Below are 59,212 nucleotides of genomic sequence, written 5' to 3'. Positions count from 1 at the left end.
TATAAGGGATAGAAGAGTAATATCAAAAGTAAGTATTTGATTATAAGATCATACTGTAAATAGTTTATTAAAAAAATTGAAAAAAAAATAATTACAATTTTGTAATTAATTATATTGTTATTTATTATATTTAGAAACACAATGAAAAATTAAATTTATTATTATATCACATAATTAATTAAATATACATTATCAAAATTGAGATAATTGATTATTATTTTTCTTGAAAGATTATTTTTTGAATAGTTTTAGAAATCAGCTAAAACAAATAACGTAAAATAGATAAAATAATGATATGCAATTTTAAGATATAATCTCCTAAAATGTAGTTACTTATGATATACGTAGTTAATCATCTCCTCAGAAAATAAATATTTACATTTTAAACATATTCGACTAAAAAAGAAATAAGATAATTAGATCTAATGGTGGATTGAGATAGAAAAAGTTAATGTTATGTGATTCTAAAATTATCAACTATTAAAATATGTATTAAAAAGATAAAATTTTGTAAATAAATGTCAAGTGAAAGTATTCATTCATAAGTAAGATAAGATTTCACATTAAGATAAGATTTTAAGAGTGTAATCTTATATTTTTTTAAAATCTAAAAAATTTTCATAAAAGAAAATGCAATTACAATCTTAACATATTTATTAATATCTTGAATTATACTATAAATAAATAATAAGTGTGAGTATAAAATTAGATTGAAGAAATCTATTATATCTTATTATCTTTTATCTTCTGTAACTTATGTTTGATTGGACTATAAAAGTAGTGTAGTGAGAATGATTGTTGTAGTTTTGTTGTTCTTGAAGGAAAGAGAAAGAGAGATTGGAAGAGAAAGAGAGATGGAAAGAGAAAGCAACAACAACATGACTCTTACTTACACTTCTGTGATGACAAGATCAGTGTGGTCTTACAACCTTGAATCGGAGTTCGAGTTGATTCGTTCTGTCATTGCCTTACACCCTTTCATCTCAATGGATACAGAGTTTCCTGGCGTCGTCTTTCAGTCGCATCCAGCATTTCGACAACCAAAAAATAACTACGATGTAATGAAAGCTAACGTGGACAGTATGCACCTCATTCAAGTGGGTCTCACCCTTTCAGACTGCCACGGCAACCTTCCAACCTTTGGAACCTCCAATCGCTTCATTTGGGAATTCAATTTCTGTGAGTTTGATGTGACACAACATCCTCATGCTCCTCACTCCATCGCCCTCCTCCGACATCAAGGCATGAATTTTGACAAGAATCGAAAGTTTGGAGTGAGCATTGTGCGATTTGCTGAGTTGATGATGTTCTCAGGACTCCTCTGCAACAATAATATTCAGTGGATTGCTTTTCATAGTACCTATGATTTTGGGTACATGGTGAAGATATTGAGCCAACGCTTTTTTTATATGCAACCATTTCTACCTACAAACTTGTGTGACTTTCTTCAATTGGTTAAATACTTCTTTGGATATAGAGTATACGACGTTAAACACCTCATCAGATTTTGTCCAAACCTTCACGGCGGTTTAGACAAAGTTTCTGACTCTCTAGGTTTGGATAATAGTGGCAGAAGAAGTCATCATGCAGGCTCTGATAGCTTAGTCACTCTCCATGTTTTTAATAAAATTAAAACTCTCTATTTTCATACAAAGTTTGACTTGTCAAAACATGCAGGCGTTCTCTATGGTTTAGAGATGCCTTAATTTTCCCTTTTTACCATCTTTCTACTTCTCTTATCTTCTCTTTTCAGTACAATGTAATTTCCAAATTCTACAATAAAGTATATCACTTCAGTTTATTCTACCTTTCTCTCTTCTTTTTTTTACCCTTTTGTTTCTTCTTTCATAATACTAATAGTTGCAAATTAGGTGGCTTCGTCATTATACTATTCTTTTGTTTATTATTTTTTATTTTATTTTCATTTTGTATAACAATTAACAAAATCAAACTATTTAAGATTGAATAAATAGATGTATGATTCCATAAATTTATTAGGATTTATATTAAAAAAATAATTTCAATAAAACAAATAATATAACAAAAACAATATTGTAATGCTTAACATTTTCTTATGAATACGATAATATTTATGTTGTGATGGAATAAATCAATATAATGAAAACTTATTTATTTTGCATTTTTAAATAAATGTTATCTAATAATAAGTAGATGGGACAATAAGATTCGTGTTAGTCTAATTTATAGTTATAATTAAAAATAAAACAAACAACTCACTTGGTATAATTTAATAGTTTGATTTTGGTCTGTCAATTTTTTTTAATTATATATATATATATATATATATTAAATCATATTTAATTATGAATAATTTTAAATTTCTAATTGATAATTAATATATTTAATCAAATAAATTAAATTATTTATATGTTAAATTATTTTATTATAATTAATAATAGAAATAATTTGTAAGGGTCAATGATTTAATTTATAATTATATTTTTCTTTTATAAATAATACTAAATAAAAAATATTTATTTAATTATTTCTATTTTTCTTAAAAAAATATTGATATTTTATGGAAAAGAAAGTTTTGAAAGAAGAGAAAGGAAGAGAAGTCAGAGAAAAGAAAAAGTAACTAAAATTGCAAAATTGTAAAGGAGAAGCAATATATAAAAAAAAAGAGTTGAAAAATTAGTTACGCTCGCGGTAGGAATGTTCGCCCAACGACTTCGAATGACACTCTTGGTTCCATCATCTGGTTAGAGTTGGTTTCTGCAATTTCCCATCCCTTTTCTATTCCCTAGATCGTGAGCTCTTTCTCTTTCATCACTTTTTTTCTCTCTTTCTCTGGATTTCCTCCCAATGTCATCTCCTACATTAAGGTTTTCTTCTTCTTTTTTACTTCATTGCATGGGAGCTGTTTGTTGGAATTAAATTATAGAATTATGGTGAAATTTGTTGACTAACTCTTTGAACATTTTATTGAATCAGTTATTTTTTTCACCATGCAGGTCTACTTTAGTCACGCCGTTTTGGTTGTTGTGAAAGCGTAACAAAGATGAATAGAACTGGGAAATTCAAATCTTCGAGTTCTGAATTGGACCTTGATCGGCCCAACATTGAGGATTACCTACCCTCTGGATCCAGTGTTCAACATGAACGGCAAGGGAAGCTCCGCCTCGCCTGTATGTGTCTCCGCTGTTTTTTTTTTCATTTTCATGTCTTGCTTTTACTGTTGTTTAGATACTCCAAGATAAGGGGCAATGAAAATGGAGTAGTTTTCGGTTTGCATGATGATTATGTTCTGAATTAAATTGTCTTTTCAGGTGTGATTTGATCGATATTTCACCTAGTTTGTCTGAGGCAGCAGGTGCCATTGTAGATGTGAGGTTTTGACCTTGTCTTCATATGCTGTTCTTCTGCCTTTTGGTTTTGGTATGTCAATTATTATCTTTTGGAAAATTGCTGATGATGGAATAGTTATGGAGAGAATTTAACGGCAAACATGATGTGTTCAACATTTTCTAAAACTAAATCTTGACCTGCTGCAGTGCAATAGACCGTCTCCCAATGTTGTCAAAATTGAGATCCTACCAAGAATCAGGAAGGGGATGGATGATCGTAAGTTGCAGGATCATAATATGTATAATAAGTTTCTAGCTACAACATAAAATATACTGTGAATAGATACATATGCATAGAAAATAACTTAGATAACAAAAATGACATCTAAATCATAATATTTAACTATAGTTCAGAACTCTTAACATATAGCCAGCCCATAATATATCATAACATTATTCCTGGGCCTTACTTTTCGATCGTATTTTCTACATATCCTGGTAATCTAGCTCTTACAAACTATCTAAACATCAATTTAGTTACATCCTAACTCTTTCTCTCAGTTCTCTTTTCATAGACCTTATATATCGGGGTCCCATACCCTATCAATTGTACCCCAGCGCTAAGTGACACATTGTCCCCAAGATGGAATTGAGAAGAAAGGTGAGGTTAATCTCCAAGGTGTCTTGTTAGCATACCTTTCATTTGGCGAGGTGAGGTTAATCTCCAAGGTGTCTTGCTGCTGATTGACTTCCTTAACTTTAGAAGGAATTGTAGTTTGCTTTCAACAATAAAGGACGATGGTCTTGCCCATACAAGGATCGGAAATGAGACATCTTAGTAACTAGTATTGAACCAAAATTCTGCCCGAGATAGGTAATCCCCATAGTTAGTTAGTAGAAATAAATAGAGTTTGTTGTGGGGGGCTGAAATAATTGGAGAAAAAAAGACATGTTGCTTGTAAATAGGAAAAGGGATTGGGAAGGAGATTTTTATCTTGTGATTTGAGAGGGAAGTCAAATTGTTGTGGGAGAGTCTAGGCCTCCTCTCTAGTGGTTAAGGAGGAAGAAAAAATCAGCCCTTTCGAAAAGATCAACAACCAATTGGTAAGTACCCCTAACACTTGAGGAATCCACCCTCAAAACGCTAGCTACTAAGAAAGAAGACTCAAGCGCTTAAATGCATCCACCCGAGGATTCCTTATTACATAATGTAGGACTTAGACACCCATAAACTTAAGTTCCTATTTGTTAGAGCTCCGTCCTTAGAGTTGTAGTTGGAAATTGTTGAGAAAATTACTAGTTGACAGGGAAGATCGTTTCATTTTAAACATCTTTATCTTTTAAAAGGCTAAACAAACGGGCCTCACGCGGGTTCAGCTACATGCACATGGACTTACTTATAATCAGATTATCTTCCATTTTATCTACTTAACTCGAGGTTGTCCTGTGATCTTCTCACGCTCCACCAAATTAATCATGCTAGGTGCTACTGCATCTTTCTATGGTAGTACACTGTATATTTGTAACTAAATTATCTATTCATCCACATCAACTTTCCTTCGAGTTCGATGAGCACTTCACAAGTTATGCCTGATGCATTTCTTGATTTCATTCACAGGATTATTGCAGAGCACTATTTTAGAGAGTGTAGGGTGTATCTGGTTCAATAGTACAGAGGCGAAGGATGAGAAATTGTGGCAAGGAAGTAAGTATAATTGAAAATGTTGGGAGAGTATGTCTAAAATCTTATTCTTAAGCGATTTTTCATGCAGGGAGCTATTAATAACCCTCTTCTTATATTTCCTGAAGGAACTTGTGTAAATAATCATTATACTGTCATGTTTAAGAAGGTATAGGATTTGCAATTGCAAAATGCCGAGCTTTACACTTTTACTTATACAACAGGCTTTCCTTTTCCTCTTTAATTTTGTCTCCATCCACTTTTATTCTAATTCTTGTATTCTTGCCCAGTTGCAATCAAGTACAATAAAATTTTCGTAGATGCTTTTTGGAATAGTCGACAGTAAGAAGTTGCTTTTTACATGATAATTATTTCTGTTTCTATTCATTCATGTTTTCTTGTATTGCTGGATAAGAGTTTCTGTATCTTTTTCACTTTCAGACAATCCTTCACCACTCATCTCTTGCAATTAATGACATCATGGGCTGTAGTTTGTGATGTTTGGTACTTGGAGCCACACAACTTGAAGCCAGGAGAGACATCCATTGAATTTGCAGAGAGGTAAAAGACCTTTGTTCCATATTGTATGAACCACTATATATGTTTAGCTGCAAGGAATTAAAACAGTATATATCATTCCAATGGTATAGGGTGAGAGACATAATCTCACATCGTGCTGGGCTTAAAAAGGCTCCTTGGGATGGATATCTGAAGTATTTTCGCCCTTGTCCAAAACACAGAGAAAGCAAGTAAGTTAAATTTCTCATTTCTCAAGTCTTTGTCGCTAAGTTTTTATGATTAGAACTATGTATGTCTGTTAATTTTGTTTGAAGTCCAGCAGTCAATAGTAGAGCTTTATAATTAGCTAGCAATGATGCATGTGAGAATCAAAGAGGGAGAGAGAAGATTTTCTCAAGAAGTTTGATTACGTTAAAATAGACTAAAGAAGTTGTGAATAAAAAAATATGAATACTAAAAATAAATCAAATTAGCGTTTTTTAGATTGACACCAATCTTATTTATTTTTAATAATTAATAACTGCAAGGATTAAATTAAATGACTTTTTGAAGAATGATGGTAATTAGTGTGTGATCCAAAATGTCACTACTAATAGGAATGGGGTGTAAGACGTGTAGGTACTCATTAATGGAGTCTAAATGGGGAGGGGTTGTCATTTTCACTATCCTAATGTTGCATAATGTTATAACCTCTAGTGAGGTTAAGCTTTTGGGATGAATCAATGTATCATACTAACAAGTAAAAAGTGTCTCTTGCTAGAAGGGTTAAGACACTCCAAATATCTTAGTTATATTTGTAACATTCTTTTTTTTTACTAAAAAAATAATCATTTGAAAAAAAAGTCAAAGTCAAGACAACTTAAAATACAAGAAAGCGGAAAGACAATCTGTGTGTTTAATCTTTTAGGATTGACCGCGTAATTCATGTATGAGTTTGTCATAGTTTAGTTAATTATTACAATTTTTTTATATATAACTAATGTTTGGTTTTTAGACAATTAAAATGTATAATAAATAAGTATTCTATAGTATTTTCATAAGTAAATTAAATTTTACTGTAATTGTTTTAAAATCAATAAAATATTAAAACTTAATTCAGAAAAATAAATAAAAGATTATAAATTGAAAGGATTAAACATAAGAAAAATTAACTAAAATAATTATAGTGTGGAATGATAAAGAGAATATCTGTTTAACCATTTGTTTTTGTTATATTATTTGTTTTATTGAAATTAATTTTTTAATAAAAATCCTAATAAATTTATGGAATCATAGGTCTATTTCACTAATGTTAAATTGTTTGATTTTGTTAATTATTATATAAAATGTAAACAAAATAAAAAAAATGAAACAAAAAAGAAGAAACATAAGGGTGGAAAAAAAAAACAAAAGAGATAGGTAGGATGAAATGCAGTGATATATATTAATGTAGAATCTGGAAATTGTATTGTATTGAAAGGAGAAGAGAAGAGAACAAAAATAGAAAGATGGTAAAAAGGGAAAATCAAGGGATCTTTGTGCCATATAGGACACCTGCATGCTTTGGTAAGTGAAACTGTGTATGAAAATAGAGAGTTTTAATTTTATTAAAAACATGGAGAATGACTAAGATATCAAAACCTATATAATTGCTTTTTCTAACACTATTATCCAAACCTAGGGATTCATATACTCTGTTTAAACAAACATGAAGGTTGGGACAGGAGTTGATAAGATGTTTAACAGTTGTATACTTTGTATCTAAAGAAGAATTTAACGAGTTGAAGAAAGTCACACAAGTTGGGAGGTAGAAATGGTTACATAATGAAAAAAAGTGTTGGCTCAATATCTTCACCATGTACTATCATAGATACTATGAAAAGCATTCCATTGAAAATTATTGATGCGGAGTCCTGAGAGTATCATTAGCTCCGCGAGTAACACAATGCTCAATCCAAACTTTTGATTCTTATCAAAATTCATGCCTTGACGTCGATCGGAGGAGGGCGATGGAGTGAGGAGCATGAGGATGATGTGTCACATCGAACTCACAAAAGTTGAATTCCTAAATAAAATGGTTGGAGGTTCCAAAGGTTGGAAGGTTGTCGTGGTCGTCTGAAAGAGTGAGGCTCACTTGGATGAGGTGCGTATAGTTCACATTAGCTTTCATCACTACGTAGTTATTTTGTGGTGTTCGGAATGCTAGATGCGACTGAAACACCACGTTAGGGAACTCCGTGTCCATAGAGATGAAAGGGTAAAAGGAAATTACGAAATAAATCAACTCGAACTTCGATTCAAGGTTGTAAGAAGACACTGTTCTCGTCATCACAAAACCACAAGGGAGGGTCATGCTAACATGGCCCTCCCTTGTGGTTTTGTGATGACGAGATCAGTGTGGTCTTACAAGCTTGAATCAGAGTTTGAGTTGATTCGTTTTGTCATTGCCTTATATGCTTTCATCTTTATGGACATGGAGTTCCTTAGTGTGGTGTTTCAGTCGCATCCAACATTTTGACAACGACAAAATAACTACGCATTGATGAAAGCTAACTTGGACTGTATGCACCTCTTCCAAGTGCGCCTCACCATTTCAGACGAACTCGATAACCTTCCAATGCTTGGAACTTCCAACCGCTTCATTTGCGAATTCAACTTCTGTGAGTTCGATGTGACACGTCATCCTCATGCTCCCCACTCCATTGCCCTCCTGGCGTCAAGGCATGGATTTTGATAAGAATTGAAAGTTTGGAGTGTGCGATTTGTTGAGTTGATGATGCTCTTCTGACTCCTCTGCAACAATAATATTCAGTGGATTATTTTTCATAAAGCCTATCATTTTGGGTACATTGTGATTATATTGAGTCAACTTTTTTTATACGCAACCATTTTTATCTCTCAACTTGTGTGACTTTCTTCAATTTGTTAAATTCTTCGTTAGATACAAAGTATACAGCATTAAACATCTTATCATATTTTTTTCCAACCTTCATGGCAGTTTAGACAAAGTTTCTGAGGTCTGAATAATAGTGTCAGAAAAAGTCATCATGTTATAATAGCTTAGTCACTCTCCATGTTTTAAATAAAATTAAAACTCTATTTTCATACACAATTTGACTTGCAAAAACATGCAGGTGTTCTCTATTGTTTAGAGATGCCTTGATTTTCCTTTTTTTACTATCTTTCTACTTCTCTTCTTTTTTTTTTTTAGTACAATACAATTTCCACAATCTCTTTTTCCCACCCTTATATATGTTTCTTCTTTATTAATAGATTTATGTTGTCATGGAATAAATCAAAAAATGTATTCGCTTTTGGAAACTCATTGCAGGAGTGGCTAAGTAATTCAAATCAGTGTTGGTTTTGTCCCTCTCTTCTAAATACACTCAACCAATGAAATTTTAATTGATTGCTTTTGGGTACATGACCATTTAATGTATCATCTTTTACTTCTTTTTCTCAATTAAATTTTAATTTTTTTATTAATTTGAAAACAGTTATAGTATAATTTCATTTAGTTATGAAATACTATAGTATACTTATTTACTATTCATTTTAATCACTTAGTTATATATAAAAAATTTGTAATACTTTAACTAAATTAAGTGAGACTCGATGTATGATATGATGTATAATATGAATTATACGATCAGTCATGAATTATACGATCAGTCGTAAAAGATTAAACACACATCTTCTCACTTTCACTTAAATTTGTAATTTTTTTAATACTTAATCATTGATTTAGTATTGAAAAATATAAAATATGAATTAAGATTATACTTTAAAATCAATAATCAAGTTACAAATGTGTGTATAAATAAGATAATTACTTATAATGTATTTTTTATTTTGTTATGAACAATTACATTTTTATAAATGATTATTTTTTTAGTGAACAAAAAAGTGTGATAAATATAAGGGGCGCATTAACCATGTACAAACAGACATTGCTTATAAGCATAATTATTAGTATGATCCATTGATTAATCCCTAAAACCTTAACTCTGTAACTTCACTATAGGTTATATATTATGCAACGTCTGCATAGTGAAGATGACAAGACTCCATTAATAAGTATCCTACACCACTCCTATTAGTAGCGATATTTTTGGATCATACCAGCATTCTTCATTTATAATTTATTAATTTATTTCAAAATTGTTTTTAATGAATTATTTACAGTATTATCTTGATAAAGAATACAGACTTTTGATATTACTCTTGCATCGCTTATAACAACTAGGCGATTTTATTTTTATATATTTATAATATAGAAATTCATTAACAATGTTATTAACTTTTTTTTTTTATAAAATCATTCATCAATTATAATTGTATTACATAGTTTAACTTGTAATTTAAATATAATGTTTAACGATAAAATTAAAATTTAAAGGCATAAAATTTACCTTTCAATCAATAACTATATATTAGCTGGATTAAACAAATATTAATTCTGAATATTGGAGACATTATCACTTTTTTCAATTAATAACTTACTTAAATTATATACTTCATTTTCATATATTTTTTTTTCATTTTATAATTTTGAATGGTTGTAATATAATTCATTTTCTACTATATCACAATTTTATACAAATTATCAAAATGAAAATATATTATTCCACTGCAATGTTTTTTTTTCGTTTTTTACAACTGAGTTACTTGGGTCCCTCAAGATTAGTGGGAGATTAAAAAGGTCTACATGTTCAAAGTCAGAAAACGGTGACATGTTGATCAAAGTTAGGATAAAGGTTGTCTGACCTATTTGGATTACAAGGAGACACAGGTTGAACTTTTGAACTTTTGGGATACCCAAATGTTCAAAGAAAAATAAACTCAAAATAAAATGAATAAGGTTTCAGCTTGTGGTGGAGCATTGGGCTCCATAGGTCGAAAATCACATTCAAATATTACAGTGACCTAGTATGTACTTGTCACTTTCTTACATGTAATTCATTTTACTTCTACAACATATACTATTTCTAATTGTACAACATTATTAGGAGCGTAAAAATGGTCGCCCCCTAAAACCCGATGAACTCTTTATGGCCACTCACACAAACAAGAAGGATGATTGGGTTGATACTCGTGCTCGTGAAACTTATGTAAGTTATTGTTTTAAGTTTTTTTAATTTTTTTATATTTTTAATTTAATTTCCTAACATTTCCATTTCCTAATAATGTGTAGGAAAATTACTACGAGCGCTTGGGAACCCTTCAAGCAAATAGTTCTCAGGACTTAACCTTTGATGTCCACCAAGTATATTCAACAACCAAACTTCATGCTTGGAAGGAAGCTGCTAGAAGGAAGAGTAAAGGTCGAATTTATGGCACGATAGACATGGCTAGTACATGGCTAGTAACTTCCACCAAGTATATTCAACAACCAAACTTCATGCTTGGAAGGAAGCTGTTAGAAGGAAGAGTAAAGGTCGAATTTATGGCACGATAGACATGGCTAGTAACTTCCGCCAATGATTTTTTTTCCTCACTCAACCCTCCTCCTCTGGTTTTAGCGCTTCTCACTCTGATCAGTTGGTTGAAAATCAACAACTTCGTGCAGAAATTAACATGTATAGTCAAAAGTATACATACTTGGAGGACGAATGTTTTTTAGCGTGAGGTTGACGGACACTAATATTTTTTATTTAAAATTTTATTTAATTTTTCATCGACCTTATTTTATAATTTATTTAATTTAGCGTTGAATAGATCAATGTTAAATAAGATCTATTTTTAATATTAATTTAAATTGCATCGATTTGATTGATGCTAATGAAAGCAATTTAAAAATAAAGTTTTTTTTTAAAATGCCTCATCTTTAAATAAATAAAATATAAACGAAAAAAATTGTGGATGAGGAAATTTATCATTTTTAAATTTAGGCCTTTAAATTAAAAATAATACATGGTTTATATTCGTTGTCATGAAGGCGCATAAATTCATAATATAGTCGACACTGATTTAAATAAATATAAATCGGACATATTGTGAGACTTTATATTTTGGAAAAAAGATAAATACATTAAGTAGACTTTATTAACACCAATGCTAATTGAAATATTTATTTAATTAAAAATATAAATAATCTTACGGGATATCATTTAATTGTTGAATATGTATCAAAATTTATCAATATTTATGTCTAGAAATATAGGATATCATCTAGGATATTGGTTTATGTTGTTAGTTTCCAATTATATTTACATCTTTTTCATTTAATTTATTGAGTGTTATTCAAGAACAAATTGATATCAAAGCCTTTATCTTTGAGTTCACCACTCGTTTTTGATAATGATGAATATAAGTTACGGACTGCATAGATGATCAACCATCTTGAAGCATTGAATTATTGGGAGATAGTAAGAAAATTATGATGTTTCTGAGATGTTTCAACATTCAATTGTGACTCAAAGGAAGTATCATAAAGAGAGGAAGAAAAAAAAGCAAAGACAAAAAATTGTCTTTCTATGTCAAAAGTTATTTTTACATGAACTATGAATTTAGAGTCTATCAAAGAGATATGAAATTATCTTTAAATATCTTTGTTGTGTTATCTTTATTATAAATATTACATTATAAATTTATAATAATTATAATTTTATTCAATTAATATACTACGTGAATTTACAATATCATTATGAATTTTACTATATATTTCTATTCACACATACTCTAAAAATAAACACGGTATAGTTTAGATTATGATAATTTTATAACAATAAATTCTTCCTTAAATAGAAGATCAAACAAAAATTAAAGTTCATAGATCTATTTGAGCTTACTATAATTTATAAGAAATAAATTTTTTTATTAAAAGAATTATTTATTAAACTATAACAACAACCGAATATTCTTTCTTTAAAAAATAAATTATATATATTAAAGGGTAAATTATTATATGATAACAATTATTTCTAAAAGAAGAAGGTATTTAATTATTTTTTTATTAAATAAAGAAATAAATTATTTTTATTAAAAGATGAATAATCTAAATATTATACATTTTTTTATTTTGAAAAAAATTACAATTAGTATAATAATTATTGAAATAAAAATATATTATTAAAAAATTCAAACTATTTATACGAATAGTGCATTGGGGGACAAGAACCATTTCAAGCATTACAGTGAAAATGCAATGAAGAATATGAAGAAAGCTGGTAATTAATGAGTGTATGATCCAAAAATATCGCTAGTAATAGGAGTAAGGTGTAAGTGGTGTAGGGTAGTAACTAATGGAGTCTAAATGAGAAAAGGTTTTGTCATCTTCACTATGCCGATGTTGCATAATATATACCTATAGTGAAGTTACAGATAACCTATGGAGGCAAAAAGATGTTTTTTTTTTATGTTAAAAATGATTTTTATAAGAATTATCAACTTCAAATTTATCAATTTCAAGAAGGAATACTCTGACAATAAAGAATAAAGACATGCAAGTGCATAAAGGAGACATAAATAATTAAAAGTTTTGTCGTTTAACTTCTGAGTATAACAAATAAACTTCAACTTGTTAAGAAACTCTTTTCCAATGAAATAATGTTGTTCAAAAAAATTATGGTTACTATACTTGAAAAATATGAGTAAAAAATCATAACTTTTAGATGAAGTGAGAATTGGTAAATGTCTTACATGCTAAAGAGCAAAGAAGAATGATGAGTTGAAACTATATGAGGTGTTTTTCATGTAAAAACACAAGATTCTAAAGGTGGAAAATACAAGATGAACAATAAATAGAAGACCAAAAAGAAAGAAGGTTCCAAAAATAAATAATGGTGAGAACTTTTTTTCTTGTGCATATTACAAAAAAGATAAATCAATGTTGTGAGATTTCAAGTGTAAAAGTAAAGTGATTTGGGATGTGTAAAGCGAATTTACAAATCTAAATCTAAATAAAAAAAGATAAAAGTGATTATGGAAGAACAAGAAAGGGCAACTCTTTGTTATAAGTGATAAGTGATAGAAGACTAATATAAAAAATAACTATTGATTATGAAGATAATAAATACTGTAAATAATTTATTAAAAAATTGAAAAATAAATAAATTATCATTTTGTAATTAATTATTTTGTTATTTATTATATTTAGAAACACAATCGAAAAAATTAAATTTATTATTATATCCTATAATTAATTAAATATACATTATCAAAATTGAGATAATTGATTATTATTTTTCTTAATGGATTACTTTTTGAATAGTTTTAGAAATCAACTAAAAAAATGGTTACTTATGATTTACGTATATAATTATATCCTAAAAAAAAAATATTTAGATATTAAATATATCCCGCGAAAAAATAAATAAGATAATTAGATTTCATTGCGGGTTGAGATAGAAAAGATAAATTATCTGTGATTCTAAAATTATTAACTCTTAAAATATGTATTAAAAAGATAAAATTTTGTAAATAAATGTCAAGTGGGAGTACACTGGATAAAGTAAGATAAGATTTTAGAGTTTAGTCTTATATTTTTTTAAAATTTAAGAAACTCTAATAAAGGAAAATGCAATATCAATCTTGATGAATTTAATTGATATCTTGAATCATACAATAAATAAATAATAAGTGTGATTATAAGATTAGATTAAGAAATCAATTATATCTTATTATCTTTTGTGAGTTATGTCTGATTGGGCTATAAAAGTAGTGTAGTGAGAATGATTGATGTAGTTGTTTTGTTGTTCTTGAAGGAAAGAGAAAGAGAGACTGGAAGAGAAAGATATATCAGAAGAGAAAGCAACAACAACATGACTCTCCCTTACAGTTCTGTGATGACAAGATCAGTGTGGTCTTACAACCTTGAATCGGAGTTCGAGATGATTCGTTTTGTCATTGCCTTATACCCTTTCATCTCAATGGATACAGAGTTCCCTGACGTCGTCTTTCAGTCGCATCCAGCATTCCGACAACCACAAAATAACTACGCAGTGATGAAAGCTAACGTGGACAGTATGCACCTCATTCAAGTGGGTCTCACCCTTTCAGACGACAACGACAACCTTCCAACCTTTGGAACCTCCAACCGCTTCATTTGGGAATTCAACTTCTGTGAGTTCGATGTGACACAACATCCTCATGCCACTAGTGCAAAAAGAAGAAAAGGATACGCTTTATTTAGTGCGGCTTTTGCGCTACCCGCTTTCGAAAAAAACGTGGTGGCATTTTTGAAATTATTTTGATTTACGAATGCGGTTATTTGAATAACCGCATTCGTAAATCAAAGCGCTTGATTTACGAATGCGGTTATTTGAATAACCGCATTCGTAAATCAAAGAATTTTGATTTACGAATGCGGTTTTACCTTTAACCGCATTCGTAAATCATTTTTTACCTTAAATTTTGAAGCGCGCCACACACAATTTCAAACTTTATTTCTCGTCTTTGCCTTCGTTTCGCGTTTGCACTCTGAGTTCGTCTCCTTCTACTGCATCTGCATTCCATTTGTGCAATGTAAGTTTCTTGAACTCTCTTTTTTCCTCTTCATCTTCACAAATATATGCATAAATGTTTTTCGTTTTTCTTATATATGTTTTTTTCCTTGCATTAGTGGTCTCGAAGCACTCTTTCATTGTCTTCGTGGTTTCTTGTGGATTTTTTGGTTTGCTCCGTTGTTGCTTCCCTGTCCGTCGTCGCTTCTGCTGCCGCCACCGTTGTTCGCTCCCGTGACTCTTCATCAATCTTGGCTTCACACAAGATTGACGATGTTTTAAAATTTTTAATTTTTTTTAATGATTCCGCATATACAAGTGCGGTTAAAGCAAATAACCGCACTTGTAAATGGTATTTATAAATGCGGCTATATAGCCGCATTTATATTTCTTGATTTACAAGTGCGTGTTGATCAAATGCGGTTATAAAACCGCATTTATAAATTCAAAACAACCGCATTTGTTTTATATTTCTGCACTAGTGTGCTCCTCACTCCATCGCCCTCCTTCGACGTCAAGGCATAGATTTTGACAAGAATCGAAGGTTTGGAGTGAACATTGTGCGATTTGTTGAGTTAATGATGTTCTCAGGACTCCTCTGCAACAATAATATTCAGTGGATTGCTTTTCATAGTGCCTATGATTTTGGGTACATGGTCAAGATACTAAGTCAACGCTTTTTTTATATGCAACCATTTCTACCTCCCAACTTGTGTGACTTTCTTCAACTCGTTAAATTCTTCTTTGGATACAAAGTATACGACGTTAAGCATCTCATCAGATTTTGTCCCAACCTTCATGGCGGTTTAGACAAAGTTTCTGAGTCCCTAGGTTTGGATAATAGTTGCAGAAGAAGTCATCATGCAGGCTGCTTAGTCACTCTCCATGTTTTCAATAAAATCAAAACTCTATTTTCATACAGAGTTTGACTTACCCAAACATGCAGGTGTTTTGTATGGCTTAGAGATAATAGTCGCAAATAAGATGACTTCGTTATTGTACCATCCTTTTATTTTATATTTTTTATTTTATTTTCATTTTATATACTAATTAACAAAATTTTCAATTTAACATTGGTGAAATAGATGTATGACTCCGTAAATTTATTAGGAATTTTATTAAAAAATTAATTTCAATCAAACAAATAATATAAAAATATATATATTGTAATGCTTAACATTTTCTTATGAATACATTAACATTTATGTTGTGATGGAGTAAATCAATATAAAGAAAACTTATTTATTTTGCATTCTTAAATAAGTAGATGGGAAAATACACTCGTGTTAGGCGAATTTACAGTTATAATTAAAATAAAACAAACAATTGACGTGGTATAATTTAATATTATTCAGTTATATTTTAATATAAAAAATTTATTTTATTTGTTAAAGATCGATAATGTATAATATTTTAAATAAAATATATAAAGTAATTAATTTAAATATATCAATATTCTAAAATAAATAAATCAGTTATGATTTACTTATAATCATATCCTGAAAAAAATATTTAGATTCAGGAAAAAAAACAAAATGAGTTCCCGAAAAATAATATATAGAATTGAGAAAAGTGTTGTGAAAATTCAAATCCAGAAATTAGAAACGTGGTCCGGAAAAACGTTTCCAAAAATAGTTTTGATCCTCACCCCTATTTTAATTTAGAATTTAGGTTATTTTTGTCATTTCACATGTAAATTGAGTGTAGGTTCAAATTTGGTAATTTAAAATTCGCTTGATCCAGGTTAATTTTTTTATTTAAAAATTTATATTATGGTGCATTTAATCACACTATTATTTTATGTTTTTTAACTCTTTTTTTATCATTAGAGTCAGCTAAGTCAATTTTGTTAATATTCAACATTAAACAGACTGATACTATCAATTAAACCAATATTAAAAAATATTTATTTAATTAAAAAATAAAAAATAATTTTATGTTTTTTTAATTATTTTTTAAAATTAAATTTCTGTGTTGCATTAGAGTTGTATTAACCTAAGTTAATAGTGTCAATTCAATTAATTCAATTAACGTTAATATTTGGAAGCTAAATTAATTTTTTCTTCTCATATGATATGATGAATAGGAAAAAGTATATTGTATATTATGTAGTGCAAAAATTGTAAAAGCCGTAAAAAAAATACAGCCGGCCCCACCATCTTTTCTCTCTTTCAATTTCTTTTCTTGTTTTCTCCATCTCTCCCAACTTCTCTTCTCTCTCTTCTTTCTTCATTTTTTCTCCCATACCTCATCTATTTCAAAATTTGATCACACCATGTTGTAGATGAGAAATTAGGTACATTTTTATCCGATTAGATTTTGAAACAGAGTAAATTTTTTTTACTTTAATTATCTCTTATTCTCTGTTTTTCTCTATGATTTATTCTTCAATTTTAGTGGTGCCAGTTGAGAAAAATGTTTCTCTCAACTTGATTAAGCTCATACTTAAATTTGGTAATATTTGGATAACTTACTATAGGTTCATAAATTTTGGAGTGGTTCCCCGGTTTGAGGTAGAATTTCCATCAGAATAAGGAATTTAAGGTAAGAGAAACTAAATTTAATTTAATTTTTAATAGTACCCTAGGTCAGAAGATCTGGATGCGGAGGGGACGTGGTCCCAATATTCAATTTCTTTTGCAGGGATGTTGTTTGTTTATATATTGGGTTGTTTGTTTATATATATGGTTTAAACTTGTAAAAACTATTAGATTTTGATGATTTAGTATTTAAGTGTTGTTTTTTTTAATGTTAAATATGAATTTGAATGTTGTAGATTGCATTTTGAATGATATTGTATGATAAAAATGGTATGAAATTGAATTTATAAATTTGGGATAATGTATGGACTAATGTTTGTTTGTGTTTTAAGTATTGGTGCCTATGTGGTAACAGATATCTTCGAGCTTCATTGATGGTCTAAGTCACATAGACTAAGATATCAAGTGATGAGAAGCTGATGGGGGAGTTCATGCACACCATGACCTATGAGATGCACAACCTGAGTTGTATTGAACTTACCCTGATCCTTTCTCTTGGATTAGTTGGTAATCTTTGGATCAGGTGTTAGTCTTTAGTAGGACTTACTTAATACGGGTCTTCCGGAAGACGTTAGTTGTTATTCTGTTTGTTGAATATCTTGGATGTGTAGATCCATGTGAGATCTATGTGATTGTTTTATGTTGGGATTTGAAGAAGATTGAATAATATTGATATATGTAATTTGGTTTTCTCTTTTGATTCAATTGTGTATATTATAAAAATTTACTTTCACTAACTTACTCTTGTTTTACTTGCTGTGATGTGAACTGTAATAATTGAACTATGTACACGATCGTACAGGTGTCAGAGATTCTGGAGGGCTTTAGGATGTTGGTTTGAACTTCATCTTGTTAATATTTGTATTTCTACAAATCCTAATCACATATTAGGAATGTTTTGAGAAACAACAAATTTGTATAAAAATCGATAGAACTTGTGTGGTTCCAGTTAGATATATTTTTTGGGCTGTTAAAAAATAGTAGACAAATTATTACGGTATATAATTTTAATATATTATAATCAATAATTCTTGAAATAAAATAAATTGTGACATAGTAGAAATAAATTATATTTCCATCATTCGAAATTATAAAAAAAAGTAATATATGAAAATAATTAAAGTAAGTTATTAACTGAAAAGAGAGAATGATATAAAGATATTTGTGATAAAAGAATAAATATATAGATATAAAGATAAAACAAAATAATATTTTCAAATAGAAATATTTAATTGCTCATTTTACCACTTAATTATCATATAAAAGTAAAACGTATAAATTATACATAATAATCAATGTATTTTTTTTATAATAAATATCGTATAACCAATTTATGTTGATTAAATTAATTTGTACAGTACTTTCATTTTATAAATATAGTTTGTATTAGACAAGATAAATATTTTTAAATAAACTGAAATTTAGGCTGTAATTGTCTGTAATTTTTAGTTTTAACTTAAAAAATGTGTTTTTTACATGTAAACTTTATGTTGTTTGTGGAAGAAGGAGAAAAAGGATGTAAAGTTAAAGAAAGAAGGTTGATGAACTACTTATCTATTTAATTACTAATTATTTAAATTTTAAATTTGGTAACAAAATATTTGATAGCTAATTAGATATTAATTTAGAAATAATTTAACAATAATATAAATTAAAAAAGGCATGTAAACTAATTATTTTTTGTTTTTTTAAGATTGGTTTCTATTTCATAATTTTCTTGTAATGTTTATTAAAAAAATTAAAAAAATAATAATTATAATTTTATAATTAATTATATTTTTATTTATGAACTACTTACGTATAATGTCTCCAATATTCAGAATTAATATTTGTTTAATCCAGCTAATATAGTTCATGATTGAAAGCTAAATTTTATGCCTTTAAATTTTAATTTTATCGTTAAACCTTAAATTTAAATTACAAGTTAAACAAAGTAATAAAATTATAATTGATGAATAGTTATATTAAAAAAGTAAATCACATTGTTAGTGAACTTCTATATTATAAATAAATAAAAATAAAATCGCCTAGTTGTTAAAGGTGATAGAAGAGTAATATCAAAAGTAAGTATTGATTATAAGATAACATTGTAAATAGTTTATTAAAAAAATTTGAAAAAAATAATAATTACAATTTTTTAATTAATTATATTGTTATTTATTATATTTAGAAACACAATCGGAAAAATTAAATTTATTATTATATCATATAATTAATTAACTATACATTATCAAAATTGAGATAATTGATTATTATTTTTCTTAATAGATTATTTTTTTGAATAGTTTTAGAAATCAGCTAAAAAAATGAACGTAAAATAGATAAAATAATTATATGCAATTTTAATATATCAATTAAAAAGATAAAATTTTGTAAATAAATGTCAAGTGAGAGTACACTGGATGAAGTAAGATAAGATTTCAGAGTGTAATCTTATATATTTTTTTTTAAATCTAAGAAACTCTAATAAAGGAAAAGGCAATCTCAATCTTGATATATTTAATTAATATCTTGAATCATACCATAAATAAATAATAAGTGTGATTATAAGATTAGATTGAAGAAATCAATTATATCTTATTATCTTTTGTAAGATATGCTCGATTGGGCTATAAAAGTAGTGTAGTGAGAAGGATTGATGTAGTTGTTTTGTTGTTCTTGAAGGAAAGAGAAAGAGAGATTGGAAGAGAAAAAGATATCGGAAGAGAAAGAGAGATGAAAAGAGAAAGCAACAACAACATGACTCTCCCTTGCGATTCTGTGATAACAAGATCAGTGTGGTCTTACAACCTTGAATCGGAGTTCGAGTTGATTCGTTCTGTCATTGCCTTATACTCTTTCATCTCAATGGATACGGAGTTCTCTGGCGTCGTCTTTCAATCGCATCCAGCATTCCGACAACCACAAAATAACTACGCAGTGATGAAAGCTAACGTGGACAATATGCACCTCATTCAAGTAGGTCTCACCCTTTCGGACAGCAATGGCAACCTTCCAACCTTTGGAACCTCCAACCGCTTCATTTGGGAATTCAACTTCTGTGAGTTCGATGTGACACAACATCTTCATGCTCCTCACTCCATCGCCCTCCTTCAACGTCAAGGCATGAATTTTGAAAAGAATCGAAAGTTTGGAGTGAGTAGTGTGCGATTCGCTGAACTAATGATGTTTTCAGGACTGCTCTGCAACAATAATATTCAGTGGATTACTTTCCATGGTGCCTATGATTTTGGGTACATGGTGAAGATATTGAGCCAACGCTTTTTTTATATGCAACCATTTCTACCAACAAACTTGTGTGACTTTCTTCAACTAGTTAAGTTCTTTTTTGGATACAGAGTGTACGACGTTAAACATCTCATCAAATTTTGTCCAAACCTTCACGGCGGTTTAGACAAAGTTTCTGACTCTCTAGGTTTGGATAATAGTGACAGAAGAAGTCATCATGCAGGCTCCGATAGCTTAGTCACTCTACATGTTTTCAATAAAATTAAAACTCTCTATTTTCATACAGAGTTTAGCTTACCAAAACATGCAGGTGTTCTATATGGCTTGGAAATAATAGTCGCAAATTAGATGGCTTTGTTATTGTACTATTCTTTTGTTTTGTATTTTTTATTTTATTTTCATTTTATATACTAATTAACAAAATTTTCAATTGCGAAATAGATGTATGATTCCGTAAATTTATTAGGAATAAAATTAATTTCAATCAAACAAATAATATAAAAATAATAATATTGTAATGCTTATCATTTTCTTATGAATACAGTAATAAGTAGATGGAAAATACGACTCGTTGTTTTAGTCTAATTTACAGTTAAGTTAATATTATTCAGTTATATTTTAATATAAAAATGTTCTATTTTTGGTTAAAGATCGATAATGTATAATATATTAAATATAATCTTTGGTTTTAGATTTTAAAATTTTAAAAATTGACCAAAAAATGTAACATAAAATATATAAAATAATTAATTTAAATTTAAATATATCAATATTCTAAACTGAATAAATCAGTTATGATTTACTTATAATCATATCCTGAATAAGAGATAATAAATATTTAGATTCAGGAAACAAAAATTAAAAATGAATTCCGAAAAATAATTTATGGAATTAAGAAAAGTGTTCTGAAAATCCAAATCCAGAAATGTGGTTCGGAAAAAGGGTTTCAAAAATATTGTTGATCTCACCCCTATTTTAATTTAGGGCATTTTGGTCATTTCACATGTAAATCATGTGTAGGTTCAAATTTGATAATTTAAAATTTAACTTGATCCAGGTTAGTTTTTTTATTTAAAAATTTATTTAATTTTGTGTTCGTTTAATCCACACTATTATTTTATGTTTTTTAACTCTCTTATTTTTTAAAAAAAAAATTGTGTCTCATTAGAGTCAGCTAAGTCAATTTTGTTAATGTTCAACATTAAACTGACTCTCTTATTATCAGTTGTGTCACCCTTTCATTTGGCTATGTCAACCTTCCAACCTTTGGAGTTCAACGTGACACACGATCCTAAGCTTCATTTGGAAATTCAACTTTTGTGAGTTCAACATGACACACCATCATCATGCTCCTTACTCCATCTCCGAGCTGATGATGCTCTCAGAACTCCTCTGCAACAATAATATTCAGTGGATTACTTTTCATAGTGCCTATGATTTTGGATACATGGTAAAGATATTGAACCTACGCTTTTGTTTTATGCAACCATTTCTAGAAAGCTACTGAAATAGGGGTTTTCATATTGTATTTTTGGTTCTTGAAGGTTCTTGTAGGGTTTAAGAACTAGTTTGTTTGTAATCTTTTTGTAAAGATTGTTATGGTTCTAGTGAAATCCATCTTAGTGTAAGGTGGTAATGGATACAGCTCACATTGAGTGAACCAGTATAAATCTGTGTGTGTTTCTCTTCTCTCTTAATCATTGCATTCAAAACTGAATAAATTTGTTGTTCTAAAATTGAATTTGTTGTTTTAACTGCTTTATTGGCATAAAGCACATTATGTTATCTAGTTTTTAATAAGTCTTTAATCAATCTTGGAACACGTGGAAACCTTAATCTTTAACAAATTTATTCTTAAAGATAAGTATCTTAAAAGCAATCTTGGTTTAAGAACTGTTTTTAACTCTTCGTATCAAATCTGTTTTTAAAAGAGAAGTAGTTACTGATTTAAATTTTGTTTATTCTTGATCAATCTTTGCAAAATTGGTTTGAGTAGATCTATGAAATTGTGAGTTTAAAAAACTATTGTTCTTTAATTCTGAAATAAAGATCTCACTTGATTTGTTTTTCAAGATCTTGGTTTTTGAAAATAAATTGAATCTTTGATATCTCATTGTATTCAAAGCATTTATTCTTGATTTTGTTCTTAACATGGTGTAAAGATCAGAATTGATAAGTCAGAAATAAAATAAAATTTGTTGATTCTGAAATATATTTTTGAAACGGCTTCCTGAAACAAGGAAATCAATTTGTTTTTCTTTAAGTCAATCTATTTTTTTTTTCTGTCATAATTTCTTAAATAGTATTTTTACAAAAATTTCTCTAACTCTTGAACTTAGACTATCATAATCTCAACAATTGTTCTTTCTTACATTTTTATTGTCCAAAGACTATAACTAAATAAATATATCCAAAACAAAACAAAAATTACAAAAAATGATATTTTTTTTAAATGTAATGAGTTAGCTCGTCACTCCGTTAACCCACTATATAATGAGACAACTACCAATTTCAGACAGTATAACCCTAATGGACCAGTGACAGATCAAGCTAAAATTGATTGAACTCGTTTTATCACTCCTACTATATCTTAAATTTTAATGATTTACATGTATATACATAAAGAAACATGTCACTTAATAAGTTAACTAATCTAGAAATTGATTCTAGGAAAAAAGAAAATCACTGGTTTGAAACATATAGGTAAAACATACTTTAGAAACTGATTTGGACCAATGAAATTTAGATTTTTTTTTCTTAATGTATCATAGGTTTTGGTTTGGTTGAATGAACATTATTCCTTTGTTTTTCTCTATTTTTAATAATTATGTTCTTTTTATACAAATTACTATTAGTATATTTTAGCTATGCAATTAACTGAGATGTCATAATATAATAATTATCATGCTAAAGAACACGTGGATCACATACAAAATAGCATAAAATAAAATAAAAACAAAAATATGAAAGATTAAACCAACTCATAAAAAAAACAAAGAAATTTTAAAAAGTAGCCTAAATTTTTAAACCAAAAAATTAAAAACAAAAATGAAAACAATGAAATAAACAAAAGAATATAACGAGTAACTTCCATGAAGACAATTCAAATTCCAAAAATCCAATTAGATTAACCTTCGTCATTATTGGGTTGACTTTTTTTTTAAGATCATTTTATTAACTTTCACCCTAACTTTAAGAAAACGTCCTAATCTCCTAGATAATGCATAACTCATTTATCTTTTTATTCTTTAATATAAAAAAACAATGAATTGTATAACAGAAATATTAGTGTAATTATTTTATGCATAAAAATGACATAAAATTTTAGAAAAGATTAGGATAATTGAAATATGACTACGAAAACTTAAGATAGATAAAAAAAAGTATATGCAAGATAGTAAATGACACTTATATTCTCTAGTTTTAAAATAGAAATATATTTTCTATATCTTCAAATAAACATCTATGTATAAATAAACATTCACTTTTCTATACCTTTAATGAATAATTTATATTATTTTAAAATATCACATTGACTATAACTAAATAAAAAATTAGAAAATAAAAAATGAAATTTCAAAATATTTATAGGAAAAAATTAAATTATTTAATTCTTATATATTAAAAATATCATAAAAACTAAATAATAAATGTTTTTATAAAAATAGATAAATTATATTTTTAAGAAAATATTATTTTAATATGAAAAATAAATATTTATTAAATATATTACTAAATTTGTCAAATTATTATTATATTTCTATATAATTTTAATACAAGTATAACTTAAGTAAAATAGTTAATATACTTGTTATTTTGTTATTAATAACAAGGAAAGTGAATAACAACATTGATGTTACCATAGAGCAAACAAATAAATTATTGTTAATAACATATATGTATCACCTATTAATGCCAATGCTGCAAAAGCAAATTTAATTCATGAAAATAGTAACACCTAACTTTTAACTTTGAACATTGTTAGTGGTTAAGCTTTTTCACATTCAACCTTTTGTGGTGAAAAAAGACTTCGAAGTTTGATCACCTGACATGGAAACATGTCCTCGTCTTCCAATTATTAGCAGTGCGTAATGTCATGAATATATTGAAGTAAAATCAAACAATGAGTGAATTTAAAAGTATAATCAGAAGCATTTGCTACTTAAATATGTGTAAGAATAACTAATAATGGAGAAAAAGGAATGCAGAAAAGTTGCATATCTAGAAAAGTTGAAAAGTTGCAATGCTTGACGTTTACTAGTCTTACACAACAGTAATTTTATGACAAATTTGTGGATGATCTAACAGTGACAACTAAAACTGATCATTGTAGTATTTGACTACCATAATCAGCATTGAACTTGTCGTATTTGTGGGCATGGAGATGAGCAGATGGTCTTGTGTTTCTCAATGCTGTTTCTATATCTTCAGATCTGATTGGCCCAACTTTTGGCAGCTCTGTAACCCAATGATTAGTTTCAGTTCGAGAGGAGTAAAATTAAGCTCAAGTAAATATTTAAGAAAATAGCCAACACATTGTTAACAGAAAATAGCTTATAGTTGAAAAATCTATATAAAAGAAGCTGTTATCATCAATTTCCTGTGTAAACAGACAACATACCATCTTCAGGCACCACCTCCTCCTGTCTCTGCTCAAGTTGTGACATTAAGCGTCTCAAGGGCTGCATTGCTGTTTCTTTACAGAGTAATCGGATATCTGACCCTGAAAATCCTTCTGTTTGATCGACAAGTAAATCATAGGGGATCTGCTCCTCGTCAGGCTTTTGAGGAAGGAGTTCCTCAAACATTGATCTCCTCGCTACTGGTTCTGGAAGTGGTACAAGGATCTTTTAGTTATGGTCAAGGAACAACCATTAGACAAAGACTGACGAGCTTTCAATTGCAAGCACGGATTGCTTATAAGGGCATCATCTATATACATATTCGACTGAGATCTATTCTCAGTAGTATTTTTTTTTCTCACCACCAAAGTTATTCCCTACCAAGACAACAATTTTATCCCAGATATTTTGAAATAATAATAATAATAATAATAATAAACAATAGACAACGAGCTTCAAGTATGCCAAGTTTACAAACACAGTACTAGTCTACAATGCATGTCTATACGGACTGCAATTAAAATTTAAACCCAAAACAATAATTGCTCTTACTTTAGATTATAAACCAAGCATCTTAGATAGAATGCCAGTTTCATTTAGAGCGAATAAGATGTCCAAAATAAGTAATGTAGGAAACAAGAGTACTGAGATGATACGAGATGCCCAATAATTTATTCAATGCTCCCAAAAAACATTTGGCCTGACAATTTATCATGCACACTAATATGATGCACAAGCTTATATTTAAAGGATACACGCTTCTCAAGACGTCGGAGCATGGCTGCATCCAATTCCCAGGGAAGATTTGTTGCCGCCAAGACAAAAACCAGTTCATCAGTCCGGGTCAAACCATCCATCTGCAATCTTAATCCAAATGATTAATGTTTGAGAAAGCAAAGCTCATACGTCACTGTTTTGATGACAATGCATATTACGATGCAGGTGCTTGAATTTTCAGAGGACACAAGCTCCCAGGTAATATGAAAAAACTTTCACAATTTCAAAGGCCAACTATCATGCTCAAAGGCCAACTATCATGGCGAACTTAAATAATTAATAGATGAAGTTGTAATAGCTGAAAAGGAAAAAATCTAACAATTTATCTGGATATTTGTAATTTTTTCGGAAGCAATTTCTCCTTAATATTTGTTTGCTGTTCAAATTGTGCAATGAAATGTTGAGGATCTTCCTGTGCCCGAGAAGGGAACTGAAGAAATGCAGGATTATGTGCAATATAAAATAAAAAGTACATAATTCGTTGGATAGCTGAAACTTTTAATTGCCTGAAGCTTATCTTTTTTTATTAATAAGAAAAAATAAATAAATGTAAATCACTTCAGGGTAATCCAACTCTTATACAAATCGACAAAGACCTCCAAAGTCTTTCCCTAAAAAAATGTCAACTTTAGCATCCTACCAACAACAACTAATAATACACCCGCAAACACCAAACCACCCATAAGGAATCTAACCAATAATACTAAAACATCACTTAATCAAATTCATACAAACCAGAGAATCAAGACACCAATCAGAATAAGAAAAACAAACAGAAGGTACCTTGGAAATTACCCAAGACAGACCTTTAATTGACCAGAGTGAACATTTCTGAAACATCAATCATACCACCTTTAAAAATAAAATTATTCATGTGCCTTCAAATCTCACTTACTACAGCAATCCAAATCATCCCCCAAACTAAATTAACAAATTCAAATGCACTACACATCTTAAATTGTAGAAAGTTATGACTTGTTTCATGATGATCTACAAACACCAAACCTAGCCAAGTGTAGTCCTGACACCAAACAAGTCAAGCTATTCTACACTCAAAGAACAAATGGCGATAAGACTCCTCATCCTCCCCACACATACTACATAGGATGCTTTCGACCACTACCCCTCGTCTTACCAAATTAGCCTCAGTGTCGATCTTATTTACCAACACCTTCCATGTTGTGACTTATCATTATTGCTTATTTAAACAAATGATCCAACAACCTTCTAAAGTTCATCTTCAAGTTTATGGACTTCATAATAAGGGTATTTTGTTACAAAGATTGAAGCACAACATATTTTGGATGAAGAATTTTAAAATGTGAGAACTTGAAATGCGAAGTAATTCAATTTAAAAAAATTTGAGAAATAAATTTGTATTATTTATTTTTTCAAGCATTTTCATAGAAATTCAGCACAAAAATATAACTGTTCTAAGCTATCAATACATAACCTAATTTCTCTTCGGCCATTTTCTAGTTTAAAAGTATTATATTGAGCACAATTGTAATTTATATGACACATTTCAAGTAGGGGTGGTCATGGATTGGATTTTTCCAGATCCAATCCAAATCCAAATAAATGGATTGGATTTAAAATCCATATCCATTTTAACTAAATCAAATTTATTTAAATTTTTTTAAAATTCATTTAAAGTGAATTAAATCTAGATTAAATCCACTTTGTTAATTAAATTAAATTCACTTTGTCAATTACATTAAATTCATTTTGATATGGACACACACTAACTTGGCTCGAATTGAGCCTAAGTCGACTCAACCTGGACGCAGACCAACTCGGCTCGCTATCGGCCCGAGCTCGGACGGCTCGACATCGGCCTGGGCCCAGACGGCTCGACATCGACCCGGGCACGAACAACTCGACATCGACCCGGGCCTGAACGGCTCGACATCGGCCCAGGCTCGGACGACTCGACATCGACTCGGGCGAATCGACATCGACCTGGGCCTGGACGACTCGACTTCAGTCTGGGCTTACTCGGCTCAAATTCAACCCGGGCCTGCTCAGCTCAACATCGACCCAAGACTGCTCGGCTCAACATGGGCTCCGGCCCGCTCGGCTTGACATCGACCCGGACCCGCTCGCCTCGACATTTGCCCAGGCCTGCTCGGCTCGACATCAGCTCAGGCCCGCTCGGCTCGACATCGGCCCGGACTTGCTTGGCTCGGCATCGGCCTGTGCCCGCTCAACTCGAGATCAGCCCTGGCCCGATCGTCTGGATATCGGCTCGGGCCCGCTTGACTCAATATCGGACCCGAAAGACTCAGCTCGACATGGGCTTGGACCGGCTCAACTAGACATTGGCATGGGCCAACTCGGCTCGATATCGGCCCCGGCCGACTCGGGTCAACTCAATATCGACCAATCAGCTCGACTTGGCCCATCGACTTTGCCCCCAAATGACTTGGCTCAACTTTGGCCCATATCGACTCGATTCGACTTGAGCCCGGACGACTCAGCTCGATGTGGACTTGGGCCGACTTTGCTCAACCTGGGCTCAAATTGTCTTGGCTCAACCTGAATCGGGCCAAGTCAAAATCCAACCCAAAATGCAATTTGGATAATCCAAAAATGTATCCAATCTATATCTAATCCATATTCAATTAAATGGATTGGATTTAAAATCCAAAAATATGGATTTGAATTTGAGATAAATCCATTTAAATAGATTAAAACTAACATAGATTTGGATAATTATGGATTGGATTTTGTAATTTGGATTTTTTGCCCACCCTTAATTTCAAGTTATTTTCATTATGTTTATCATTCATGATTAAAAATATTAGCGTATTAATCATGATTAGATTGATAATGCGGTAGACACTGGCAAGCTTCTTCAATAAGAATAAATTAACTTTCATTATTCTATTCGTCTCAAAAAAGTAAAGAACAAGCTTCAAATTTACTGGTTTATAATTGTATTATTAGAAACATGAATACTAAATAAAGAATTAAATTTAAATACGTGTAAAGGCACATTGTCATCAAATTATAAATTGTCGTGTATTGTAAAATTGTAAACTATTGTAATAACTACTTTTAAAGTCATGCTGCTTGACAATAAAAAATTTTACGACGGCCAAGTTGCTACTGCACCTTTAAGTAATGAAATTGATATATCTGTTTGTAAAACAATCCCCTACAAGTACAATATTTTTTAAATGTTTTGCTGATACGTGAATCTGATGTCCCATATGGGTTCTAAATGTAGGACAGGGGTTCGGCATTATTTAACTCCGAAAGCTAGCTCAAATGGGTAGAATTATCCAAAATCTTATTCCAAGGGGCATTTTGGACCATAATCCTAGTTGACGTGGGACATGTAAAAAATAGTATAAAGTATGAACTAGGTGAAGGTAACAAACTTGATGATTATAAAAATTATGTTAAATGTAAGAAACAAGCATCACCTGAACAAGAAGCTCAGTTTTCAACCGTCTGCTTGCTTCATGTTCACTACGAGCTTCACCACGTTGACTAATGATTGCATCAATTTCATCAAGAAATATTGTTGAGGGTGCATGATGCCTTGCAAGTTCAAATAACACTTTCACTAACTTCTCCGAATCACCTGCAGTCCAAAATAACTTCTGTAAATGTACAGATTCTCAAATGAAGCTTGCAAGTTCATCAGACGACTCGTCATTAGACGCAATACTTAAGAAATCTTGTTTGATAGTACATCTATTAAACTTCATTTGTTAACACCTATATTATGAAGCTTGCAACTTCTTTCTTGTGTTTTTTTTCCTATTTTCACATCAGGAAGGTTGTCAAAGGAAGTAAGAGAAAAAAAATCAACTGTTTATTCAAAGAACATTCTTAATGCACTTTAGAATGAATCCGGGTAAGTTCTTGAACCCTTCTACAGAGAGAATAGATATAAAAGATAGAGCACAATGAGAGATATGTTATCTAAGATCTCACCGAATAATTTTCTTGTCATTTGAACTAAAAGGAAATTACATATATGAGAGTGATTCAATTATCTAACAACTGCACTTACCAAGTCGAAGGCCCTAATTCTCTCACAAAATAACAAGATCCTCTCTCCCTCTTCTATCCCTCACTTTAAAGGCAACACACCCTAGTTCATATATTGTAACTAGATACTAAACTAATGGGTAACTACTCTAATTCAGCCTAACCAGCTGATATATTGTAATTAGCTATTAAACTAATGGGCAACTAACATACATCTGACCTCTAATGGCAACCAACTGATAATTGGCTTACAGTGAGATGTGAGAAGCTCAAAATAGCAAATGGTGCAGATTAAAATTAAACTCAAGTCATGCAATCAATTGTTTTAATCCAAATCACACATGCTATATCAAATAGTTGTTTTAAGCTTCACTGTCTGATATTAGACCTTTCTTTAAGATATACATATGCTGCATATGCCTCTCTGTCTATTTGGCTATTTCAAACACAAGGGTGTTGAACAAAAACCTTTCCAAACCAAAAAGGGCGTATGTCAATTGACCAGATGCAAGGTAGTTATCAACATAATATTTGAAGAAAAATAGTTAGTTCTACATCTTCCAGACAGAGATCATTCTATTTCCTTTAGAGAAAATAATACATATACACTACAATTATAAAAATAAACACATTCATGTTTCATACGGTACCTAGATTTAGATTTACAAAATAAATAATCTAAAGAAGAAGAGGGAGAAAGTTATATGAAACATGCCTCGCCATTTGCTAACTACAGATGATGCGGAAATATTAAAAAAAGTAGTGTTGCACTCTGTCGCAACTGCCTTAGCAAGCATTGTCTGCAACATTCAAACCAAACTTAGGAAGTTATTAATAATTCAAAAAGGAAAAAATAACTGCTCTAGCAAAATATGAAAATAGGAAGGCTGTACATTTACTGTTTAATTTTTAATTTTTAATTTTATGTGCATACATACACATTAATATTCTCGTACAATTTTAGAATGACAGTACGAGGCAATCTAGTGAATATTTTTTTATGGAATAACAATACAAACCTTTCCTGTTCCTGGTGGCCCAAAAAGGAGGATGCCCTTCCATGGTGACAACAGACCAGTGAAGTACCTAGAAAAATGACAAAGATTAGCTTGATCATGAAATTTTTTTACTCATATCTCTGGTTCTCTAGTAAACTTTTATTAGCACATATGCAAGTCTAGGAAATCAATTACTTAACCATTTCAAGAACAATATCTTAACACAGCCATTTTAGCATGACAGGGAGCTTAGAATATAATCTTAAATTCCGTAAAACATAAAATAACTAACTGATGTGGTCAAAATTTCAAAATAACAAATCTTTGTCATAGACGTAAGTATCTTTGTCATTTTCAAGCAAGCATCATCCGAAACATGTGAATCAGCTAGACCTGTTTCTGTTCCTTTTTCAACTACTTTAAAATGAGATTTTTTCTTTTCTAACAAAGAAAGAAAATAACGTAAAATCTGTATTCATCACCGGATCTCTTTTATTAACTTCGTCCATTGTCCAGCCTGGTTTTCCTCATCCCTCTTTTACAAGATCAAAAACACAATTTGCTCTCCTGACCGGTGCCTCCAATTCTGCCCGTCTTAACTAATTTAACCATATTTTTGTTATCTTCTCAACTAGAACCACAACAATATCTTCTCAAATACAACTATTTCATGTTATCTCCTTTCTTATATCGTCACACATCCACCTTAACATTCTCATTTATGCAACTCTCTTTTTTATTTATTGTCCCTTTAAAGACCAGAATTCACTGTCACAATATAGTCAGTTTGTAGTCATTGATAATCTTCCTCTTAAGTTTGGTATGCAGGTACTTTAGATCTTCATTAATTTCTCCATCATGCCATAATCGATCCTTGATACTTAAACTTAGAGACTTGTAGTATGACCTCTTGAATTTTACTTTCAAAGCGCTTTCCTCTTATTTTTGCAAAGCATATTTGTCAACAATCATATTTTATTCTTCCATATTTAGCAGATTATAATTAAAGTGTATAATGGGAATATCCATGAATTACAGGAAACTAATTATATCCCTAAATCATAAGGATATTATTATCCTTGAACCATAGGTATATGATGTGTGTGCGTGTACTATATATATATGATGTATTGTTAGCAATAAAATCATTTCGACCCTAATATTTGAGATGGTATCAGAGAGCGTTCAAATCCTGAGAGCCACCTCTGATTGGGATCCAAAACATCCTAGATGATTGCCTATAATCCAAGATGATCTATTCAACTCAATCATGAGGAGCTAGAAAGAGTAAGGTCCTTCCATAGTAAACTGGAAAACCCAAAAGTGTTCATTGACACATTATGGTATGTTACCATTTTTTGTTGGATTTAATGTCTCAAATGCACCCTTCCTACTACTGGATTTTAGACTCTAGAATCACTGATCATATGACACCTCTTCATAAATTCTTTTCCACATATTCCCCATGTCCTAGAAACAAAAACATTTCAACAATTGATGGAAACATGATAACTGCAGTTGGTCAAAGAGATGTCCAAACAAACCCAACCATAATTCTGAAAAATGTGCTACATTTTCCTAAATTGTCCACAAACCTGATATCTATACAAAAACTTACAAAAGATTTCTCATGTAATGTGATTTTTTATAGCAACTCTTGTATATTGCAGGACAAAAATCGAGGAGGATGATTAGACATGCTAGAGAATGGAATGGTCTTTACCACATGAAAGATCTGAATCTGCCCATTAAGAGTCAATCTTTTATGTCTACAACCTCCATTCCCAACACAGAAAAAGTTCAGTTGTTACATTGTTGTCTAGGACATCCTTCACTTCATGTTATAAAGTTTTTGTTTCCTACCTTGTTCAAAAACTTAAATCTGCAAAGTCTTCATTCAGAGGTGTGTGAGTTGGCTAAACATAAACATATACCTTTTCCTATGACTAATAAAATAAGCACATCTCCTTTTTATCTTGTTCATACTAATGTGGGGAGTCCTTCTAAAGATCCTAATATTTTAGGAGCTAAATGGTTTATCACCTTTACTGATGATTGTACAAAGGGTAACATGACTTTCTCTCCTTAAACACAAATATGAGGTTAGCTCTCTTATTATGCAATTTGCATCACTAATTAAGAATCAATTGGGGGTTACTATCAAGAAAATAGGTTTGATAATGCTAAAGATTATTTCAATCATACCTTAGATTCTTTCTTTCAAAAGGAATGGATAATTCACGAATCCTTATGTGTTTACACATCCCAACAAGGAATTGTTGAACAGAAAAATGAGCACTTACTAGAACAAACTAGACCACTCCTTTTTCAAAATAATATTCCAAAAGATTTTGGGAGAAAGCTATACTTACAATTACTTATCAAATGCACACATTACCTGCTACTGTTTTTTTGTCTTTAAAAAGTCCAATTGAAGTTCTACACTCATTCTATCCCCACACATAACTCATACACTTAAGCTTCCACTTAGAATATTTGGGTGTGTAAAGTTTATACATATTCACATACAACTAATAGGAAAACTTGATTCAAGGGCTATTAATTGTGTTTTCCTAGGGTATTCTGTCATACAAAAAGAGTATAAATGCTTTCATCCCCTTTCCAAAATATTTTGTGTCAAGACATGTCACCTTCAATGAGTAAGTTAGCTATTTTAATCATCCTCATCTTCAAGGGGAGAGTTTAAGAGAGGAAGATGATGAGCTTTTTATATCCCTAAATCTGTTTTTTGGATTAGAAAATGAGTTTTAAAAAAGTAATCCCATTAAAACTGAAGCAGAGAGAAAGACAGTAGAGGTGGAATCAAAATCCTAAATCTTCTGATCAAAATTATGAATCTGTAGGACCAGTTATTACACCACATGATGATACAAAGTTTGGAAAAATGTTGGGTATGCCCAAAGAGGAAAGGCCATTCCAGGTTCTACTCATATTCAAGAGTTCAACCCTATATCATTACATGAGGTAAATGTGTTTGACCTAATTCTACTAGTTGTGTTGTGATGATCTTACTAATAATGAACTCTCTTCTATAGAACCTATTGCACAGGTAGACCAAAATTTAGATTTCCCAATTACTCTTAAAAAAGGAACAAGAACCACTAAACCACAAATTATCTATTTTTTGAAAAATTCTCACTTACCCATATAACCTTCCTAACAAGCCTAAATACCACAACCATACCTTCTTTTGTATGAGGCATTAATTGAAAAAAAAATGAAAACAGGTCATGGATTGAAAATGGAGGCATTGCAGAAGAACAATACTTTGAAACTAGTCACTCTACCACCAGAAAAAAAACCTGTTGGGTGCAAGTGGCTTTACCCACTCAAATAGAAGGTTGATGGGACTATTGAGAGGCATAAGGTCAAGTTGATGGCTAAAGGATTCACTCAAACTTATGGAGTGGATTACTTGGAGGCTTTTGCACCAGTTGCAAAAATGAACACAGTCAAAGTAATTTTATCATTGGCAGCAAACCATGATTGAAACTTGCATCAATTTTATGTGAAAAATGCATTTCTATATGGGGATCTTGAAGAAGAAATATACATGGAAGTACCACCTAGGTATACAGTGCAGAGTAAGGCCAACACAGGTCATGGTCAGTAAGTTGAGAAAACAATATCAACAAAGGTAACAAGAACCCGTCCTAGTCGAACAACTTCAATTGTCCAAACCAGAGGTAAGAACTCATACCTGTGAAACTCTTGAGGACACCTTAAATACTGCTTTTGAACCTAACCTAAATGATTTACCTATTGCCTTGAGAAAAGAAAAAATATCTTGTGCCAAAATATCCTATATCCCAATTTGTGTCTACCGAAAAACTTTCTATGCAGCACCGGAGTTTTCTTTCAACTATTGATTCTATCAAAATCCCTACATTAGTACAAGAAGCCTTAAAAGATGAGCATTGGATTCGAGCCATGAATGAATAAATGAGCGCATTAGAAAGGAATGAGACTTGGAAGATTGTAGAGAGATCAAAAGATAAGAAAGCAGTGGGTTGTAGGTGGACATACACAGTTAAGTATAAGTCTAATGGCACACTGGATCGGTATAAAGCAAGGTTGGTTGCAAAAAGGTATACTCAAACCTATGGGATCGATTATGAGTAGACTTTTGCTCCAATGGCAAAAATGAATACAGTCAAGATTATTCTCTCCCTGGCAGCACACTTTGGTTGGGCGATGCATCAATTTGATGTTAAAAATGCCTTCTTGCATAGAAGCTTGGAGGAAGAAGTATACATGGAGATTTCACCTGGTTATGGTGCTGGTTATGGTGCTATTAATGAAGGGAATAAGGTGTGCAGACTTAAAAAGGCCCTATATGGTCTTAACCAATCACCTTGTGCTTGGTTTGGAAGGTTTACTCAAGCTAAGGTATCTTTGGGGTACCGACAAAGTTAAGGTGACCATATTCTGTTTATAAAACATTCTCAGAATGGTAAACTCACTCTACTTTTGGTCTATATAGATGATATGATTATTACAAGTGATAATGAGATTGAAAAACAAACTTTGAAGGAGAGACTGGCTGCTCAATTTGAGATGAAGGATCTTGGAAAGCTGAAGTACTTCCTTGGGATAGAGGTTGCTTACTCTAGACAAGGCATCTTTATTTCTCAAAGAAAATACATCCTTGATCTCCTTAAAGAGACTGGTAAGCTGGGTTGCAAGACCACTGAAGTGCCAATAGAGCAAAATCATAGGATTGGGAATGATGAGAAAAATCCAAAGGTGGAGAAGACACAATATCAAAGACTTGTGGGAAAACTCATTTATCTATCACACACTAGGCCAAACATAGCTTATGCAGTTAGTGTGGTTAGCCAATTCATGCATGATCCAAGAGAAAGACACTTGCAAGCTGTAAATAGAATTATTCAGTACTTAAAAGCCTCTCTAGGGAAAGGATTGATATTCAAAAAAGGGGAAAACTTATCCACGAAAATATATACTAATGTTGACTATGCAGATCAATTGTTGATAGGAGATCCACCACAGGCTATTGCATGTTCCTGTGTGGAAATCTGGTGACATGGAGGAGCAAGAAACAAAATGTAGTTGCAAGATCAAGTGCAGAAGCAGAATTTAGAGCCATGGCTCAAGGGGTTTGTGAACTATTATGGATGAAGATCATACTCGATGATCTCAAAGTAAAATATGAAGCTCCTATGGGTTTGGTGTGTGATAATAAGTCCGCCATCAGTATTGCACACAATCCAGTTCAACATGACCGAACAAAGCATGTAGAGATAGACCTACATTTCATTAAGGAGAAGTTGGATAATGATCTTATAGCCACCGAGTACATCCCTTCAAGACTCCAATTGCCAGATATGTTTACTAAGGGACTTCCCACAAAACAATTCAAAGATCTTACTTGCAAGTTGGGAATGATAGATATACATTCACCAACTTGAGAGGGGAGTGTTGCATAATCAGGAGAATTATTATGTAATTAAGTGCAAATTTCATTCTCTATTTATTAGGACAAATTTGATTAGATTTGTACAGCTTTAATCACCCATTATTTCTTGTTTTCATTACCTATTATTTCTTTCCTTAATTAGGTTGTAAACAGTCTATAAATTGAGACTGTAATAACAATTGTAAAACATCTCAGAAATATATTTCATCTATTTCTTTCAACTCACACTATAGGAACAATGAATCAAACATGTCCCATTAAGTGGTCTACTTTCCTATATCTATATTACACAAATAACAGTCTGTACATATATTGATAACTGCCCTACAACAAATAAAAACCACTCAGTAACTGTCACAACAGTTACATTACTGTCCTATAACATTTAAAAAAATAATCAAGCCTTAATAGAATAAGCCTATCTTTTATTCCTTCTAATGTACACCTTTCATGGTTGTCCAACTTAAATTGTAGTATCAAATTATATGACCCTTTTATAAATCATCCCATTAAAGCAAACACAAAATACCATTAAGGCACTAGGCAGTCCAAAGACATGACCCTCCCAAAAAAGGTGAGAAGAGAGAAGCTTCAGCTGAAAAGTACAGGCATTTCACTAGTTAGAGCTACTAGAGCCCATGAAAGGAACCACACTTCCATAAACCCTTACATCAATTTGTCTTCTGCATGGTACAACCTACTGGGCAGGTAATTCAATCTATGATGTGGAGTGGCAAGTTGGCAATGGGGAAGCCACCGTTAAAACCATGAATTTGTTTTCCAAAGTAAAATTATGTATGATTTACTCCATTCAGATGGTAAATGAAAATAGATGTATAAATAATCCAAAACAATGAAATTAGTTTGTATATAAGAATACTCCATCCAGTCAACATCTTGAAATATATACTGATAGGCATGAATTTGTTTTCCGAAGTAAAATTATGTATGATTTACTCCATTCAGATGGTAAAGGAAAATAGATGTATAAATAATCCAAAACATTGAAACTCCAGCAGTTTGTATATAAGAATACTCCATCCAGTCAACATCTTGAAATATATACTAATAGGAAATATCTACTATCTAGATAAAATATTGGTTCAAGATATTTCTTATTACAAAAGCTAAATCACCATACAGTTAAACTAAATCAATAGAAATCTAATCTTAACATTACTGTTATCCTTGCTTCATCTTAAATTAAAAACACTAGATTATTCATTGATCAATGTAAATCATCTACAATATCCAATGAAAAGATCTCATTTGTAACATACACAAGAATATGTTGACAAGCAGTGAAACAAAATGGTTGTCAACATCTCTAAGGAATGTTAGGTGTAGAATATTTTCAATAGGGATACCTACCTCGGATACTTAATTGGCATCACAACAGCCTCTTTCAGTAAACGTTTGGCATTCTCTAAGCCCTTGATACTTTCCCACTTCACATCTGGACTTCCACGAATGATATCCCTGCAACAATATGATGGGCAACGCAAAACATGTGAAAATTTTGACTAGCACACCGGTAACTTCTCCGAGTAGTCAGCAGTTGAATCAAAAGTGTTGGAAATATTGAGAGAGAAAATATACCTACTTAGGCTCTCTGCTAAAGTTCGCATTTCTGCAGATTCAAAAGGTGGAAGCAAAGATCTCTGCCTGAAAATGTTAGGGATAATTATCTGAGAAGTGCAGATGACTAAATTCTTCTATCTTCCGTATTTTCTAGGTTATCTGTAATTCTAAGAATGAATAAATTCTCTATCTTCCATATGGTCCCACAGAATCACAAAACGTATACGTTGATAATGCTAATGGTTAAAATTGTGAGTACAGATTAAAGGGTCAGTGTCAATCGTAATTCATTCAACAAAAAATATCAATTGTGAATTCTAAAAGATGTAAAACTGTATATTATTGTCAACTTCTCTTTACTTGGTAGCAAATTCTCTACATTCCACATAGTCCACTAGAGTAGAAGAACTCAAGAGATGATATTACTAACTGTTAATTGTGAGAAAATATCAAATTATCAATTTTAGTAATGGCTGCTAAAATATGCACATATGATATTTGTATGTTTCCTTTAGGTGAGATGAGAACCTCAAAGGTATGGAATATGCATAAATCTCAGCAAATTCAAAATGCAATGAAAGAAAACAGAAACTTCATTGATCCTATCATCGACTGATCCTGAATGTCTATTTTTTATAGTGTGAAGGACTTTAACCATAGCTGAACTAGTCTGTTACTCGATCAACTACGAATGGCATCCTATCTGTTTCTGATAAAATTGAATTTTAACATTTTTAAATGAATATGTGCTAACGACAGAGTCCAAGAACACAAAGTGATGGCTCAGCAAATCATACGGTCTTTCATCCATATTAACCGGCGAAAATCCATTTGAGTGAATCTGGTTCTGCCCCTGAAACACAAAATCAAAGCATGACGAAGCACAAATCAGCGAAGTTTCAAGGAGTAATGACCGGTTCCCCAAGAAACTTCTGAAACACACTACCTCAGTTCGATGCTGCTCATAAAAAGCCATTTCCGATGCCTTTTTCGCATGCGGATTGCCATTGGACACAACGCCCAACGAGCCTCCATTACTGACCACCGCTTCATCAGCAGTCTCGCCGTTCTTGTCGGCCTTCTTCCTACCAAACTTAGCATCATAATAAAATTTGAAGTCCTGAAGATCCAAAATTAAAACTACGTAAAACTCTCGGTAACAATAAAAGTAAAATTCAGTCCACCACAGAATCAACAAAACCAAACAGACAAAAAAAATACACAATCTATCCAAGCAAAGTTAAATTTCCATGACATTATTCAAGCTAGTGAGAAAACAAATCGGAGCAACCATAAGAAATCCATATCGAATTATCAACAAAACGCGATTCGGAATGTGGTGGTATGAAAAATGAAAAAACAGGGAATCGAGAATCGCAATTTGCGAGGAAATGGAGAGAGAGAGAGAGAGAGAGAGAGAGAGAGAGAGAGAGAGAGAGAGAGAAGAGAAAGTAAAACACCTGAAAAGACCAGCGCGTGGGCATTGGATCGTCGGCCATCATAGAGAGAGAGAGAGAGAGAGTGGAAGAAGCGTTTCTCCCTCTAGAATGGATCACCAGCGAAGTAAAGCTTCCACTCTCTCTGGCTCTTGCTAGAGAGTGTGAGGAACAGCCAGAAAATCGATAAATAATGGAAAAATTACACTTTATTATTACTATAATGTGCAAGATTTGAGAGGAGCTTCTTTCACGTGTGCTGACACTTGGGTTACTAATGTCTGCACCAATAAATAATTACACAGAAGTCTGCCCCAATAGATGTTACTCTGATTAATGTGATTAACGGACTTATTTTCAATGCACCTAATTCCTCTACTTCTTAATGTTAAAGTTTTCAACTTATTGCTTTTTCACTGCCCATTTTTGTCGGCCATCAAAAAATATTTATCTTAAATATTAATTTTCATTTACTAAAAATCATAAATGAAGGAACATGTTCAAACGTTTTTACTTTCACTTGAAATATTTTGTAAATTAAAGTTGGCAAAAATTAAATATTTCATTCATTTTATCCATTTATATGCTGTCTCTCTTTAAAAATAAAATTTCCAATGTGATAAACATTAAATGAATGCTTGAATTCAAATACACACATTTCAAAATTATTAATATCCATTTACCTTAATCTCATTGTCTATTGAATGACTTGGTAATGGTAAACAGGCAAATGTCCGGGTCATTAATAAAATACTCCATTTACTTTATTTATTTTTATATGTTATTTCTATTTAAAACTTCATAATATAATAAATACATAATAATGATTAAATGAATGCATTTAGTTTGGAAGTAGATTTTTCCCATTTGAAGGTTCACACTCCATTCTTATGAGTGTTGTAATCTCTTCTATTTTGATTACCTTTTGGGTTTCCTCATTACTTCTCTTTTTAATTAGTTAATCTCCTCTTCATATTTATTTATCCATCACCGAAAAAATCACTAAATAAAAATCAATCTTAAATACTATAAATAATTAGTTATTATATTAATTAAATTATATATTATTTTAAAGACTAAAAATTATTGGTATTTAAAGTATTTTTTATTTTAATAAATTGTAAATAGGTATTTAATTAGTTAACAATGTTTTAAGTACCAACTTTACAATCTAAAGTAATTGGTAGTTAATTAGATATCAATGTAGAAACCAGTTTATAAAGTTTATTAATAATAGAAACTAGTTTATATACCAATAATTTTTTTAGTCTCTAAAATAGTATATAATTTAGTCAATATAGTAACTAATTATTTTTTTTCTCTAAAATTGATTTATATTTAATGATTTTCTTGTAGTAAATGTATTAAATTGTTCCTGTAACTAACTCTCATCACAGTTCTTGCCGTCACAAACAAAATGTATTAATACGAGTGTTACAGGCAATATGGAGTTGTTCAATATTAAGAAAGATGGTTAATTAGAGTAATTTTTAACACATTTTCTCAATTATATTTTAAAAAAATTCATGAAACACTCAATCTAATGAATTAGGATTTTTGCATGAATAAAAAAACAAGTAAAAGAGATATATAAAAAGAAATATTACATAAGAGAATTTAGACCGATTCAAATCAATGGATTACATCAAGTATCAATTAACTAAACCATAAAATGATTGTTTCCACTATTTTAAAATATTTAGCTTGTCACTACACTACACATGCAAAACATGTAGTTAAACTCAAGATAATGCACATAATTCCCTTGAACAACTTTCAAGAGAGAATACAAAGTAACGTAAATACACTTTGCAAGCAATACACCAAATAGATGTATTACAAGAAACTACAAGATTTGAGAGAGATATTATGTCTCTTTGATGGATCACAAAGATGTAAATTCAATGAGAAAGCAAGCAAAGAGATCATCAAACTGCCTTGAAAATGATCTTATAGCATGAGCAATCAACACATAAACAATTGTACAAAAGGATAATCGATTATCATCAAAAGTGATATTTATATTTGGAAACAACTTTTGTTGACCAAACCATAATCAATTAATAATAATGATAATTGATTATCCAAATTAAGATAATTGATTATTAAAATAGATAGTCAATTAAAGTTCATAAAACATTTTTAAAAGTTTTTGAAAACCAATAAACATTTTTTAAAGGTTGTGGTGACTTGTATTTCTTAAACATGGATCAAAGCTTTGTTATATGCATGAATCATTCTTATTCAGTCATGAAAGTGTATAACATACTATATAATAGGTAATTTTTCATCATCAAAATCTTCAAGCATCTTTATGTGATGAACTTGATCAACATGATTAATGGGTGCACGCATTTACAATTGCATATTTTGTCGTTTTTGTGGAAGTCTCTCAGTATTCTTTATCAATAATTTAATTTGTTGAGTAAGAAGCTTATTTTGGAATATAATAACATCATTTTCCTCCAACACATAGGTCACATTCTTTTGTGCAAGCTTATACTTTTGAAATTCATTATGACTATGAGAAATATTCTTTACAATCTTTATAGCCTCCTCTAGAATTTTAAAATTAATTTTCCTCCAGCCAAGGCATCAAGGATAAACTTAGTGACTATCATGAGTGAACTATGAAGGAAAGGTACAATCATATTCATCAAGCCCAAGACTAGGACATTTTCTTTCTAAATCTTGTAATCTCTCCTAAGCTTTTGTAAGTGATTCATCAACCTCTTTATCAAATGTGTTGATCAAATTTGGTTTGTTTTACTTTTTTCTATTGGAAAATATTTTTCAAGGAATTGATTGACCAAGTACTCCCATGTGGTGAAACTATTGGGTGGGAATGACTACAACAAATAACTTGCTTTCCCTTGTGACAGTAAAAAGGAAAAAATGTCAATTTAATAGTGTCGTCAAGCATACCTTGATATTGCATAGTGTTGGTGATGTGAGTTGATTTTAGGATTGTACATTTTAATTGGTTGCTTTTGTTTATGATTTTGAGATTAGCAATTTAAGGTGAGAACCCTAAGAAGATTCTCACTGGACACGAACTTAACCAAGTGATTAAGTGTGAAGGTTCACTTTAGGAGGGCAAAGAGAAAAACACAAAGATAAGGTGATTATGATGTAAGGGGAGGAAATTAATAAGCATAAGATGAAGCAAGGAATGAAGAAGATGACCGAATGGAAAATGACACAAATAAGAACACAAACAAGTAACATAAATAGCGCAAGGAATGATGGAAAAAGAGATGAGATGAAGGAATTTTATGGTGAAGATGATCACGCCACTTGGAGGGTGGGAAACTCCAAGATAAGTGAGGAAGAGACGCCACTTGAAATGTTCACACACTCAAGATAAGATCCAAAACATTTAGGAGACAAAGTTCACTAATCACTCAAGCAGAGTTTCTTTACTATGTTCAAAATCTAGGTGTAAATACATGAGGTAAGACACCCTATTTATAGGAAGGGGTGCCTTGGTGGGCAAGATGGGTGAAGGGTAGAAATGGCAAAGGAGAGGGGCTACCTATGATGTTGACCATGGTCAAAACCGCACCTTTAGGCATAACTTCTAGAAGGTAGGTTAAAAACCCTAATTTTAGGTGTCTTGTCTTGAAAAAGTGGGCTTGGTACAAGCCCATTTCACTAAGTACACTCCATTTTATGATATGTGAACCTACTCTAGCTTATTTTGCTATTTGAACCCTAAAAGTGAGCCCAAATTATTTACAAACATGTTTTTGTCTTTTAAGAAGACCAAAAGAAAAAACAATTGATGTTCTGGTCTATATCAAGTTCTTCTTCTAGTGAGGTCCATCTGATATTTGGTGTGGCATTGACTTGATTGTTGAGATGACTGCTCACAATGTGAATTGTCTCTTGAGTCCTTGGTCATCTTGTTGGCTACTTGGATTGTATCAGTTGAGAATCATGATGAAGTTAGAAAGGTGTGCATGAAGATTTTCATTACTTGCACCAAAGAACTAGCTTCCTCTTATTAGATTCAACGAGGATGGTTTGATCTCAAGGTGTCTAGCATTAGTTATGGGTCTCAAAATGCTATTAGATACATGAGGCCCATGGTGTGTCATATGGTCAACCATGGTATGTCTCACAAATGGGGTTGCTCCTCTATAATTGGTTCAAACATGGTTGGTGTAATTTACAGGTTGTCCATTTGGCTTTTTTTTTAGTTATGTAATCTTTCTAAAGATCTTCTCAATCTCAAGCTAATAGGAAAATTCAACCTTGTAAATCTACCTCACATAAGTAATAAAAGCTCCTAAGAAAAAAATGAGATCTAATAAAAAATAAATAAATAATAAACATTGGTGTTGGTCCATCTAATTTTGATGATGTCCTATCAAGTGTTGACACAACGAGATTGTACATACAAGATCATCCCACATCATACATTTTGATATTGCCATATAACCTTCTTAAATGATCAAGAAATATCCATTAGAAATCTACCAAAAGATTATGTTCCAACAAATATAGTCATCTCTAGCTTCTATAAGTTGGATGATGCAGCAATATCTATGTTGATTCCCTTTCTTCAAAAGTAAAATGTTGTTGCTCCTACGAAGATTCTTAATGATGTACAAATATTTTCTTCTTCTTTAAAAAAAATATGTATATAGAAATATATGTTATAATTTATAATAATATTTATAAATTTACTATATATTAATTAAAAAATATAATTATTATAAACATATAATGTATATTATTATTATGTAAATTATTATTATTTTTGAATATATAGATGCGATAACACGTGTATTTTCATTATTATTATTATTATAATATTAATTGCATAACAAGAATAATAATAATAATCATACCATCACTACTAATATAAATTGCATGTCTCATTACTTGTTCTCCCATATACAATTGTCTCCCATGTATAATGTATAATAATAATAATAATAAATAATAATAATAATAATAATAATAATAATAAATAATAATAATAATAATAATAATAATAAAAAATAATAATAATAATAATAATAATAATAATAATAATAATAATAATAATAGATGTGTGTCCATTACAACTTATAATAATTAATTATGCTAAGTTATAACTGATCATAATTATTTATTCTTCAAGCCTTTTTAAGCAATGTTGAAAATATGTTTAAATTTGATGTAAATTCTAACTTTATTATTACTAAGTGTATAAGCCACGCTCTTTCATACATGAAAACTATAAATACTTGAATACAATTTGGTTCTTAATCAAAGTATGTGAAAACTAACTAAAGTTTTCAAATATCAACCACCGGATCAACTTGTTCAACAATTTTTACTTTCTAACGTTCCAAAATGTACGTTCGACAATCTATTTTTACTTTCTTAACATTTTCATAATATAAAAATGAAAAGAGTATTAGGAAATTTATTTCCAAAATATTAAAAAACTTTGGAACATGTGTTGGAAAGTATATTTCCGATTGTATCCTACCGGAAGCAGTGCCCTGGGGTTCGAAGACTGAAAGAATCAAAGGGTTAGTGTGTGAGTCCAAAGAAAGTAACATATATATAAGGATAAATATGTTATTTTAAATAAAAGAAATCAAAAGGGTTTTAATATTAAAAAAGGGGAGTGTAAATAGAAGGAACCTACTTATAACTTGGTTGGGATATCGGGCCAGTTTCATTGGGCCTGTTTTGTGGAGATTTGTTTTGCACATCCTATAATTTTCTTCTGCACCCCCACAAATATGAAAACCTTCACTTTACTCTTCTGGTTTATGAAAAAATGAATTTTGATTTATTTGCCAAAGAAAAAAAAAACTTTGGGATTGCAAAAAAAAATTTAAAATTGACTTATAGATTATGTAATATAGAAACTTTTTGAACTTTTGAATTATATAATCCAAAAGTTTTTTGACTTTTAGATTATTCAATTTGTAAGTTTTGTTCACTTTCAAATTGTGCAATTTACTAAATTATGCAATTTACTAGTAATTTTTTTTTGGTATGAAAAAAGTGATTAGATTGCATAATTTGGAAACGGTTTTTACTTTTGGATTATGGAATTTTTAAGTAATTTTTATATGATTTTTTTTTTAAATTATACAATCTAAAAGTTATTTATCATAAAAAAACTTTCATATTGCGTAATTCGTGAGTCTTTCATATTGTAGTATCTAAAAGTTTTTTTTTAATGTAAAAAATGACTTTCAGATTGTATAATATGGAGCATTTTCTTCCTTGAGTCCATTCATGACATATCACATAAATAAGGTAGTAGCGACGATAAAGGGTGACAACGATGACAAAAGGTGACAACAATGACAAAGGGTGATGGTGGTGACAACAATGACAAAGGGTGATGGTGGTGACAATAACAAAAGAGGTGGCGGTGGTTAGGAGTGACAACAACAAGGGAGGGAGACAATTTGATCTTTTAACCACTCTTATTGGGGTGCACATGAAAACTATGAGGGTGCAGAAAGAAATGTTTGTGTTTAAGCTGAAATCATATTTTGAATAATTTTTTCTACATGCCCATAATTTCCATGGACATCCCAAAAGATAGTTAAAAGACCAAATTACCCTCTTATTGTTGTTATCCCTTGTCCTCAACGTCACCCTTGTGTATGTGTTGTGTTATGGATGGAATAACATTATGAATTATGTAATCTAAAAGCCAATTTTTATATTAAAAAACTTCTAAATTGTGCAATATGACAACTTTCATTCATGCAAAACTGACTTACAAAAATAAAAATAGCTTTTGAATTGCACAATTCAAAAGTCATAAAAAAATGACTTTTAAATTTCACGATGTAAAAAAAACTTTTAGATTATAAAATTTAGAAGTAAAAAATGACTTCTAGCAATCAATAAACTTTCTTCATAAAAAAAAATAGGGATTATATAATCTGAATTGTGTGTCAAAAACGACTTTTCAATTGGACAATTCAAAAATCACTTTTTAATAACAAAGTGAACATTTATTTTTCATATTTATGGGAGTACAAAAGAAAAAATATAAGGATGCAAAAAAATAAATCTCCCATTGTTTGGGCCATTGTAGAACTTAGATTAGAAAGCTCAATAATTATTACTTTAATTTTTATTAGTTTTTAGTAAAATAAAAATATCATTTGGCATATTAAAATGTGCTATTTAAGTGGAAAAGAATCCGACCTATAAAATAATTTTTTAATTGCTTCTTTAAGGATTAATCTAAAATGTTCATCTTAATATTACAAAAACATCACCTATTTACATACTACATTAATTTTGCATGTATAGACGGAAACAACCAATATAAAAAAAATATTTTTATAATATTAATAGATAATGTTAGATAATTTAAATTTTTTTAGAAATTGATCAAATAATCATGTTTTTAAGAAAATAAAATCGTTAAGAAAAATTTAAAATGATGCAAACACAGAAAGGACTAATTAAAGAATTATCACAATGAAATTTATCACTCAATAATAAATAATTTTAAAAGTATATTTTCTTAAGGGGCCTTAAACTAGTTGGAAGTTTAGGAAAAACAACACAAGTTCTGCAGAAATATAAACCCATTGAAGGCATTGAAAAAAAATATGAATATGCCCCACCAACACATGTGACCACTTATTGATATTGGCCAATGGTTATATATTTCAGCCATCAACCACAAAATAATCCTCGGATACCTACTCATACCTAGTTTGTACCCTTTTATTAGTGCACTTGTTTTGACTATAAAAAAAACCTAGTCGATATAATTGACATCAACAAAATGAAAAAAGACAAGACATTTATTATATATAATGTGATAAAAGGAGAGAAATATAAAATAATATTAATAAATTGTATGATAAGTGCAGTCCCCATCCACAGATATATCATCTCTACCAACTATAGAGAGAAACCAGATGAAGCCATTGCGTATTCGCATCAATGAAAAACGACTTAATATTAAGCTCGGAAGTCTGAAAACACACATACAACATACAAATAAATAAATATATATATATATATAATGTAGTAAAGGAAGTTTTAATAGTTGATCTTGCAATAATAGTTTGTCTGACTGATCTCCATGTAACTGCACTATCCCAAGTGTAAAATACATAACCACTAGTGGATTTTGTCTCATCTGAATCAAAGATCTAGTTAGCATCACTGTACACAGCAGGAAATCCACTATATTCAATGATATAATCCATTGTATCTCTTAAGTATTTCGTGAGTCTCGCAAGTGCATCTCAATGATCGTGACTGGAATATTGAGTGTACATACTTAATTTACCTACTGCATAAGCAATATCTGGTTTAGAAAAGCTCATTAAATGCAATAAGCTCCAAACTATTTGGGCATACTGAGTTTGAGAAATAAATTCTCTTATGTTCTTCTTTAATTTAGAGTTAGCATCATAAGGACTGCTCATTATCTGATAAATGTCAAATTTCAGTAATATTTCATATTAAAATATAAATACTTATGAGTATTAATTGCTAAAATAAGTATAAAATAATCCATAATTTATGAATTTATACCTTTTTACATATTTATGATTTTTATTTGAATAACTACGATTTATTCCCAAATTTGTGTTAATTTTAGGATTATAAGGAAGAATGGAGATAATTAGGCAAAAGGAAAATATACAAAGCTGAAAAGATGAAACCCAATCCCTATTTTTCCAATTGAAGCAACAACTCTATGACTTGTTTTCTTGTTAATTCTTGCCATCATAACAACTCACAAACTTTTAGTATTCTGTTTTATATTTAGTGAATCTTTTACTTGAATATTCAACTATTCCTTGTGGGTTCGATATCTGTTCTTAAGGAAACATTATTATTTCTGACAATGTGGTGCACTTGCCGTAAAAATTCATCACTGAGTTAAAGTCATAGTAACTAAACTTCTTAAGAAGTTTCTCAGTGTATTACTATCTCCCTTCCTTATAATTTTAACTTCTAGAATCACACTTGCTTCACCCATGTCTTTCATCTTAAACTTAGATAAAAGAAATTATTTTGTTTTAAAAACAATATCATTGCATATACAAAAAATTAGCATGTCATCTACATACAAACATATAATGACATCCGAATCAACAATATAAGCGAAATACTTAGATTCATTAATAATTTTAGAGATGTTCAATACAAAAAGAACTTGATCACAATATCCCTTTCCCACAAAAAAAACATTGTTTTTTGTCATAACAATCTTGTCAGATTCAAATGACACTTTAACCCCAACTTTGCTTAGTAATGCTACAAAGATCAAATTAACTCTAATTGATGGTACATGTAGCACATCACTCAAGTTTTGCCAGATGTGAGCTTTAGAAGAACCTTTCCTTTTCCTAGGACATGAGTTGTCCTGGAATCATCGAGATAAACTTGTTCTTCTCCATCCCCCACACTTGTATAGGAGGTAAACACATTTCTGTTTGCACAGATGTTTCTGGTAGTCCCAGAGTCTACCACCCATTTTCTCACATTTGTCACAAAATTTACTTATGAAACGACTGTTACAATGGTATCTTCCCCTTCGGCGAGATTTGCCTTAGGAGGATATTCGTTTTTGGCCTTATGTCTGCGTTGAGGTGCATGGTGACCTGCTTTCCACAGACAAAACAATTACTCTTTTTCTTGAAAGTGGGGTTAGTTCCATTGGGATGAGAAAATTTATTATTATATTTTTTTTTGTGATCAGATTTTTTTCTCCTACCTTTTTGGAGTTGGTTTGTCTTCTACCATGTTTGGCAGACAAAGTTTTGACCTTTACAGTAGCACACTTCTGTTTGTGTCTTCAATGATGATGTGGGTGATCAGATCTGATAGTGAAATCTATTTGTGTTTGTGCTTTAGTTGTTGTTTGTAATCAATCCAAGATTGCAAAAGCTTTTCAATCAAGAGTTTGAACACAATTTCATCAGGTAATGTTATGCTTTCAACTATGATATCTTCAAGCAACTTGTGATATTCGTTTATCTGGATTTTTATGTCTTTGTCTTTGATCATCTCCCAGCGGTAGTAGTTTTCGATCATGAACCTTTGTCTGATGACGTCTTGGACAATGTATTTGAGGATAAGGGAATCCCAAATATATTTTGCTTCCTTGTAAGAGCAATAGACATCGAACAAATTGTTAGATAATGCACTGAGTAAGGTGCGACGACTATACCTTGTTTGCATGGGTCCAATCATCAATTTGTTTTGCAAACATGCTTGAGTCGGGTTTAGAAGTCATAAGTGCGAAAGCGATTCCATACATGTCCAAGGATGGACACACGTTCTTCCCAGGGTCGGAAATTTTGACCGGTGAAGACTTCAATTTTTGAGATGTCGGGAAATGGTTTTGCAAAAATGGTTTGCGTTGCGGAAACAACATTTGACGTTTGAGTTGTTGTTGTTTGTATTTTCAACCATAAATCTTTACGATTGTAGTAAAGGAGGCTTTAAAACACGAACAAACTTATTTCCCAAGACATGAGTGATGATATCATTGTCCGTAAGGACTTATCTGTGATGTATTGCAAGTCCCCCAGTATATAACAGGAACTTTTTGGAAATTTTCGAGGATCAGAACTAGCAAGTTACTCTTAAAAGAGTAAGAACCCAACAAACCCAAAAATATTATAATTTAAAATAAAAGAATAAAAGTGAAAAGGAAAAGTGAGGAAAATGAAGAAGAAGAGAAAAGAGGAATGTGAGTGTGAGATGAGGAAGATGAAGAAGCAGTGAATATGTGTTTCTGAAGGAGAGAGAGAGAAAGGTTTATAGTTTTCATATTAAGAATCCAATTAACATTTAATAAATTAAACTTAAAAGTTAAAACAATATGTACATAATCCACATATTTTCTCTTTAAGTCGTATTATAATTAAACCTTAAAATTTCATCAATTTTAAGAAAGAAGATGTTGAAGATCCTAATTGACTAGAAATAAAAATATTTCATAAGTATGTGTAAATCTTATCTTATAAGTCGATTTTATAAGATCGAATTAGACATAAAATTCACTTTTTAATATGGTATTAAAGTTATTTAAAGTCTATTTTAACGAGAGTTTGTTGGACTGATCAGATCACCTACTATCCATTATCAGATCACCCATTATATAGATAAAAGTATATTAGAAATCTCTAACTAAAATAAAAATATTTTATTTTATAATATATAAGGAGATGCAAATATCATCTTTATCTTATGAATCAATCTATTGAGTTATACATGAAATCTAATTCTTAATAGAAAGACACGTGTATTAGGAAAGAAAACCTAGATTGTCGTACGTAATTAAACAGAAATTAATGGGTTGGTGGGTCTTGGAATAGTACCATAAAATGTCTACTCGATTGTCTAATCGGGAAGCAAAGTATACTGAGAACAGTGAGCACTCACTGAACCTATACTTGATTATACAATATCAGGAGAACTCTGATTAGAGTTGCACCTAAAGCATTATCGTCTTTGACGGTTACCTAACTACAAAATGGACCCGGGGAACATTGAAAAGTAGAACTTTCTCATGGTCTAAATTAATGACCTTAATTCTTACCAAAATTATTGATTCTGTCAAATTGATAGAAGTGCTTAGTCATGTAATCTTCTCATGCAATAGCAATTTGACAACTGACAGACAAATTAAATAAATTTCGTTATCTCATTCTCACTGGACCCCGTCAAGCTGTTATCTATATTTTTTCTAAATTTTTATTTGTTTAAGGACAATGCTAACAAATCTCTTTATAGTACAGGTTAAGACATCAAAAGTAATCTGTTCTAAGAAAAAAAGGTTTATTGATACAATTTCAGCCCCAGTTTATGAAACAAATCTTGCTCAAATTGAATAAATATGATCAACAAGTTGAATAAAATTATACAAACACCTCAACCTAACTTCCAATGCACCTATTTTATAGTTTGTATTTAAAACATTTGATTTCTCACAATCCTGCTATACTGTAAACACATTTCTTGGAATCTTGTTCATAGAAGGAGTAGAAAAATAGAATTACATTGTATATTAAAGTTCAAGTTATAAACCCTAAACAAAACTAAGCAGCATAGGGATTCTGCATAATCATTTCTGTCTGTCAATCTTTTCCTCCCTTATCTTCTTTTGGGGTGGGGCTGGGGAAGGAGGAGTTACATATGGACAAATCCAAAAAATGACCCTACTGTAAAGTCTATATACAATTTGATGATATATAATTGTGTGTGTGAAACGATATGCGATTGCATTATACTGTTGAATTGCTCGATAGCTTGTTTGTCCTCACAGGAATGAAGTGAGTTCAATGAATGTGGCAAACAATTTGAAAAGCAGAATCACATTTTTCAAAGATGCCGAAATTATCCTAATCACCATGGTCCCTGGTTATCAGTGATGTGCATAAAATCGCAGACAAGGAATGAACAAACTCCTTGATTAATACCAAGTGAAACAACTTGCATGCATGATTAGGTCTGTATTCTAGAGCTAGGGTTTAAATTGCAGTCTGAAACTTGAATTACGGTCCTGAAATGAAGGTTTATATGATTCACATTTATCTATATAATTTCTTATAATATCAAGATTTTTTAGAACTGATTGTGTGAATGCTAAGCGTTGTGTTTAAAATTATAACCGATAATTACTTGAAGTTAAACATGGAGCCATCTAGCTTGATTTTATTATTTTAATAGATGACTTCCAGTCAAAAAAATTATCAAATTACCAATAAAAAAATCACCAAACAAAAAATAATTTTAAAATAAAAAATAATTAATTATTATATTCATTAAATTAAATCGTATTTTATAAATTAAAAATTATCAGTATCTAAATTTATTTATATTATTAATAAAAATTTATAAACTAAGTTCTAAATTTATATTAGTAATATTGAGAAACTAGTTTATATATTTGTATTAACAGAAAAATTAATTTAGATATTAATAATTTTTAAAATTATAAAATAATATATAATTTAATTAATAGTAACTAATTATGGTTTATCTTTATAATTAATTATTTTTAATGTATAATGAATTTCATATTTTACCAAAAAGCAATGGAGGGGCCAAAGAGATCAATATCAACTATTAATAAAGTTTTTTCATAAACATGTCTAAAATGATAAACAAACTATCTAGATTTTCGTGATAAAAAATTATATATATTATATAAGTAAATTTTTAAAATTCTTACTCCTTCTATTGACAAAGTATACTTACCATGTATTCTTATTTGTTTTTATCCATGGGAAAGAATCGTACTCATATACTATAAATTTTACAATAACTCATATAACTCATTTTTATTAATTTAACATACCAATCACTCCATGTATAAGTTATTTCAATTCCAAAAGAAGTAACATACATAAACAAGCATTAAATATTTAGATAAATGTAGTTATTTTAGTTATGACTAACTGGTGGAATGAAGAACATAAGAGTTGAACATGTGCAATCAAAATCATTGTGCCTTGTAACTTTGGAACTTTGGCCAATATTAAGCCTCCATGACCTTGGAAATAACATCACTCTTGGCCTGGCCAACTGTGTGTCCTGGGTGGACCATCACCTTGGTTGTTATCTTGGTGACAACATATAAGCAACATGGTGACCATCTCAACAATAGATCCATGGCAGCAAAACAAATTCAACTTGAGTATGATGGAGTTGAAATATGAATTGTATGTGATATATAAAGCCACTTTGTTACTCTGTATGATATTAAAATAGGCGTGGCTTGTACTCTAGGTTCTTAGAAGCAGGAATAGGTTTTGGTGAATAACTACATTACAAGAAAAGAAAAGAAAAGAAAATCATGCAATAAAAATTATTTTTAAAGAAAAAAAATAATTAGTTGTTATAGTGACTAAATTAGAGATCATTTTAGAGATAAACTATTTTTGGTTTTTAAATTAGTTTTTATTATTGTTAAATGGTTTCTAAATTGATATATGTTAGAGATCCCATCGACCAAAGATTAGAGTCTTTCATAGTATACAAATGAGTGCAAACCTCACCTCATTGAGCCGTTTTATGAGGTTGAGTCAGACTTAAAGTCCACTTCGTAATATGGTATCAGAGCCTTTCATAGTATATAAATGGGTTCAAACCTCACCTCATTAAGCCAGTTTTATGAGGTTGAGTCAGATTTAAAGTCCACTTCGTAATAATATATCTAATTACAATTAGATACCAATTTAAAAATTATTTAACAATAATAGAAACTAATTTTATTTTAATTTCTAAAATGGTCTCTAATTTAGTCACAACAACTAAGTATTTTTTGTCTCTAAAATTTAGACCCTAGTATAACAAAGTTGATTAATTGAAATTTTTAGATTATATTTAGTTAAAGTATTTTTTAATTATAATATATCAGATATTAGCACCTCATCCGGTTTTATTAATTATATTAAAAAATCAAACAAATGTCATGATCAGCAAAAATAATTAAATTAGATAACTTTAATTCATGAAATTAGATTTCTCGTTTCATATATTCACAGTTAATTAAATAATATAAGTGGTTATATTTAATAATATTGTTTATAATATGGTTAAAAATGCAATTTCTACACCAATATACGTCTGAAAGTTAAGTCTACATGTTTGTTACAATTAAGACAAAAATATATTTATTTATTTCTGTAGAAAGGACTAGAGATTATATTATAAAAAAATAATTAATCTAACAAAATTTTGAAAAGGTCCGAGATTATTTGCAGAATTTAAAACACTGACATTTGTTATGAGAATATTAATTATAAGGGTTAGTGAAACTAATTGTTTATCAAAACAAACAACTTTATATTTTGATGATTATGAATAAATTCATAAAATAACTTATTATTTTGATTAATTAATACTAAATGGTTATTTGGCAGAATAAAATATAACTCATCATTTTCAGTAACCAATGTAATTGAATACAAAAATGAAGACTTATTTTATAGTAGTCCCCACCTAGATATGTTACCAAAATCTCATCTAATATCTAAGTTTTCTCTTTATACTTGTAACTATCCAATCGTCAACCTCATCTCAATTGTTGATTTTTCCTATGCTGATCCATTAGAAAAACAGCTCATTCATCTCAATCCCTTCACCTTCTCTTATTCTATTTATAAAAAACCCTAAGAAGAAAACTTTGCTTCCATTTCCTCCAATTAATGCCAAGTTACAATTTTTTTTATCAAAAAAAATAATAAACAAATATGAATCATTTCAGGGATAATCTAACCCTCTCCTGAAAATCAAACAAAATAATAAAAAAACTCTAATAACAGCGGGCAGCACACCACCAGCCAACATCCATCAAGGAAAGCAAAATTAAAGAAAAATTCCAAATCTGATACATGCAAACTAAATGATCAATACACCAGTCAGAATAAGAAAAACAAGTTGAAGGTACCTTGGAGGCAACCCAAGAGCAAACCTTTAGTTGAATAAGCGCAAAGACTTTTGAAACATTCACCATTCCTCTTTTAAAAATTACCTTATTCTTGAACCTTCAAATCTTACTTACTGGAACATGCAAATAGTTCCCCAAATTACATTAACAGATTCAAATGCATTACACATCCTAAACTGTAGGAAATTAAAAGATCATAATGGTCCACAGATACCAAACCTAACCAAGCGTAGCACTGACTTCAAATAAATCATTCTATTCTGCACTCGAAAAACAAATGACGCCATGACTCATTTTCCACCCTGCAGATAATACATAAAATATTCTCAAACTCTATCCCTATTCTTACCAAATTTTCCTTGATGACTAATTTACCAATACCCTCCAAATAGTGACTTGGGCCAAATACATAACCTTAATCATCCAAAACTCAACAAATCAGTGATCCAAAACTTTCAATTACAAGTATTAACAACGTAGTAATATTTCCCTAAATAAGGAAACACAAGAAAAACTTTTTGCTGGAAAAGAAGTTAAAAGTATTATTACTTAAAAAAAGCTATTCTGACGTGCTTTTGTGTTATTAAAAATATTTAATCAAACAGATTAATAAATTGTCAATCAACATATTGTCCATAGATTATAACGGCAATAACAATGACATCCCACTAATTAATACATCTTTTAACATACTATTTATTATTAAGAAATAGTATTTATTTTATGACCCACTAAATAGAGAATATAAAACCTAATATATGGTCCACATAATTTAATGAGAACTATATGAATGTGACTAATTCCTAATAAAAAAGAATATATAAAAGTAATACCATTATTATAGCATTCAATTTCAGCAACTAAAATATGTGTTAAGAAAATAAGTGAGTTAAACACTAATCAACATTCGTTGACCTAGGTAGTTAAGAGAGTCCAAATCCTTCAAATCGTGGCAAATATTGAATTTTCTTTTGCTGATTTTCCCATTAACAACTGTATGTTAATTAAGATAATAATCTCTCATGGTGGGAGAACTATTCCATCAATTGGGTGTATGGATTCTTCTTTGTTAGATACAATTTTTTTTTTAAAAAAAAGAATTAGATTGCAGTTTTTTTATTAAGGATTGAGATACCTTTATTATTAATTTATATTTTCTTTTTGGCTGATAAAAGAAATGAATTGGGTGTATTGAAGTAGGTTAGTAGGTGATGAACTTCTTTGGAGGTCCCAGTAGACGAATGATGCATGAGCATTATTGGTGTTTGTTTTCCTTCACATTTGAAACAGATACACAGCTTTCAGAAAGACCAATTTATATGTGTGATTGATGAGGATGCACATGACGATGGCCCTTTTGTAGAGAGGACAACAATGTTTATCCCTCTGTCTTAGGCATGCATGTGTTACACTTGCAACTGCATGCAGTCTCAAATTAAGCCTTGGAAGATGAAGACAAAAAACATAGAAGTAGAAGACTTTTTTAAGGAAATAATATGTGTTCCGGTTAGGAATATGAGACCTAGAGAACTATTGAAGAGTTTCGTCTTTTTCTTTTCTTTGGGCAAGTTGCTAACACTTCACTGTGATCCTTCTAGTCCTCGCGTCACTCCTTCGGTTTCGGTCTCTCAGTCTTGGGTGAATGTCAAATGGGGAAGGTACCTGCAGAAGGCGCTCCGACACTCAAGTCAGTAAAAAGGGTATTCGACACTTGGGGGTGTACAGTGATAATGACGTACCTTTCTTCTTGGAATGTGTGCGCTATTTATATTATTTTAATGAGCTTACCTTATTGTGCCAGATTAGTGAAGTGGATCGTGCTTAGAAGGGTATTACTTAATTCTTAATGACGGTTTAACTTTATTGACTTTGGTTTGAACGTTAATGAATTAGGTGTGTCGGTCAGGCAAGCCGTCCGTATACCTTTCGGTCAACTCGGTTAGGGAGACGAGTCGTGGTAATGACCGGTCAGTCTATACCAGTACAATATTCATTCCATATTTTTATATTAAAAGTTTTCTTTTTTAAGTTATGATAAAATTATAATAAATAGAAATGTAAAAAATAGAGTTATTTTTAATTTGTGAAATAATCCAAACGTAAATGCTTAGGATTCTTTGTTAGCGGGGCATGCATGTAAGCTGAAAAGCAAACATGGAACTACAGATGAATTCATCACATCATTCATCATCAATTATTTGTAAACATCAAAGAGACCCGTCAAGTCATTTCCATTTGAAGTCCCTAACGAGAAAATTATATATATTTCTCCTTTTTTCTTTCACTTTTACACTCATGATTTGTTATCGGGTCAATCAGAAGAGAAATTATACAAATGTTTTTATAATTAAGAGGAAAATAAGTTTAGAATTAATATATAAGATGAATTTTTGATAAGAGACAAATTCTTATCAAAGAGAATTTACGTACAATACTCTTGGCCATGTTAATTAGGAATCTTCATGAGAGTTCACATACATATGAAAGCCATAAACTTGATGGATGGACTACCACACTGTCCCTATACAGTTATGAGATTCAACACCACTCATAGTAATAAGGAAGAGACACATGCTCCACTTTCCTTTCTAAACACACCCATGTGCCCATGTTCTAACTTTCATTAATTCTATATCCGTTTTAGCTGTTAGGGAAAATCATTTTATTATTATGGACTTCCATTAATTGTACTACTTGCAAGTATTAAAGATACCACATTGAATAAAAATTATAATATTTTATAATATATAAATAAATGTAAATTTTAATAAATCATTTTATAAGATTAATATTCACTTATTTGTACCTTACAAACTATGAATAACACCCTTATCCTTCAATGTACCTTCTTATCCTCAAATATTTGGACCTCTAAACTTACATTTCAAGATAATACAGTAGTATATCCTAAATTCATTCAAATCATCATCTACTACTTTATCCATAAATTGACCTTTTTCTTTAATAAATAAAATAGATTTTCTCTCTAATATGTATAATTGATATCTAAATATATAATGGCACTTTCTAAAGTTTAGTACCAAAAACAGATTATTTCAATTAATTCAATGCGTGAAGCTTATTTTAAAAAATCAACAAAATTAATCTAAGAAAAGAACTCATTGCTGAGGAAAGTCTTGTGGTCAACCCATAATATCATATTCAAGAAATTGACCTAGTAAAAATAGACTCCAAGTTAAAGCTAATTTTAACCTGGCCCAAAAAGATCACATAATTAACATCTTACCTTATCAGATTAAGTTGACTAAACCTGACCGAAAGAGTCACATTAACACCCTGCTTGTTCATCTAATCAATGAATTTGAGTTAAAGTTTAATTAAACCTGACCCAACTTGTTCATCTAATCAAATTAAGTTGAATTAAAGTATAATTAAAACTGACACAACTTGTTTATCTAATCAGATTAAGTTGTATTAAAGTTTAACTAAACCCGACCCAAGTTGTTCATCTATTAGTTAAAGTTAAATTAAATCTGACCCAAGTTGTTTGTCAAATAATACTATATGTTAAACTAAAAGCTAAACTCAATGTGACCCAACAGGTCACATTAGCACCCTACTTGTTCATTTAATAAACTAAATATTGAACTAAAGTTACATTAAACTTTTTGACTCCTGTATTTGTCAAACTAAACTGTGTTTAACTTGACCCATCTAGTCAATTAAAGCCTACTTTTGAATCTAATCATTATATTGTGTTGATACTCAAGAAGAAAAGATGATTTGTGGCACATCATCAATAGAATCCCCACCAAAGATAAACAATAAAGTTGATAAACTAGGAAGATCACTTGCTATACTTGTAGGGTCTTTGAATGACATCAAACGAATATTTTCAGAAGTAGTGGGAATGAAAGTAATTTTGATTGACATGCACCTCTACGGCTTTAGCTTAGTATAGGGCAAAACAAATTTGTTGTTACAAATGTACTCTCTCCACCCATTTTGATTTTGAAAGATTAAACCTTCTAATGTGATTAGGTTTAGACTTTAGACTCAAGTTAGTTTGTATATATGGATAAAGGTAGAAACATAGAGAGAGCATTTTATTTTATATATTATTATATTATAAGGGTTGATGTAACATATTATCTCTTTTTATATGTATATTTGAGGATTGGTTCGTTGATTTGTAAAATTTAATGGTGTTGAATAAATTGGTTTGGTCTAAGGATTAGAATATCCCTTAAATGTTTTTTTTATT

At 30.4% G+C, this 59,212-nt stretch overlaps 4 protein-coding genes and 1 pseudogene across 7 annotated transcripts; 4 read left to right on the top strand and 1 right to left on the bottom strand.

Annotated features, from left to right (window-relative positions):
* Nucleotides 1-854: 854 nt before the first annotated feature.
* LOC137809425 (putative CCR4-associated factor 1 homolog 11) lies at nucleotides 855-1,706 on the top strand. Its single transcript, XM_068610536.2, has one exon. The coding sequence runs from the start codon at nucleotides 855-857 to the stop codon at nucleotides 1,704-1,706; it is 852 nt and encodes a 283-aa protein (XP_068466637.2).
* A 944-nt stretch (nucleotides 1,707-2,650) lies between these two features.
* LOC137811718 (glycerol-3-phosphate acyltransferase 9) lies at nucleotides 2,651-11,181 on the top strand. 3 transcript variants are annotated; one of them, XM_068613555.2, is made up of 10 exons: nucleotides 2,651-2,771; nucleotides 2,976-3,149; nucleotides 3,291-3,399; nucleotides 3,516-3,585; nucleotides 4,927-5,013; nucleotides 5,280-5,331; nucleotides 5,431-5,550; nucleotides 5,640-5,738; nucleotides 10,497-10,598; nucleotides 10,682-11,181. In XM_068613555.2, the coding sequence occupies exons 3-9, from the start codon at nucleotides 3,373-3,375 to the stop codon at nucleotides 10,519-10,521; spliced, it is 480 nt and encodes a 159-aa protein (XP_068469656.1). In that variant the 5' UTR covers nucleotides 2,651-2,771; nucleotides 2,976-3,149; nucleotides 3,291-3,372; the 3' UTR covers nucleotides 10,522-10,598; nucleotides 10,682-11,181. The 3 variants fall into 3 exon arrangements, with proteins under 3 accessions (XP_068469656.1, XP_068469655.1, XP_090154819.1); XM_068613554.2 differs by having other exon boundaries at nucleotides 2,663-2,846; XM_090298693.1 differs by lacking the exons at nucleotides 5,640-5,738; nucleotides 10,497-10,598; nucleotides 10,682-11,181 and adding an exon at nucleotides 5,118-5,158 and having other exon boundaries at nucleotides 2,663-2,846; nucleotides 5,431-5,507.
* LOC150029143 (putative CCR4-associated factor 1 homolog 11) lies at nucleotides 10,539-17,464 on the top strand (annotated as a pseudogene).
* A 2,721-nt stretch (nucleotides 17,465-20,185) lies between these two features.
* On the top strand, nucleotides 20,186-21,046 carry LOC137809426 (putative CCR4-associated factor 1 homolog 11). Its single transcript, XM_068610537.2, has one exon. The coding sequence runs from the start codon at nucleotides 20,186-20,188 to the stop codon at nucleotides 21,044-21,046; it is 861 nt and encodes a 286-aa protein (XP_068466638.2).
* A 3,780-nt stretch (nucleotides 21,047-24,826) lies between these two features.
* On the bottom strand, nucleotides 24,827-39,935 carry CCP1 (P-loop containing nucleoside triphosphate hydrolases superfamily protein). Of its 2 annotated transcripts, none has more exons than XR_016518676.1 (11): nucleotides 39,603-39,935; nucleotides 39,089-39,262; nucleotides 38,940-38,995; nucleotides 38,161-38,226; nucleotides 37,933-38,040; nucleotides 31,122-31,188; nucleotides 30,818-30,902; nucleotides 29,529-29,689; nucleotides 26,076-26,184; nucleotides 25,320-25,545; nucleotides 24,827-25,156 (listed from the first exon to the last, which is right to left on the bottom strand). XR_016518676.1 is itself a non-coding variant. In XM_068613556.1 (11 exons), exons 1-11 carry the CDS (start codon nucleotides 39,642-39,644, stop codon nucleotides 25,023-25,025), a joined length of 1,221 nt encoding a protein of 406 aa, XP_068469657.1. In that variant the 5' UTR covers nucleotides 39,645-39,935; the 3' UTR covers nucleotides 24,827-25,022. The 2 variants fall into 2 exon arrangements, 1 of the variants encoding a protein (XP_068469657.1); XM_068613556.1 differs by having other exon boundaries at nucleotides 26,076-26,177.
* Nucleotides 39,936-59,212: the final 19,277 nt, after the last annotated feature.

This window comes from Phaseolus vulgaris, chromosome 2 (assembly GCF_051622355.1).
Source record: "Phaseolus vulgaris cultivar YP4 chromosome 2, ASM5162235v1, whole genome shotgun sequence".
NCBI classification, from domain to species: Eukaryota; Viridiplantae; Streptophyta; class Magnoliopsida; order Fabales; family Fabaceae; genus Phaseolus; species Phaseolus vulgaris.
This window is presented reverse-complemented; position numbering and strand designations above follow the sequence as displayed.

Coding starts and splice junctions, on each gene's coding strand:
- LOC137809426 (XM_068610537.2), top strand. CDS start 20,186: ATGAAAAGAGAAAGCAACAACAACATGACTCTCCCTTGCGATTCTGTG.
- LOC137811718 (XM_068613555.2), top strand. CDS start 3,373: ATGCTGTTCTTCTGCCTTTTGGTTTTG. Junction 3,400..3,515: donor TCTTCTGCCTTTTGGTTTTG/GTATGTCAATTA, acceptor GACCTGCTGCAG/TGCAATAGACCGTCTCCCAA. Junction 3,586..4,926: donor CAGGAAGGGGATGGATGATC/GTAAGTTGCAGG, acceptor TTTCATTCACAG/GATTATTGCAGAGCACTATT.
- CCP1 (XM_068613556.1), bottom strand. CDS start 39,644: ATGATGGCCGACGATCCAATGCCCACGCGCTGGTCTTTTCAG. Junction 38,996..39,088: donor ATGAGCAGCATCGAACTGAG/GTAGTGTGTTTC, acceptor TTTGTGTTTCAG/GGGCAGAACCAGATTCACTC. Junction 26,178..29,528: donor AAACTGAGCTTCTTGTTCAG/GTGATGCTTGTT, acceptor TTAAGATTGCAG/ATGGATGGTTTGACCCGGAC.
- LOC137809425 (XM_068610536.2), top strand. CDS start 855: ATGGAAAGAGAAAGCAACAACAACATGACTCTTACTTACACTTCTGTG.